This window comes from Acinonyx jubatus, chromosome B4 (genome assembly GCF_027475565.1).
Source record: "Acinonyx jubatus isolate Ajub_Pintada_27869175 chromosome B4, VMU_Ajub_asm_v1.0, whole genome shotgun sequence".
Taxonomy (NCBI): domain Eukaryota; kingdom Metazoa; phylum Chordata; class Mammalia; order Carnivora; family Felidae; genus Acinonyx; species Acinonyx jubatus.
In genome coordinates, this window is record NC_069387.1 from 74,567,560 (window position 1) to 74,633,006 (window position 65,447).

The 65,447-nt window shown below is 44.0% G+C and overlaps 1 protein-coding gene and 1 long non-coding RNA gene across 3 annotated transcripts; one reads left to right on the plus strand and one right to left on the minus strand.

Moving 5' to 3' along the window:
- Positions 1-20,450: 20,450 nt before the first annotated feature.
- LOC113593045 (uncharacterized) lies at positions 20,451-22,373 on the minus strand. Its single transcript, XR_003413089.2, has 2 exons — positions 21,677-22,373; positions 20,451-21,556 (listed from the first exon to the last, which is right to left on the minus strand). It is a non-coding gene; the product is annotated as an uncharacterized LOC113593045 (long non-coding RNA).
- Positions 22,374-22,514: 141 nt separating this feature from the next.
- Positions 22,515-57,317, plus strand: LOC106969285 (tubulin alpha-1C chain). 2 transcript variants are annotated; one of them, XM_053226191.1, is made up of 4 exons: positions 22,515-22,651; positions 52,579-52,801; positions 52,948-53,096; positions 56,232-57,317. In XM_053226191.1, exons 2-4 carry the CDS (start codon positions 52,681-52,683, stop codon positions 57,204-57,206), a joined length of 1,245 nt encoding a protein of 414 aa, XP_053082166.1. In that variant the 5' UTR covers positions 22,515-22,651; positions 52,579-52,680; the 3' UTR covers positions 57,207-57,317. The 2 variants fall into 2 exon arrangements, with proteins under 2 accessions (XP_053082166.1, XP_014921274.1); XM_015065788.3 differs by lacking the exon at positions 22,515-22,651 and adding an exon at positions 49,794-49,951.
- The last annotated feature ends 8,130 nt before the right edge of the window (positions 57,318-65,447 follow it).

A 65,447-nucleotide genomic window follows, 5' to 3' on the forward strand; every position in this document is an offset into this window, starting at 1 on the left:
ACCTGAGCCGAAGTCGGACGCTCAACCGACTGAGCCACGCAGGCGCCCCTAAACATTCTTTAAAACGATTCTGTCTTCCTGTGCCCCTCTCCCCCATGTGTGTGTACGCTCTCTCTCTAAAATAAAAAATAATAATGATGAAAATAAAATAAAGTGATTTGCCAAAAAAAAAAGGGAGCGAGCCAGAGATAGAGAAAGGGCTAGATGAAGCAAGTGTTGCAAAATCTTGATAATAGATGAATCTAGTTGATGGGTATATAGGAGTTAATTACACTATTCTCTCTTCTTTTTCTTTTAAGCTTATTTATTTTGAGAGAGAGAAGGAATGCCAGTGGGAAAGGGGCAGAGAGAGAGAGAGAGAGAGAGAGAGGGAGAGAGAATCCCAAGCAATCTCCACACTGCCAGAGCAGAGCCCAATGTGGGGCTTGATCTCATGAACCATGAGATCATGACCTGAATGGAAATCAAGAGCCAGACGCTCAATCCACTGAGCCACCCAGGCGCCTCTCTTCTCTCTACTTGTGAATGTGTTTGAGAATATTCATTAAAATTTTTGAAAAGCAAGTTGCAGAAAACATACAACATATTTCATTTTGATAGAATCCAGTGTGATGGGCTCTGTGATGCATTGCCCAGATCTGCCTTTACTGGTGGTTATTGCTCCTCCTGCTGGGAGTGCTGTTGGTGTATGCCCTCAGCTGTTAGCCCCTACAGAGAGCTCTCTGCCCAAGGTCACGCCCCTTTCTCAGGCGGCTAGACCCAATGACATTGATGTGGCAGTAAAAGCCCTGGTCATCTCAGCCCAAGATGAAACAACTCTAAAGGACCATCCTGAGCAACCTGTGGGGTTGACTGTGGCAGTTGTTAAGCCTGTATCACAACTTGACTTGTCTGTTTGTCAAAATTCTGCTTCCTAGCCCTCCTTTCCCTAGATGCTGATCTCCAATATATTAATAAATATTGTGGTTGCTTTTCAGAGTCTGCTTCCCTGGGAACCTATTTGTGAGAGTCTAATGGGATAATTATGTCCCTCCACTAAAATGAAAAAAAAAATTTTTTTAATGTTTATCTATTTTTGAGAGAGAGACAGAGCACAAGTTAGGGAGGGGCAGAGAGAGGGGGAGACACAGAATCCGAAGCAGGCTTCAGTCTCGGAACTGTCAGCACAGAGCGGGGCTCAAACCCACAAACTGTGGGATCATGACCTGAGCCAAAGTCGGTCCCTTAATGAGCTGAGCCACCCAGACACCCCATCCCCCTCTAAAATTTATATATTGATGTCCTAACCTCTAGTACCTCCGAATGCGATCTTATTTGGAGACAGGGTCTCTAATGAGGTAATCAGGTGAAAGTAAGGTTGTTAGGGTGGGCCCTAATCCAGGATGATTGGTATCTTTATAAAAAGAGGAAATGTGTACACAGACAGGCATAGAGGGAAGACGATGTGAAGACTCAGAGAGAAGATGGCCATCTGCAGGCGAGGAGAGAGGCCTGGAGCAGCCCCTTTCCTCACGGCCCTTGAAGGAACCAACCCTGAGGGCACCTCGATCTTGGACTTCCGGCCCCCAGATCTGTGAGACAATAAATGACTATTGTTTAAAGCACCCAGTTTATGCTACTTTGTTATGACAGTTCTAGCAAACTAGTATGGACGCCAAGCAGAACTAAACACTTTTATCTAGAGATGCATATATATGTAGCAAATCTATCAAGAAAAGCAAGAGCGAGAAGCACATTCCTCCATGGGGGAGTCAGGGGTGCCATACAGGGGAAACAGGGAGCTTCATCAGTGGGTGGTGGTTTGCTCCCTGGGATGCTAGTAGTTTCATGAATACTGGTTTTGTTTTCTCAAGTAGGCTCCATGCCCAACATGGAGCTTGAACTCATGACCCTGAGATCAAGAGTCCATGCCTCACAGACTGAGCCAGGCAGGCATCCCTCATGAATACTGGTTTTATTATTATGCTTTAAAATGCATCTTATATTACTTAAATTCTTTTTTATATATTTTTAATGTTTATTTATTTATTTAAAAAAATTTTTTTTCAACGTTTATTTATTTTTTTGGGGACAGAGAGAGAGAGAGCATGAACGGGGGAGGGGCAGAGAGAGAGGGAGACACAGAATCGGAAACAGGCTCCAGGCCCTGAGCCATCAGCCCAGAGCCTGACGCGGGGCTCGAACTCACGGACCGCTAGATCGTGACCTGGCTGATGTTGGACGCTTAACCGACTGCGCCACCCAGGCGCCCCTATTTATTTATTTTGAAAGAGAGAGAGAGAGAATGTATGTGCATTGGGGAGGGGCAGAGAGAAAGAGAGAGAGAGAGCGCGAGTCCCAAGCAGGGACTCAAACCCACAAACCGTGAGATCATGAGCTGAGCCAAAATCAAGAGTTGGACCCAGCCGACTGAGCCACCCAGGCGCCTCTACATTACTTAAATTCTTATCTTTATATAAAATATTTCATAACTTAAAAACAGTCACATAAATAATCTGTCTGAATCGTGGGAACATGTGCAAAATTCTCTTGCAGAGTTTGGCATTATAAGAAAGCATGAATAAACACAGAAATCTGTTTCTCCTCCTAGGGACCAAAGTGCAGATAGGAGACTTTCTTTGGTAATACTCACTTCTGGTCCTTCTGGACCTCTTTCATGGCCAGTGGAATGTGACAGAAGGAAAAAAAAAATCCATACTTCCATTTTTCATGCCCAGGAAACATGTTGTTCTTTGAACTCAATGATGACTCAGCTGAAATGACTAATTTACATAGTTTTGAGAATGGATTCAGCAGATTTCTTTAATTCCAACATTGACTGCTGTAGGAAATAATGTGTTTGACCTCATTCTACATCTTGCCGGAAAATAGGATTAACGTTTACCTCAGAACAGTAGTGTGAGGCTTAATGTTTCAGAGGAGGTTTGGATGAGAGGTGTTTAAGGAATCTAACCTGTTTGAGCTGCAACTGAGATTGGTTGTTTTCTTGTTTAGCTAAACAGGAATGCTAGTTTGTTCTTCCTTTAGTATTGGCCTGCTGCCTGCGACTCCACAGTCCTGGCCCTCTCACCTTTTGGGGATAGTTATTAGGGTTTCTGAAGCAGCCAGGTAAGTCATTGCCCCTGCTGCTTGTGTGGTGTTACCCTACCGTAGGGTATGCCTTCCCTGCTGCTCAGATAAGGAGCCCTTCTTCTACAACGAAGAAAGCTTTCCATACACAGGATTGCTGCTTCAGAAAAGGCAATTCGCATAAGGTGGGAAAGCAGTTCAGTCTCAAACCTGGCAACTAAAGGGACTGGAACCCAAATTACACATGTAAATGTTTGGCAGTAGAGAACTACGAAAATGAACAATTGCTTAAGTGAGTATTTAAAAACTATTTTCCTAAAGCAGCAATCATGTCTCTCTCCTCTCTCTTTTTACCCTAAGGTAAAGGACGGTTGAAGCTCTTCTCAAAAAACAGATAGGATTGAGGAGGTTTATTTATGACTTACTGGAAGCACAAAGAGGAGCTTCTATTGTTGATAGTCAGGCTGGGTGGATGCCAGGAGACACGTCCCAAAGGAGCTGTTTTGCCAAGAGCTGACACACAAAGAGAGCTGACCTAGTCCTTTTTTATGCTGACTGCTTGCTCAGAAATTATACCAGAGAACGGTATTGAAAGACCTAGTGTGATTTGGAACAATTACAGAGACTTTAGGGTGATCCTAATTCTAAGGAACCATTTGAAGGGAAATAGGGAAGCCACATATTCGTTAGCTTTGTGTGGAACTGCTGTTCAGCTCGTATAGGGAAATTGTCTTGAGCTAGCTCCGCCTGGCCAGGCACTCAGTATCATCCTCCTTCCTTTTCCTTTGAAACTACAAATTTAAATTCAAGTTTTCAGCAAATGCCTCTGAGACACCTCCAGAGGGGAAAAAAATCTAAGGAACACATCATTGCCACCAATATTTTTAAGCTTGAGAATATTTTTCAGATTCTAAAGTGCAAGTCAGAGGGAGAAAGGGACAGGGTGTGCATGCTCGGATGGTTTGGGAGGAAGGAAGAGGGAAGGAGCAGGGGAGAGGAAAAGATGGATCTTTCAGGGAAAGGGTAATGGAAAATGCAGAAGAATTCGTAGATTTTCTTCGACTCAACAGAACCGTAAAATCTCAGCACTGGAAAGAGTTTTAGAGATGATCTCCCTGTCCCTTACTGGTCACCTTACTGATGAGGAAACTTAGATCAGAAAAGTGAGATGATCTGTCCAAAGGGGCAGAGCCAGGTGGTGGCAGACCCAGGCTGGAAACTAGGTGTACTCACTGTTCTCATGATACCCCTGGCCTCCCACCACATCTGCATCTGATTCCCACCTTGCCTGATAGCTGTGGCCCCTCGTTCATCACTTTGAGAGCTTTGGACAAAGGAAATAGTCAGCTGATGATTGTGATTCAGTGCAATTGCCTTCTAGCCTCTGTGCCTTATATCTTCACGTCGTAAAATAAATAAATCCATTCCGTTTTTCAGCCAACCCATTTTTCAAATAATCTTTCATTTGGAAAACATACCACTTACATGTAAAAGAGGAAGAATAACCCCAGAGGTTTGCTTTACGATGCAATTCACATTCTACGATCTTTTATGATATGGATCCTCGCACATGTCCCAGGACCATCCAGGTAGTACCAGCTGCTACAGTCTCCCATTCTTCCCCCCATGGCAACACTTTGCTTTCTCCATAGTAACCTGAGTCCCCAGGATTTCACCAGGGTGCAGCCCCTGGGACTTTGGCTCTTGCAAGTAGGCTGGTTGAAGCCATTTAGTTTGTAAAGTATTGGGAGGGAGGGGCATGCATGGTAATTGGTATAATATAAAGTATAATAATAGTGTGTGTCTGGAGCTCAGCCTCAGGCCTTTAATTGCCTTCTTCTCGCCTTTATCATTGTCTTGCCCGCCACTAGACACACTGTCGCCGCAACTACCAACAGAAACGTATATGTTTGTTTCCTTGAGGTGTATACAACCCAAAAGAGAAGATGACACACGTGGGGACTCTAGTATGGATTCTTCGCAGATGACTGGTACCTGGCATCCAGAATACCCCAGCCATCTCATGGTCATTCCCTGTTTCCTTATGAGATGAGGGAGATCCTCTTGATTTCCTGACCTGGACTCCAGGACCCAGGCGAGGGAATACATGCAGGGCCATGGTGAGATGCTCCCCAAAACTTGGGAGGCAAAGTTGTCTTGAAAAATGTTGGAAAATAATTATTGTCTGTACAAACACACACTTTTTGTCTTAAGATAAGAGTTTCTCATTCTCTTAGGCATCCAAAAGAGATTTGTCTGCAACCTACTAAATCAGCAAAAATTAATTTGGGGGCATCTATTCAGTGTTCAATGATATGCTAAGCAATGTGGGGGATAATAGTATTAGCTAACATTTATCGAATTCTTACAATGTGCCAGGTATCTGCTGAGCACTGTATATGAGTTGTTGCATTTAGCAGTACAGCCCCTCCTATGAGATAGGTGTTTTTATCATCTCCATTTTAAATATCGGTAATGAAGGTATAGAGAAGTTAGGCCATTTGTTCGATGTCACACAGCTGGCAAGCAGGAGGGCCAGTGGTTTTCTTACTGATGAGGAACCTTACCTAGTTCTGCTTCCAGAACTTATGATTTTAAATGAGTATAAATCATGGTTCCTTCCCCCACTAGATTTATAATCTAGTTGGGGGAAACATGACTAACACACATTAAAACAACAGTAAATTATGTGAGGTGAGCATATATAATTAAATGCTAAATTGGATGCTATTAACTATGAATGCGTCAGGAGATCAGAGGGCACAGGGAGGCATGGACCAGGCAGGCAGGATTTCATGAAGCTGAGCATCGAATGGTCCCTAAGATGTGCACAGGCAAAGGACTGCCTCAGGCAAAAAGGTGGCAAAAGTGCTTGAAGCAGAAGTGAGCAAGACCCATGCTGGAGGATGAAGCAGCTGGCCTGACCACAGCTGGGTGGAGCTGATGGGAAGGGCGGGGCCAGCTTGGACAGCCTTTAAAGCAAGTGGAGTTTAGGTTTGGTGCATTAGCAAGGAGAGAGTCATTAAAGGCCCTGGATCAATAAAGCAATATTAGAAAAGGGATGTTTAAGGAAGATGTACTTGGCAGGACACAGAGAATCCATCTTTTTAAAATTGCAAGTGACATAAAGCTTGGAAAAACATATACGAAATGACTCTAAATTGTTACCGTTCTTATTCTTCAGTTCACTGTTTATTCTGTCTGATATTTTTAAAAGATGTTTATTTATTTTGACTTTTTTCTAATGTTTATTCACCCTTGAGAGAGAGAGAGAGAGAGAGAGAGAGAGAGAGAGAGCACTCATGAGCATGCACGTGCGAGAGAGGGTGGGGCAGAGAGAGAGGGGACAGAGGATCCCAGGCAGGTTCTGCGCTGTGAGCAGAGAGCTCGATGCAGGGCTTGGACTCACGAATTGTAAGATCATGACCTGAGTTGAAGTTGGCCACTTAACTGACTGAGCCACCTAGGTGCCCCTATTTATTTGTTTTGAGAGAGAGAGAGAGAGAGAGAGAGAGAGAGAACATGTACACGCACAAGCTGGGTGGGGGGTGGCAGAGAGAGAGGGAGAGAGAAACTCCAAAACAAGCTCCATGCTTAGCATGAAGCTGAGTGGGGCTTCATCCCATGGTCATGGGATCATGACCTGAGCCGAAATCAAGAGTCAGATGCTTAACCAACTGAGCCACTCAGGGGCCCCTATTCTGTTTGATCTTTATGATTTATTTTTACATTTATTTTACATTAGCAAGTTCTACCAATTCTGTGCCTACTTAATACTTTTCTACACTTCCTTGCCATTACTTTAGTTTGGCCACCATCCTAAGGATGAGGGGAGGCAGTAGAAGCCTTTCTGGAAGAGATGGCATGTTTCCAGAGTCCTGAATATTTCACAAGTGTTAGCCAGAAATGAAAGGAAGAAGTGGGAAGAAGAGCAGGAGAAGGATAGCATAATGGGCAAAAGAAAGCAACAACAAAACAACCGCCCCTGAATATGGTGCTAGCCCTGGGGTGCCACAGTAAAGAAAACTAGATATGTGGCATTGACTTAGTAAAGGACCGCTGGCTCGGGGCAGGGGGAGGTGTGGGGGAAGGGGGTACAGGAGGGCCCAGAGTCCAGGTTGGAAGGCTGATGAGCTTCATTACATGATATCAAAAACATTTGGTCAAAATTTTATACCCTGGAAGGCAGAGCACCTCCAGCGTGGTGGGAGGAAGGCCCTTGAGGAGGTGACATATGAGCTATTCCTTAAACACGTAAATTGGCCTTCTCAGTGGAGGGAATGATCTTGGCCAAGGCAGAGTCTGACGGTTTGAAGGATAAGGATCCTAAACACCAGACAAGCTTTCGGAAGATTCATCTGTTGCTGGGGGTACAGCACACCGGGAAGTGGACCTAAGTAGGGCTAACCTAAATTTAAAGACTGCTTATTATTGTAGAGAAATGTTGAGGAAGTAAGTGAAAATTTTAAATTATCTTTCAGAATCTGGTGAGAAGTCAGCACTAGATTTTTAACAGCTTTATTGAGATATGATTCACGTACCATACATCTCACCTTATGAAAGTGTACAATTCAATGGCTTTTAGCATATTCACAGAGTTGTGCAACCATCACCACAATTAACTTTAGAACAGTTTCATCACCCCAGAAAGAAACCTTGCACTTATTTGCACCCCTCCCCACAGTTCCTGGTAATCTACTCATCCATCTCCATCACTGTACGGTTGCCTATTCTGGGCGTTTCATATATGCAGAATCATATAACATATGGTCTTTTGTGACTGGCTTCTTTCATCAGTGCTAGATTTTGCAACCCTATGGTTTGTTATTAAATGACCAATGGTTAAATCACACATTTTCAAGTACATTAGGAAGAAATAATAGTAAAAACCTGGAACACAATCAGTGGGGCAGGATGCTAGTGTAGGAGTAAAGACCCTGGGCCAGAAATCAGGAGATTTACTTCCAGTCTACTTTTTTTTTCTTTTTTTGAGAGAGAGGGCAGGGAGATCATGACCTGAGCCAAAATCAAGTGTTATTTTGATAACTCAGGGCCACTCAGGGGCCCCTCAATTCTGTTTTTAACCAAGTGTGTGATCTTGGGCAAGGCAGCAACCTGTCTGGGCCACAGGTTACCATCTGTAAAATAAGAGGAATGGGATTTGAACAGTGATTCTCAGCTTTTAATGCACAGAAATTGCTTGGGGAGCTTTTTTGAAAAATATACGACCCTGGGACCTCACCCTGAGATATTTCAAAAGCTCCTGAGTTTGTTGTTTACCAAAGGTTAGGAATTTCAGAGCTTACACCTTCTTTAGGTTTCCTAATAAATTTGACATTCTATATGGTACATGTATTTACCAATGCATTTTTGCCTGGAGCCATACCTGTGGCTTTTGGTCAAGTCCTTTTGTCTGTAATCAGTAATTACATCAAATAGGACAACTTCTTGGTGATGCTATGGATGCGGCTGTTGCTGGTCAGTGATCCCGGGCGCCTGACTGGAACTCACTGTGAGTCATAATAATAAGAGCAATTTGCCTTCCCTAATGCTTCCCACTTCACAGAGGACAGAAATAACTGAAAATAAGGAACGAACTACGTGAATAAATAGCATATATATGGTCTATCACTAACCACTGAAGTCTATGAGTGTGTGTGTGTGTGTGTGTGTGTGTGTGTGTGTGTGAGAGAGAGAGAGAGAGAGAGAGAGAGAGAGAGAGAGAGAGAGACATGCTTGACATTTTTTAAAGCCCACTTCCCCACGGACAGCTGGTCAAATTCCTAACTTGTGAGGCTGCTTGGATAGAAGTGGTTGAGTTTAATGACATAAGAATGATTTCACTCATGTGTGGAATTTAAGAAACAAAACAGATGAACATAGGGAAGGGAAGGAAAAATAAAATAAGATAAAAACAGAGAGGGAGGCAAACCATAAGAGAGTCTTAATGATAGAGAATAAACTGAGGGTTGCTGGAGGGGTGGTGGGTGGGGGATGGGATAGATGGCAGATGGGCATTAAGGAGGGCACTTGGGATGAGCACCGGGTGTTATTATGTAAGTGATGAATCACTAAATTCTACTCCTGAAACAATACTACACTATATGTTAACTAAATTGAATTTAAATAAATTCTCTATATTCTGTACGCAGAAATGGAATATAGGGAACTTACATTCCGTATATTCTGTTTACATAAAAAAATATAGACCTTTGATCCTTCTTCTCCAGTTTGTTACTCTCATGGTTTTTTGCTTCTCTTCAGCTGCCAAACCCCTTCTTAAAACAAGGGAGGGGGCAGCTAAAATTACAGGCCTGCCGGGGGTGCCTGGCTGGCTCACTCCATAGAGCATGCAGGTCTTGATCTTGGGGTTGTAAATTCAAGCCCCACGTTGGGTGTAGGGATTACTTAAAAATAAAACCTTTTTAAAAAATTACAAGCCTGGCCTCCACCTAAGACGCAGTAGAGAAAGAAATCCCCCAAATGTATATGAATCAACACTCATTGTTGCCTATTACACAATGTCCAAATTAGCAGGGATAGTTGCCTGCTTCCTTTAGTTTAGTTACAAAATTAACCTTCAGTGCATGTTTTTGTGGTCATCTTATACCTCTCCTCAAAACCTTTCACTAGCTTCTCTTCACTTGGTGTAAGATAATTTTATTCCATAAACCTGAAAACCACTTCTCCGCTTGAGTTCACTTTGTCTAGTGATTTTCATGTGCCATTTCCCATCACCCCAATCATCAACACGTACGCTTTTATGCCCCTAAACGTATTATATTTGGTCAATTCTAGATATATACTTTTTCACTTTCTAAAATCTCTGAAGTCAGGAAGTATCTTACAACCAATGGTATCTGAAATTCAATGAAGTACAGTAAGTTCTTTCTGAGTGAGTAGTTTACCTCCTACCACTTACTGAATGATGTACTTCCATCCAAGTATTTGGCTCCAATTCCTAAATTTAAAAAAAAAATTTTTTTTTAGGGGCAGCTGGGTGGCTCAGTTGGTTGGGCGACTGACTGGCTCAGGTCATGATCTCATGGTTCATGGGTTTGAGCCCCACTTCAGGCTCTGTGCTGACAACTCAGAGCCTGGCACCTGCTTCTAATCCTGTGTGTCTGTCTCTCTCTGCCCCTCCCCCACTCATACTCGCTCGCTCTCAGAAATAAACATTTTAATGTTTATTATTTTATTATTATTATTAATGTTTATTTTTGAGAGAGAGAGAGCATGACCTAGGGAAGGGCAGAGAAAGAGGGGGACAGAGGATCTGAAGCAGTTCCCAAGCTGACAGAAGGGAGTGAGACGTGGGGCTTGAATTCACAAACCACGAGATCATGACCTGAGCCGAAGTCGATCACTTAACCGACTGAGCCACCCCACCCAATTCATAAATTTTATGAGAAGTCTTTCTTTATTTTTGTGAAACTATTTGATATTAATATAATTCCAATATTTCTAGCATTCTGATAGATATGTTCCTAAGTAGCATAGGAATCTACTTTATCAATTTAATGACTGTATAATGTTCCATTATTTGAGTATATCATGATTTTATTACCCAGTCCCTATTGATGTTATCAGTAATGCCCAGAGAAACCAATTTTGTGTACTTATCTACTTTCCTATGGTACATTTTCTAAAAGTAGAGAATGAATACTGGTATTACTGGTATAATACAACAAGCTTTTCTGTCCCTATGTTTTCATTTTTTTTTTAAATAAGTGTACTCTTTTTTTTTTTAATGTGTGTTTTTGAGAGGGACAGAACGTAAGTGGGGGAGGGGCAGAGAGAGAGAGGGAGACACAGAATCGGAAGCAGGCTCCAGGCTCCAGGCTCCCAGCTGTCGCACAGAGCCCGAGATGGTGCTCGAACTCACAAGCTGTGAGATCGTGATGTGAGCCGAAGTCAGTGCTCAACTGACTGAGCCACCCAAGTGCCCCCTTATGTTTTCATTTGTTGACTGGACTGTAAGCCTTTGTCTGTAGTCTAATGATGATTTTTTAAATCTTTTATTCATTTTTTATTGTGGTAAAATATGTAATGTAAAGTTTACTATTTTAACCATCTTTATGTGTACAGTTCAGTGCCGTTAAGGATATTCACATTGTACAGCTGTCACAACCATCCATCTCCAGAAGGCTGATCTTTTTTAGGGTTGTAAATACATATTGCCATGTTGCCCTATAGAGATAAAAAAAAAATTGCTGTTCTTCACAACAACTTATTTATCTATTAAACATACATTTATTGGGGCACCTGGGTGGCTAAGTCGGTTAAGCGTCCGACTTTAGCTCAGGTCATGATCTCGCGGTTCGTGAGTTCAAGCCCCGCGTCAGGCTCTGTGCTGACAGCTCAGAGCCTGGAGCCTATTTCAGATTCTGTGTCTCCCTCTCTCTCTCTGACCCTCCCCCGTTCATGCTCTGTCTCTCTCTGTCTCAAAAATAAATAAACGTTAAAAAAAATTAAAAAAAAAACCAAAAAAAACCCATACATTTATTAAATAGTCTCATGTGTCAAGCAATCTACTAGCTACCCGTAAACATTGTATCAGTTAAGATGATTTTGTTGCAAACGACAGAAAACCTAACAGGAACTGACAGGCAATAGTTTTGTTTCCAAGTATGGCAGAATTAAGTTCTGCTTCTATCACCAGGACCCTGTTTCTCTCAGTCTTTCTCTTGGTTGTGTTCTCTCCAAGTATTGTTGCCTTCATTCTCAAACAGGTTTGTCCCTTGTGATATCACAATGACTATAGCAGCCCTGCACCCTATTGATTCCATGTCCAGGAGAGAGAGAGAGAGAGAGAGAGGGAGGGAAAGAACCCCTCTTTCAGTAACTTTAAAGATTCAGAGCATATCTCACCCAAACCAATCAGGAAGGCCATAGGAATGGGACAGTAAGTGGCTAATTTAGACCTGTGACTTTTCCTCCATCCTGACCCCAGGGGTGGGGGGTGCCCCATCTGAATCATAATGACCAGGGCGCCTGGGTGGCTCAGTGGGTTAAGCGTCCAACTTTGGCTCAGGTCATGATCTCACAGTTCATGAGTTCGAGCCCCGTGTCGGGCTCTGTGCTGACAGCTGGGAGTCTGGAACCTACTTGGTATTCTATGCCTCCCTCTCTCTCTGCCCCTCCCCACTCACGCGCGCTCACACGCGGGCTCTCTCTCTCACAAATATGAATAAACATTAAAAAATTTTTGGATCACAAAGACCAAGAGCAGATAATTCACAAAGAAAATCAAACCTGTTGCCAGAAGAACATGAAGGACACTGGGGTGGCACAGTGTCCACTGCCATTCAGCAGCGAGACTATCATATAAGAAACCGTACCATAGAGCATGGAAAAATGAAGTTAGGGGGTACCTGGGTCGCTCAGTCACTGAGCATCCGACTCTTGCTTTTGGCTCAGGTCATGATCCCAGGGTCGAGGGATCGAGCCCCGTTTGGGCTCTGCACTAAGCATGGATCCTGCTTGGGATTCTATCTCTTCCTTTGCCTCGCCCTGCTCACTTGCGCATGCGTGCTTTTATGCTCTAATGAGGGAAACAGGCCTATAAGCAGGTCTGACAGGCTGCATGTCAACAGAGGTAGAAAGGTGGTGTGCTGCAGACAAGGGCACCCACAGCCAGCCTGAGAACCCAGGAAAGGCTCCCTACAACAGATGACACCTGAGCGAATCTTGTTGTAAGCAGTAAAGGAAGGTGGAAAGAGACTTTAGGGGAAAGAGAACTGCATGAAATGGTTGAAGGGGAATTATAAATAGTTTACTACCTCAAAACTAACATCTGTTGAATGCTATTATATGCTAGATACTTCTTAGCCCCTTTTCTATAATATTTTCTGTAACTCATATGTTCAAAGAATAGTGAATAGCCTGGCATCTGGAAGGAAGGTTCATGAAAAGGAAAACAAAACAAAACAAAACAAAAACAAGCAAACCCGAAAAGATCAGACTGAAAAAAGCAGGTTGGGCTCAGATTATGGAAGGGCCGTGTTATACCTAATACCTAATGCAGTAGGTATTGGAGCTAATACAGGTTTGGGGGCAAGGGTTTGACATGATCAAGGTCATGCTTTATAAACGTGTTCCAAATTTGATACCCACAAGATGGTATGGAGTGGATAATTGTTTCTGGGGAGCCACTGAAGAGGTTGCTAAGGCACACCAGCCAGAGATCAAAAGAATCCTTCTCCCTGATGCTCATACACTGCTGACCTTCTCTGTCTCTCCACGGTGCCCTCTGGGATCTTTGTTTCATTAAACGGCCCCCTATATTCTTTTTTTTTTTTCTGCCCCCTATATTCTTAATCTCTTTATAGAATGCACCCTTCTCCTCCTTGCCTTAACTAAAACGTGTTCTTTTTTTTTTTTTTTCCTCTCGGGAATTTATTTCTACTAAGCCTCCTTGAGCAGAATTTACTAATCATCCCATTGGACCCATAGCTCACCCATTTGCAAACCATTTCTAAGCACCTCCCTGCCAGCACCCTCCTCCTGTGAGGGCAGTGCAGTCCAGCCCTCTCCCATCTTTCAGATTCACTAACTCTCCCTGATTCACTTTTCAACACATTACTTTCTCCTGAAAGCTCCTTGCCAGTTGTCACTTAGATGCTAAATCCAATGGGTTTCAAATTTAACTTGAGGTATTTGATTCTGTTGACCGTTGTTTCTTGATAGATTCTCCAGAAATTATTTTTTCCTGTTTCTCCACATACCCTTCTGGCCATTCTTCTGTCTTTTTTGAAAGTTCTTCTCTCCCCACTTAAATATCAGTGTGCCTTGGGCTTCTTCCTCAGCCATCTTCCCTTCTCATCTGCCGTGCTCTTCCAATGGTTTGAATCACTACCCAAGTGTCAGTGAGCTGACAGCTCACAAGTCCACACCAGCCCCAGGCTCTCTCCTGAGCTTTAAATCTATTGTGTCCAACTGTCTACTGGACAGCACTAATGTAGTGTTTCCCTGAAACTCCAATTCCACATGCCTGAAGGAGTAAATTATTTCCTGTCTACCCAGGCACCCAAGCAAAAGCCTGGAAGTCACTTCAACTCTTCAGTTTCAATAACTTTTTAAAAAAAATTTTTAACGTTTATTTATTTTTGAGAGAACATGAGCAGGGGAGGGGCATAAAGGGAGGGAGACACAGAATCTGAAGGCTTCAGGCTCCAGGTTGTCAACACAGAACCTGACACGGGACTTGAATCCACAAACCATGAGATCATGATCTGAGTCAATGTCAGATGCTTAACCAACTGAGCCACCAGGTGCCCCTCAATAACCACTTTTAACCAGTCATCGAGCATTGTTTGTTCTGTTTTTTTGCTATATCTCATAGCTCTCTCCTGTCTATTTTCATTCTAATTGCTTTAACTTAGGATCTCATTTTCCTTTGTCTAATATATTAGCTTTCATTTTGATAATTTTCAAATATACAGAGATTAACAATAAATGAGCGGGTTTACATTACAACTAGATATGCTCCAAGGAGAAATTTCTAATAGTCTCTCCTGCTTACAGCTCTTGAGGCTATGGGTATAAGCCAGACTTAAGTCAAGGACAAGGTCACTCTTATTTGAGAGCTGGTCCCCAGACCTGATGTCTGTTGAGTCCCATCCTATGCCCCTGTAAGAAGAATGTGGCATTGGGTGAGCAGAAACCATTTGTTACAAGACCACTGGATTCTCAGTAAAGGGAAACATTTCTGAAAACATAGTCCTTGGGTGAGGAGAATTCCTTCCTCAGAGAAAGAAAGTTGCTTTCCTGGCCAGTATGGTTTATTATTAGGCATAGGATGGCAGGCTAGTGACAAAGTTAGTTAGCAAGCTATTGTTCAGTGCCAGATGTTTAAAGTCTAAGAACTAATTTCATGACACTGCACGTCACCTCCCTCATCTCCTTCTTTTGGCCTCTGTGTTGTTTTTGTTTTTGTTTGCTTGTTTGTTTTTAGAGAGTGTCTGAGCAGAGGAGAGGGGCAGAGGGAGAGAAAGAAAGAATCCTAAGCAGGCTCCACGCTCAGAAAGGAGCCTGATGCGGGGCTTGGTCCCATGACCTTGAGATCATGACCTGGGCCGAAATCAAGAGTCAGATGCTCAACTGACTGAGCCATGCAGATACCTCTGGCCTCTGTTTTTTAATCCTCCAAATGAAGATATTGGACTAGATGATCTCTAAAATCATTTCCAGCTCTACCATTTTGTTATCTATTTTTTATATAATACCAGTATAACATGTTTTTGATAGGACACAGTTTCAAGAACTATTGATGACATTTTACAGATATGGAAACTGAGGGCAGTGGGGCAAGAGATTTGTTTCAGACACATGTAGGTAATGTCAGGGCCTGAATCTTTCCAGAGCTATTTCATTAAACAAAAATTTCCTGGCTCCTGGGCGGAACTGCAGTATCTTTCCCTTCAGAAAAGCTGGTCTGTGGGGGCACCTGGGTGGCTCAGTCGGTTGAGTGTCTCACTCTTGGTTTTGGCTCAGGTCATGGTCTCGCAATTCATGGGTTTGAGCCCAGCACCTGGCTCTGCACTGATGATGTGGAGCCTGCTTGTGATTCTCTCTCTCTCTCTCTCTCTCTCTCTCTCTCTCTCTCCCTCTCTCTCTCTGTCCCACCCCACTTCTGTCTCTCAAAATAAATAAATAAACTTTTTAAAAAAATCATAAAAGAAAAAAAAAGAAAATATGGTCCGTTTTTTTTTCCCACCAGGCCTGAAGAAAAAAACAACAAGGGTCAGAGGATTAATATGAAAAATATTAGAACACACTTTTTCCACTCCCACAGACAAGGGCTTGAATCTCAGAGTACTGAAAGGCAAGTCAGTGGTGCGGAGACTGCCAGGGGGCATTTAAGAACGAGGCTGGAAGAGAGGGGGAACAGATCTGAGCTGCTGGGGATACCTTTCGGTGTTAGTGGACTAGGATGGGGGGCGGGGCACTGATCCCAAGGGCATAATAACAAGGTCAGCCTCACCTCTTCTCTCTCTGTTCTTGGCAATAGCCAGTCTAGCTAGAAAGAGCAATCTGTCAAGTCTAATTAGAGTAGAACCAGTGAACAATGGGCGCCCAGCTCTAAAATGACAGCCCAGTTTAATGGGTGGAGGAGCTTGGGAGGGACGTGCGCTTTGTGTGCTCGGAACTGGTTCCTTCAAATGGATCCTTTCCGAACTCAAACTGCAAAACAACTTCAACTGGATCCTTCTTGACTTCGCCAGAAATCTTCAGGTCCCTGCGCTTTTTAACACAGGGACATCCAGCAAAAGTAGAGAACCTGGCTGTGTTTCAAAGGTGAGGCTGTAATTGAAAACAGTTACATCATGGGCTGTCGGGGTGCCGTGCGGTGCTGTGTGCATGCACTGATATTTATTAATTTGTTCATGTTTCTCCTTCGTGTTTAATTATATTGGTGATGCTACTGTTTCTTTTATTACTTTTGAAATCCTTATTATAAGGCTGGTAATTGGATTCTCGAAATTTCAGAACAGCTTGAAATTTTAGCAGGACCACAAATAAGCACATTTAACATGCAAAAAAAAATATTAATTATATTTTTGGCTCATCCTTTAAATGCTGTCTCTGATTTGGATATTTTAGTCCTTGCATCAAAAGTAGGTTTTACGGGTAAAGGGTATGTTTTATAAATGGATCAAAGAAATACATTCCTTAAAATAAATACATGGATGCACATTACTGAAGCTTAAAAACTATGCACGTACATAATCTAAAGCCTCAAATAATGGAGGCCTGTTATCAGCAAATATTGAAGACCAATGGTGTGTTCATTTAACTCTGCCTCAGTGTGGGGCATACTTAAAGGTGTGAGAAAAACGGAATTCTCTAAAGTGGGAGAGAAAGACTGGAGAGGTAGTAAACACAAACATAATTTCTAAGTTCTAAGTGTCAGTCTGCATGATTTTGCTATTCTTTCTGGTGTGATATCTCACTTGACCCTTGAAGCACCTTATGAAGTATCTTACTGTTATCTTCACTCTACAGATAGGAAAGTAAGGCCCTGAGAAATTAGCCCAAGGTTACAGAGAAATGCAGAGTCAGGCCTTGAACTTAGGCTGTCTGGCTCCAGGTCTAATGCACTGTATTTCTGCTAGAGTTTGGAGACATTGCATTTTGAAAATCATCCAATTCATAATAATAATGCCAACATGAGAACTCTCTTCGAATCCATTGGTGTCTTCTGGACATGAAAAAAGCTAGTTTGCCTTGTTTGTACCACTGCTGGCACTTTACTGCATGTTGCTAATTTTTTCTTCTCCAACAGCATCACTTACTTCTTTTCTAATCTTTCCTTTTTTTTCTTTTACATGCATGTTATTTGAATAAATTATCTTGTAAAAAAGATAAAGTCAGCCAGCGCTACCCATCTCACCCCAGACCTAGTCCTCCCTCCAGAGAAATCAGTTATCAGTCTGGGGTATAACCAACTGTTTTCTTTGTGTGTTTGCATAGATGTGTGTGTGTGTGTGTGTGTGTGTGTGTGTGTGTGTGTGTGTATCATATTGTTTTGTGTCATTTAAAAACATACATGGTACCATGCCATATTTTTTATTCTGTAATTTGCCCTTATTTTGTTCAACTTCTTATGCCGGTGGAGATCGCTTTGTGGCAGTCTGTTTAAATGTAACTTTTTTTTTTTTTTTTTAATGTTTGTTTTTGAGAGAGAGAGAGACAGAGCATGAGAGGGAAAGGGCAGAGAGAGAGGGAGACACAGAATCCGAAGCAGGCTCCAGGCTCCGAGCTGTCAGCACAGAGCCCCATGTGGGGCTCGAACTCATAAGCTGTGAGATCATGACCTGAGCTGAAATCGGACACTCAACCGACTGAGCCACCCAGGCACCCCGTAACTCATTCTTTTTGTCACATGGCATTGCATTGTCACTTTTACTGTTTTCTACCTTGCCTCTGCTTTTGAAATGACTTAGTGGCACATCAAGTCAAGATTAACCATATTTGTATTTATGGGGCAGGTAAAGCCGGGCCTAAGCTTTCTAAGCCCACTGAGTGCTAACAAGTAAGAAAGGAAGGGGACAGAGCAAGCACCTAATGAGCACTCTGGGTGGAGGGAAGGGCCTAAGGCAGGAAGGGTCTTACCTATCAGTAGTTTTGTTACCTCTCAGCCTCTGAATTTTAGCATTTTTGTCATTGTTGTTTTAAACCCACCTGTTCTCCAGAGCTACATTCCTTATATATAAGAGAGAATAGTAACATACTTGACAGAGTGCTGTGAGGATTGAATGGGTAACACCCAGGAAGGAACATCAAAACTGAGCCGACTGAGACCTGTAAGTTATGAACTGTTTGCTTACCCTCTTTCCCTCCCGCCTCAGATATTGTGTTGTGAGTAAATAGAGCTAAAAATGTTGTTATTAGATATTCTGGAGCATTAATGTGCCTGAAGGCATGGATTTTGGAGACTGACTTATCTCTGGATTCAAGTCCTGATGAGGCTATTGATTAGTGGTGTTTTGTCTGATGTAAAATAAGGGCAGTAATAATAGTAAACTTAGCCTGTGGCGAAGTATAAATGAGATAATGTACGTGAAGTATTTATATAGTTGCTGGCATGTAGGAAAGCCAGCGGCTGTTACCGTTATCAGCCAGAGAAGCTGCAATATCTCCACTTCCATTTTCTGTCTGTAAAGTATGCTGTCGAGTTTCCTCAGACTTGACAATAAAGGCAGGCCTAATCTCAGGATTAAAGCACAGCCATTCATCATTCCTTTAGTCCATAGTTTTTTGTTTTTTTTTTTTTTTTTTTTTTTAAGCAGCTCTTTCCTGAACACCTACTGCATGTCTTAATACCCTGCTGGGTACTGTGTGAAACATAAAGGAAGTGCATGACAGGGCTCTTGCCCTCAAAATACTTATGGCTATTAAGCTGAAGTACCTTAATATGCCAGGTTAACACAGGAAAGGACCTGTCAGATGAAAGGCCTGATGTCATATGCTGTCTGGGTAACAGATAATAACATAAACCCAGGGTAGTAGTATGAATATACATGCCCAGTGACTACTTTCTCAAATTTTTCTGTTAATTACAAAGGTATATGTACATACTCCTTTAACACCTGCTTATTCATTCCTTACCTAGCTTCAGAATTATTTTACTTTTTTAAAAATGTTTATTGTTGGAGAGAGAGAGAGCACAAGCCATGGAGGGGCAGAGAGACAGGGGGAGAGAGAATCCCAAGCAGGCTCCACGCTGTGAGCACAGAGCCCAGCATGGGGCTTAAACTCACAAACTGTGAGATCATGACCTGAGCCGAAATCGAGTCGGATGCTTAACAGACTGAGCCACCCAGGTGCCCCCAGGATTATTTTAGAAGCTCATCTGGGCCTCATCTGTGGAACTTGAGCATTAAATTAGTTGCTAACGCAGGGCCAGTCTCCAGGCTGGGGGTTGCTCTCACTCCCTCTGGAAAGAGCTGGAAAGAATGAAGTTACCAGGAACTGGCAGAGAGAAGCTGCTCTCTGCTCGGCCTAAGTCTTGAGTGAATAAAAACATGCAGATTTTTCTGTTCTTCTGGACAAAATAGCTGATATTTAGTGAGCAGATAAAATCCCAAAAATGTAGGAACTGTTGTAAAGAGCCTGAGGATGCCACATAAAGGGCCTGAAAGTACTTATATGGGGGAGTAAATTCCCAAGAAGTAAACCTACAATATTTCCAAAACGTCAGCCTAGTCCTTCTCAGCCCAGTAAGCTTTCTGGGACCCATAGAGCCCATTTTCTGTTGTGTGTATGAACCCATTCTGGCTGGCCCAGACTGGAGTTCCAAAAGGACATAAAAGGCCACCTCAGTTGTCAAGCACAGAAGTCATGTGTGGCTTTTGGTTTAAGAATCAGTCCAGCCAGCAGATGCTCTGAGTGCTTGGGGAGTGGCATGCCTATTTCTGATACGAGAACAAGCGTCCTTTGTCTTAATTCCACACTTAAATCTGGGATAGACCATTCTGAATGTCTTTACTTTTAAAGGACCTATGTTAAAATCATTCTTATTAGCAAAAAGTCACTTATCGTATAAAAAGGTGTGATTTCCCAGACAGCCTTTTTACTGTTGAAGGAATTTCTTAGCAGACAAAGGAATCTGCTCATTAAATCATAAGCCCTGTGAGAAAGAGATTCTTAAGCATAAGGTACAGCGCATGTAGTTGTTAGGTTAAGTGGGATTCAAAACACTGTCTCCACTACCCCTTTCTGAAGGCGATCTCTTTTTCTTTGCTGAAGAGGGGCACCTTTCTGAAAATTTCCCCCATGAACCCAGAATAAAAATGTACAGCACATTAGAGTTCTAAAAATAATTCGACCCTGCATTTCACAGAGTTCAGGGCTCCAAAAATATGCTGTCCAAATCATTATTGGCGATTACTTTATTTTGCCCTTGTACAAGAGGGGAAAGCAGCTGGGGTATGAGACTTGAGAGAGAGCCCATTTTCCAAGGAAGAACAAAGAACCGAGGGAGAAGCTGCTTTGCTTTGTCTGAGCCAACTCCCTCTGAGGATTGCCGCAGGAAAGGCTTAGAGCTGTATCCCTGCCCATTAGTTTAGGGCCACTTGGTTCAGCAGTCCTGGCCATGTGGGAAGATGTGTGCCTACCTGCACAGTATTAATGTTATCAGCTGCCCTGTTCATGTAGCCTCTCTCTAGAGGACACTTTTATAACACAGTAGCACTTAGGGAGACATTCCCTCCTTTACTTGTGTTTCTCTGCTGATAAATGTCAGGCTTCCTCTTGGATCCTGTCCCTGATTCACTAAGTTACTATATATTCTTTGCTTTTCTTTGTGCTCCAAACACTGAGCTCTCAGTGCTCATCTGGTTGGATCCAGATTGTGAAGGCTACAGCCCAAGCGATCCCATACAGGACTTGGGGGCCCAACCTTCCTTTTCCAGGAGCCTCGAGAAGCCTTCTGTTCCAGCAAGGTCCCTAATTAATGTGTTTCTGGTGCTACTGGACAAAAGAGAGGGCCCTGTTTTGAACCAGAGCCTATAATTTATGCCGACAGCTATACCCTGATGGGAGATGGGAATTTTCATGTCAGAGGACAGGGACCCGATAAACAGCATGACTAATCCAAATGAAACCATCCACCTCTGGGTCTTTACTCCCTTACTAAAAGAAAAAACAGAGATGTGTGGTTTTTACACTTAATGCACTGAATCTCTGCAAGTGGAAGGGACTTAGCACATCATCTGGGCAATGTGGAGGGCATGGCTCTAAAGGAGAAAGCATCAGCTTCAAGAAGGGCAGCATACAGTTCTATGCGGCACAAAAAGGGGGAAGCTGCACTTGGGCATCATCTTGCAGGTTACAATTCCGGGCAGTCGCGCGGCTCCAGCGCAGAAGCACAACTCCTCATCTTTCTTCTGTGGGCTTCAGCCATAGGGGGAGAAAGGTGGTGCCACAACTCTCTCCCAGTGGATGATGATGACGTGTTCTAAGCAGATGATTGCGGAGGCTCCTGTCAAATGAGTGGAGAGAAAAGGGAAGTGGGGAGAGGAGGAGGGACTCAAGAAACAGCACTGCAACAACCCTGGAATAAAAATGAGGGGCCATTATGGGAAATGATAAGCACAATCACCTTGAAACTCAGTCCCTTGCCCGTTTTTTTCCAATTTGCTTCTGATAACCTCTTACAATACTTTGTAAATAACTTAAAGCAGCACAGGATAAATGAAAGGGAGCTTCCATCAGGTTCTATTTTCACTCTTTAGGACGGTCTGAAATAGCAATTATCCTTTTAAGCTTCAGGAAGCATTAAAAACAGTCAAGCCTTTTGAAACACTGTGTACCAAAACCATAACGGTCCTGTAGGTTTCCCTTCTCGACAGAAAGGCTGCTCGGGCTGTGCCCATTACTTTCAGTTTCGTTGGGTGGGGGGTGGGGGGGGGGTATATCCTGCAGCATCCTAAGCGCAACGGACTTTGGAATGTTGGCTCGGTCCAAGCGGTCCCCTTGGCGACGCCACGGCCTCCGGGGAGATCCGAGCTGTTTCCCTCTTCCCCAGCAGGCGGCGCTGTTTTTCGCGGCGCCCGCGACCGCCACCGCCCAGCTGGGAGGTCACTTCCGCCGCGGCCTGGGGAGGCTTCCCTCCTCATGCCACTCCTTTCTGGTGTTTTTCTGAGGCAGGATTTCTTTATCCAGGGCTGCCTACTAACGTTTCTGAAACACTATGCTCTAATGATAGTTTATGCTACTTTAAAACTTGCTGCTTGGGTCCTCTGAGAGAGTGGAAATCTTAAAAAAACACATGTATTTGGGATTGCGTAATCACTGTTTTTTTTTAAACTTCTAACGCATTTCAACCTAGTTAAATAAAAAGGGTCTCTGAAGAAGGCAATAGATGTTGAAATTTAGAATGCTTAAAAACAAACAAAAATTCCCCTTCCTGTTTATTCCAGATTCTTCCAGTGTAGAGAGCAGCTCACGAAAATTCAGCTGCGGCTCCATCTGCTGGACGCGCCGCGCCGCTGCAAGGCCCTGCCCTGGAAGGAGAGGTGTCGGCTGCAGGTGAAGAAGGCCCGGCCTTTTCCCCAGGAAAAGCTCTGGCACCAAGGTAGCATTCACATGCAGGTCTGCTTATCTAAAAAGAGACTAAACTGATCCTCTGCAATAAAATGGGCAGAGTTTTGAGGAGCCCTCAGGCCTAAATGTACTGGCATATGTTATATGAGTGTCCTCTTAGGAAAACCTGGGGCTTGGGGAAAAAGGAGGCGTGATTCATTTCATTTCACCCGCACGTCTCGCAGGTTGCAGGGCTGAAAACTAAAACTGTATTTTTCATCAAGGCACACAGGGAAGCATCGGGGACAGAAGTCAAAATGTATTTGTTCTCCTGAATGGAACTGATTTTGCTGAATGGAAGGAATTTCAAAGGTGAAGAGGGTGACAGAAATAAAATTAATCTGGGAATGGGGACGTGTTAGAATGTGGCCTTGGCTGTGGTTTGATATAAGGTCACTAAGCCCTGTACCATTTTCCAAAGTTGTGAGTCAGTTCTGATTTACTTGAAGATTTTTCTATTTAGGAGACTTCAGGCCCTTTTCCCACAAAGGTCTAAACCCATTTGCAAATGCATTTATATACATAACTTCCACGCAGACCTGTTTTCACCATTGTTGCAAACTTTGTTATAGGCCATAATCAGAAAATGCTTGGGGGACTGATAGAAAGGAGAGTTTTAGAGCAGAACTACAGTTGGCCCATCCATCTGAAAAAATGTGCTATCACTGATAGGATACATTTCTAATGGAACAATGTTAGCAAACATAGTTCTGACCCTCCAGCGCTTGATGATAACTTTCTAACACAAATGAACTTTTGTGTTCTGGGGTGAGTTTATAATGGTTTTCCTGAAAGATTAAGTGGGTTTACCAACAGTATAGCCTACAGGAACATAACTAGTTATGTGCGTCCTCCGGGTCCATGTCATGTGACTTCCACATACGGTAAATGTTTTAAAATGACATCCTTTGGTGCTTCAATGACTAAGCCCTCATGGTTGAGACTTACCTGATTCTACTGCCCTAGTGAGTAGTTTCATAGAGAAAATGTTCAGCCTCCACATGGCCACTTGAAGAAGATACACAACTAAGAAAACAGATGAGAAATAAAATAAAAATCTACTGCAATGATGTTTGGGTGGACTGTATCAGAGAACAAGACTGTGTATTTTTTATGTTTTGAATCAACAAAGAGGTTTTGGGGTACCAAATTGTGACCAGTATAGGAAAGATTTGATGGCTGATACTACATCTATCACACACCTCTCTCCTACTAATGTAGTTGCGGTTTTTAAAAGATGTTTATTTTTGGTAAGAGAGAGAGAGAGAGTGCGTGTGCATGCAAGTGAGGGAGGGGCAGAGAGAGAGGGGAACATAGGACCCAAAGCAGTCTCCCCTTTGATAGCAGCGAGCCCCATGTCGGGCCCGAACTCACGACTCGAACTCATGAGCCATGAGATCATGACCTGAGTCGAAGTCCCACGCTCAACCCACTGAGCCACCCAGGCTGCCCTCTACTATAAAAGGAGAGTCTTTCATAGACATGAATAGCTTGATAACAAATCAGCACTGTGAGTGATGGCATGAAGTGGAGCATCGAACATCGCTCAGTGAAGGTCCTTCCACAGCCTCTGGCTCAGGACAGTGAGGGACAGGATCAGAGGCGGAGCAGTGAGGAACCAGATACCCGAAGCCTTCACTGTCTTACCTCTGTTGTGGCACAAGGCAGTCCCTGGAAACGGAATGTTGTGTCTTCTGTGTTTCTACTTACTTCATTAATTTGTTTGTTTAGAGGGTGTCTCCATCCTTAGAGCAGAGCCACATATATAAACCACCTGTCACTTTCTTAACAGACTTCCCAAGAGTATTCACTTTGCGCTATTTCTGGTGAACTTAATATAAAAAGGCTGCCTGGTCCCCCAGCAGTAGAGCCTGGGGTTCAAATATTTTTGTTTTTGGAAAAAAGCAAGAGAAAATTTTTCTAGGGATGACCTCTCCCTTGACTTTTGGCCTATTTTAAATTGGGCTTTTGAGAAAGAGAGAGAGAATGTGACCAATCTCTCAAGAGCATGAAACAGATTGAACTTCGTAGGAATTTCTATCTGGACCCTACAGTTAGGTAAGCGTGTCTCCCCAGGTCAAAATCCTGACCTCACGGAGGAATTGTCTTAACAGTGTCGGTTGAACTCAGTTTTGTTCTGTCAGCATAGATCAGTCCTTTTCTTTCCCCTTCCTGCAAAATGTCAGGCTGACTTATGCTTAGCGGTGGGTCTTGGCTTTCTGGTCACTTCCTCTGAGACTTCCTTGAGCCCCAGGTGAAGGGAGGGTGCCCTCATGGCTCCCCATCACAGTTCTGTAATATTATATCGTCACTGCTTATCTGTCTGTCACCCATACTAGACTCTTACATCCTATGAAAACAGGGTCACGGTTATCATTATGCTTCTTTTCCATCTTCAGCACCTAATTAGTGCCTCAGATCACACAGATGTTAAGTAGGAACTCAACCCATGAAGATGGGAGGGAAGGGTATTTCCAAGGGAGGAACTGGCGTGAACACAGCACAGGCATAGACCCCGAAGGGTGCCTAGGAGCATGAAGGTAGTGTGGCTGCAGCCTGAGGGGGCTGACAGGCGAAGAGACGAGAAAGAGCCTGGGCAGTCGTGAATATTGGGAATGTTAGTGTAGGGCAGCGTTCATCAAAAGATGAAATAGTTGCAAATGATGACATTTCTGGTGTATTGTGTATTGGATAAGTGCTTTGCTTATATTTTCATCAAAAACATGGAGCCAGAGATCTAGCCCATTCTGCTTGTGGAGTATCATTTGGCAAAAACAACCTGCATGGCTTAAAGTTCAGCTTCATTTTTTTTAGGTTTGTTTATTTATTTTAAGAGAGAGAGAGCATGTGTGCAAGTAGGGAAGGGGCAGAGCAAGAGAAGGAGAGAGAAAATCCCTGACATGGGGCTCAAACTCATGAATTGTGAGATCATGGCCTGAGCCAAAGTTGGACGCTTAACCAACTGAGCCACCCAGGCACCCTAACTTCATTTTTTTTTTTAATTAAAAACACTATATTCCTACAAGGAATTGTCTGCATCACAGAGGCTTGCCAGTATTTGTCCAGGGAATGAAATAAGGTGCTGCCCTGTCAGTGTTTCTTACTTGGCTCTCAAGAAATTCTCTCTGAAGTATAGTGCATTCCCATGTTATCCCCTTGTTTGGGGGCAAAGCACAGTTCAGATGGCTGAGGGGTGGGCCTGAGCAATTGGGAAGGGGAGGCTAGAAAAAAGAAATCAGCTCAATGCCAGCCATTCCCAGGCAGATCACTTTCAGGAGAGGGTACATTTTGTAGTTCAGAATCTGGAAATTGAGCCACGTAATACTGTGCTGTCTATAGTATATACAGTTGGCCCTCAGACAACATAGAGTTAGGAGCACTGACTCTACCATGCCACTGAAAATCCACATAATTTGTGGGGCACCTGGTGGCCCAGTCGGTTAAGCGTCCGACTCTTGATTTCGGCTCAGGTCATGCTGTCATGATTTGTGAGTTCGAAACCCATATCAAATTGCACCATCAGTGCAGAACCTGCTTGGGATTCTCTCTACCTCTCTCTCTCTCTGTCCCTCCCCCACTCATTCTCTCTCTCTGTCTGTCTCTCTCAAAATAAATACACTTAAAAAAAAAAAAAGAAAAATGGGCCGCTTAGGTGGCTCAGTTGGTTAAGTGTCCACTCTTGACTTCAGCTCAGATCATGAACTCACAGTTCATGAGTTCGAGCCCCACACTGGGCTCCATGCTGACAATGTAGAGCCTGCTTGGGAGTCTCTTTCTCCATCTTTCTCTGCCCCTCCTGTGTGCATTCTCTCTCTCTCTCTCTCTTAAAAAAAAAAAAAAAAGAAACTTAAAAAAAAAAAAAGAAAATCCACATAATTTTTAACTCCCCCCACAAACTTCACTACAAATAGCCTACCTTTGACCAAAAGCCTTACCGATAACATAAAACATTAACACGTATTTTGTATATTATATGTATTATGAACTGTATTAGTACAATAAAGTTAGCTAGAGAAAAGCAAGTGTTAGTAAGAAAACCATAACGAAGAGCAAATACATTCACAGTCCTGGGAAAAAACTTGCATAGAAGAGGACCTGTGCAATTCAAACCCATGTTGTTCAAGGCTCAACTGTATTCTCAAGATACCTAGACTCCAGTTGGAAGGCTGTGGTTTTAGAGGACCTGGATTTTATCCCACAGACCAGTGGTCTCCAGAGTGGAGTATTACAAGGTACAGAGAGAAAATACTACAAATTCTGTTTATACTATTTTTATGTCATCCTCTTAAATTTCCTATATCGGTGGATGTTTATCACTTATGGAAGGTGGTAGTACGATATTAAAATAAATTATATGTGGGTATTAGAGGATGTGCAAGCATCAGTTCACTGATAAGCACATGGAATCAAAAAAAGTCTGAGGACCACTTTTAGGTGCAGTGGAGAATCACTGAAGGATTCTGAGTAAAGGAGTGACAGTGAGCATTATCATCGACTGTAGGTGATAGCAAGGGTGATAGCAAGCATAGAGGAAAATACGCAAAAGGACCATCCCTGCCTGTGGAGCGCTGGCAGCCTTGTTGAAAAAAACAAGTAACAATAGTGAATAATAAATAGTGCATCTCTAATTACAGGGATACCAATAAGGAGGAGATTTTAAGCAATGGAAAAAACAATTGTTTTTTCTGTTTTTAAGTTTTTTTTTTTTAATGTTTATTTTCGAGAGGGAGAGAGAGACAGAGCGCAAGCAAGGGAGTGGGGCAGAAAGAGAGGGAGACACAGAATCCGAAGCAGGCTCCAGGCTCTGAGCTGTCAGCACAGAGCCCGATGCGGGGCTCGAACCCACAGACCACGAGATCATGACATGAGCTGAAGTTGGACGCTTAACCGACTGAGCCACCCAGCCACCCCAATATTCTGTTTTTAAACATGGATTTCCTGCAGAAAGAACTGAACTTTCAGCAAGGCCCTAAATGGTGAAGGCCTCACCACACTATTTTTATTTCAAATTCCGGGCATTCTATTTGGCCATGTTCATTCTTCTCCATCTTTAACCCCCAAGTTGATGTTTTATTTCTGATTTGGAGGTGGGGGCGGGGGGCATGTTCTTCAGTTCTTAGAGGAATAAACACCTGAAAATGTGAGAGTTTCTTATTAAGAAAGATTTACATCTGTAGTCCTGATCTTTCAGAAAATGTCCACAGTATAATGGTTAAAATGTCCAGGATAAAAGGAAGTTAGAGAAGTGATTTCAGTAGCTTCCCTATTTTTAGAAATTCTATAACCAAAATTCCCAGAGAGAGGGATTTTAAAAAGTTCCCAGAGAACATCATAAGAAGGCATAATAATACCTTATAGTTGTGGGATAATAGATCCCATCTCAAAGGATTTTCATGAACTTATCCTGTGTTTCCACCCGCCACGGGTCCGGTGAGTGTAAGGGCTAGAAAAAGGTCAAGCGGCATCCCAGACTCACAGTCTGAACAGAACAGACACTGTTGGAAAGAACCCTGAAGTGTCCGCCCAGACGCTTACTCAGACCTCACTGTCCTCACAAACACCATAGGCATTATTTTAGCCATTTAACAGAAAGAGAAACAAAACTTGGAGAAGGTAAGTACACTTGCCAAGTGCACAGTCACTAAGTGGCAGAGCTGGAATTCAACCCAGGTCTGTCTTTCTCAGAACCTGTTTTAGTGCCTGGAAGGCAACTGAAAATTTTTGATGGGACAGTTTCCGTAGAGTGGTAGAGGGAGAAGACAGATGACACAGTGCTTAGTCACTTACTCTTCCTCAAATATTTATTGAGGAGGGTGGGACTGCCAGCCATGGCAGAGTGAAGAGGTGGGGTGGGCAAATCCTCTCCCTGAAAAGGCCATTACAAAGCTGGAAAACATTGATGAAAACAACCATTTTTAGCACTCTGGAAATCAGTCAGAGGTATATAACAATACGAGAAGTGTTTGTGCTTGAGCCACAGGTGAAATTCAGTAATAACAGTGGGAATCTGTGGCACCTTTGCCTGGGGATGCTCCCACTTTCCAGCCCAGCCACCTGGAGATTTTGCCATAAGGCCCAGCGGCCTTGCTGCCGCAGCCAAAGTAGGCTCACTTGATTTGGAGCAGGAGATAGCCAGTGGTTCTGCTAACCTGAGGTTACAGCTGTGGTCGGGGCAAGTGTATTCTTGGATAAGATTATGCACATTTACAGCTAAGAACAGAGGGCCTAAGATCACCCCACACTCCTGGCTGACCTTGAGGATTCTGGAATAGAGGAGCTATGAAAGGGCCCAGTGGAAAGTAAAAAGTAAAAGCGTGAACTTTGAATGTGCTCCCCTCTCCCCACACAAATTCATTATCAGAAGACAGAAGCCTTATTGGCTTGAGGTATTTGAGCACAATTTCCATCCCATGGTTTGCTGACCATGGGGCTACTTAGACACAAGGGTGACCCCTATGCAGCCAGACGAAAATAAAAACAAGAGCGGGGTGCCTGGGTGGCTCAGTCAGTTAGGCGACCAACTTCAGCTCAGGTCATGATCTCACAGTTTGTGAGTTCAAGCCCTGCGTCGGGCTCTGTGCTGACAGCCCAGAGCTTGGAACATGCTTCTGATTCTGTGTCTCCCTCTCTCTCTGCCCCTCCCCCACTTGTGCTGTCTCTATCTCTCTCAAAAATAAATAACATTAAAAAATAATAAATAATAAAAAAATAAAATAAAAACAAGATAAAAATGAACTGAGCAGAGGTAGCAGCAGCCACACACCTCAGAGGGACATATTTTGTAGGTTTAACCCAGGCAAAGCACTAAGTGCATGACACAAAAGACAGCCTTGAGGGGAGAAAATCAGAATCTAGAGTTGCTACAATATGGTATTTAAAAATCTAGTTTTCAATAAAATATGCACGGAGATAGGAAAGTGTGACTCACCCAGGAAAAGTTAAAAGTCAATAGAAACTATCCCTAAGTGTCCCCAGAAGTTGGATTCAGCAGGCAAAGACATCACAGTAGTTATTATAAATATGTTCAAAGAACTAAAAGAACTCATGTTTAACGAATCAAAAGAGGGGCGCCTGGGTGGCTCAGTCAGTTGAGCGTCCGACTTCAGCTCAGGTCATGATCTTGCGGTCCGTGAGTTCGAGCCCCGCATCGGGCTCTGGGCTGATGGCTCAGAGCCTGGAGCCTGCTTCCGATTCTGTGTCTCCCTCTCTCTCTGCCCCTCCCCCGTTCATGCTCTGTCTCTCTCTGTCTCAAAAATAAATAAATGTTAAAAAAAAATTTTTTTATAAATAAATAAATAATAAAAAAATTAAAAAAAAAAGAACCAAAAGAAATAGGACAATAACAAATCCACAAAGGTGCTTATTAAGGAAAATATTAAACATTTTTAAAATGTAATTTCTAGAAGTGAAAATAAGCATTTACTGAAATGAAAAACTTACCAGAAGGGCTCAAAAGCAAATTCAAGATGGCAGAAGATAAGAATCAGTGAACTAGAAGAGAGATCAACAGAAATTACCTACTGAAGAATAGAAAGAATAAAAATTGAAGAAAAATAAACAGAGCCTCAGAGACTTGTGGGATGCCATCTTACATAGTTGGTATGTGTGTAATGGGAGAGGACAGAAAGGGTCAGAATTCTAATTTTTGGAAGAAATTATGTCCCCCCAACTTGGCAAATTAGATTAAAAACATTAATCTACATATCCAAGTAGCTCAACAAATCCAACTAGGATAACTACAAAAAGACCCACACCTAAATACAAGATGCAAACTGTTAAAAGCCAACAGCGAAAAGAAAATCTTAAAAGCATCAGGAGAAAAACCACCATCATGTAACAATGGAGCATCAATATGATTAATAGCTAATTTCTCATCTGAAACAATGGCAGCTGGAAGGCAGTGGAATTGCATATTCAAAGTGTGAAAGAAAAAAACTATCGCCTAAGAATTCTATATCCCACAAAACTATTCTTTAAAAATGAAGGAGAGTTGGGGCACCTGGGTAGCTGAGTCGGTTTAGTATCCAACTCTTGGTTTCAGCTCAGGTCATGATCTCATGGTTGGTGAGCTTGAGCTCCAAATGGGGCTCTGTGCTGACAGTGCAGCTTACTTGGAATTCTCTCTCTCCTTCCCCTCTCTGCCCTTCTCCCACTCCCACTCGCACTCTCTCTCTCAAAATAAACAAAAAAATAAGTAAATAAAAATGAAGGAGAGGAGTGCCTGTGTGGCTGTCAGTTAAGCATCTGACTCTTGATTTCATGATCTCACAGTTCATGAGACCTAAGTTGGAGGCCCTCATCGGGGTCTGTGGTGACAGCTTGGAGCCTGCTTAGGATTCTCTCTCCTCTCTCTGCCCTTCCCCTGCTTGTGTGCTCTCTTTCTCAGAATAAATAAATAAACTTAAAGATGAAACCATGAATGGGGTGTTCATGTTCATTTAAAAAGAGAGAGAGAGATGGGGCGCCTGGGTGGCTTAGTCGGTTAAGCGTGCAACTTCGGCTCAGGTCATGATCTCACGATTGGTGGGTTCAAGCCCCGCGTCGGGCTCTGTGCTGACAGCTCAGAGCCTGGAGCCTGTTTCAGATTCTGTGTCTCCCTCTCTCTCTGCCCCTCCCCACTCGTGCTCTGTCTCCCCACTCGTGCTCTGTCTCCCTCTGTCTCGAAAATAAATAAACATTAAAAAAAATTAAAATAAAATAAAATAAAGAAAGAGAGAGAGAAATTTATTCCCAGATAAACAAATCTGAGGGAGTTTGTCTGTTGCTAGTAGACCTGCCCTACAAGAAATGCTAATGGGAGTCCTTCAGGCTATTAGGAAAGGACACCAGATGGTAATTCAAATCCACAGGAGGAAATGAAGAGCACTGGAAATGGTAAAATATGTAGGTTACTATAGAGTCTCTATAAATACATATTTTCTTATTTCTTCACAAAAGCTTCTTTAAAAGATATGAAATCATATAAGGTAATAATTTTAATTCTATATTGATAGGTTGTAATGTGTGTAATATATATGATAACAATGAGCAATGTGTATATTATTTAATATAAATAATATTATACTGGGGCACCTGGGTGGCTCAGTCGGTTAAGCGTCTGACTTTGGTTCAGGTCATGATCTCGTGGTCCATGGGTTTGAGCCCCACGTCGGGCTCTGTGCTGACAGCTCAGAGCCTGGAGCCTGCTTCGGATTCTGTGTCTCCCCCTCTCTCTGACCCTCCCCTGTTCATGCTCTCTCTCTCTCTGTCTGAAAAATAAATAAATGTTAAAAAAAATTTTAAATAAATAAATAAATAATATTATTATAATTTTTTAATGTTTATTTTTGAGAGAGAGAGAGACAGAATGTGAGCAGGGGAGGGGCAGAGAGAGAGAGGGAGACACAGAATCTGAAGCAGGCTCCAGGCTTTGAGCTGTCAGCATAGAGCCCAACACGGGGCTAAAACTCACAAACCGCAAGATCATGACCTGAGCCAAAGGCGGCCGCTTTTTCATGATCTCCCAGTTTGTGAGTTTGAACCCCACATTGGGCTCTGTGCTGACAGCTGAGAGCCTGGAGCCTGCTTCAGATTCTGTGCCTCTCTCTCAAAAATAAATAACATTTAAAAAAATTTTTTTAAAGTCTACAGGGGCGCCTGGGTGGCTCAGTTGATTAAGCATCTGGCCTTTGGTTTTTGGCTCAGGTCATGATCTCACAGCTCATGAGTTCAGCCTAGTGTTGGGCTCTGAGCTGACAGTGTGGGAGACATTTGCTCCCTCTCTCTCTCTGCCCCTCCCTTGCTCACGCGCATGCGCTCTCTCTCTCTCTCTCTCTAAATAAATAAAAAACTTTTTAAAAAGAGGGGCACCTGGGTGGCTCAGTCAGTTAAGCCTCTGACTTCGGTTCAGGTCATGATCTCACAGTTTGTGAATTCAAGCCCCACATTGGGCTCTCTGCTGTTAGAACAGAGCCCACTTCAGATTCTCTGTCCCTCTTTCTCTCTCTCTCTCAAAAATAAATAAATATTTTTAAAAAATTAAAAAAGAAAAGTCTACAAAAGAATTACGTGGCACACTAAAAATATTTATTTAACACAAAAGATGGCAGTAAAGGAGGAAGAGAGGAACAAAAAAGAAAAGGGACACATAGAAAACAAATAACAAAATAGTAAATGTAAATCAAATCACATCAATAAATTGTGAAAGGTCTAAACACCCCAATCAAAAGCAGAAGTTGACAGACTGGATAAAAAGGCAAAATCCAACTATAATATGTCTACAAGAGACACCTTAGATTTCATGACGTCAATAGATGAAAAGTAAAAGGATGAAAAAAGATTATGCTATGGATATAGTAACCATAGGAGAGCCAGAGTAACTATATTAATATCAGGCAAAATAGACTTAAGACCAAAAGTTTTAAAAAGGCTACTAGAAACAAAAAGGGACATTTAGTAACGATTAAGAGATCAACTCATCAGGAAGATATAATAATTATACATATGTACACAACAACAGATCTGCAAAATACATGCACGTAAAACAGGAGACGCCAATACCCCACTCTCAAAAATGGATGGAACAGCTATATAGAAAATTGGTGAGGACCTAGGAGACTTGAACAACACCATCAATGAACTTGATCTAATTGACATCTATAGAACTCTGATTGGCAATTGTAGAATAGACATCTTTCTCAAGCACAGATGGAACATTCTCCAGAATATATTATATGTTAGGACATAAAACAAGCATTCAATAAATTTAAAATAATTCAAATTATACACACTATGTTCTCTGACTACAGTAGAATTAAATTAGAAATCAACAACAGAAGAGTCTGGGAAACCCCAAAGTATTTGGAAAGTAAGCAGAGTTCTAATTAGTCCATGGGTTGAAGAAGATACCAGCAGGTAAATTTAAAAATATTTTGAACTGAGTAAAAGTGAAAACACAACATACCCAATTTATGGAATGCAGCTAAAAAGTGCTTTGAAGGAGACCTATGTCAGAAAAGAAGAAAGTTTCAAATCAATAACCTAAGCTTCTATCTTAGGAAAGGAAGAAATAAAAAAGGAGTAAAACGTAAAAAGAGCAAACTAAACCTAAGTCAAGCAGACAAGGGGAAATAAAGATTAGAGCAGAAATCAATAAAATAAAAAACAGAAAAACAACAAAAAAAGATCAATGAGCCAACAGTTGGTTCTTTGAAAATAGTGACAAACTTTTAGTTAGATTTACCAAGGAAAGAGAGAGAGAAGACACAAATTACCAATATCTGGAATAAAAAAGGGAGCATAAATGTCTACCTTATAAGAATTAAAATATTGTAAGCATGTGTTATGAACAACTTTATACCAGTAAGACAATTTAAATGAAATGGAAAAATCCCTACAAAGATAAAAATTATCAATATCAATTAAAAAGAAAGAGAAAACCCAAATAAAACTTATATCAAGTAAAAAAAAATGAGTTAACACTCAAAAATCTTTCCACAAGGAAAAGCCCAGGCCCAGATGGTTTCACTTGTTAATCCTATTAAATATTTAATTAAAAAAATTTTTTTTAATTAGAGAGAGAGAGAGAGAGAGCATGGATGAGTCGGGGAGAGGGGCAGAGAGACGGAGAGAGAGAATCCCAAGTAGGCTCCGCACTCAGTGAGGAGCCCGACATGGGCCTCAATCCCATGACCCTCGAGATCATGACCTGGGCCAAAATCAAGAGTCAGACACTCAACCGACTGAGCCACCCACGCATTCCCCTATTAAATATTTAAAGAAGAAATAATACCAATACTTGACAAACAATTTCAGAAAATAGAAGAGGGAATACTTTCCAATTCTTATAAGGCCAGTATTATCCTGATATCAAAGCTGGACAAAGACACTACTGAAACTACAGTTCAGTATCCTTTATGAATACTGATGTAACAATCCTCAACAAGATACTAGCAAACTGAATCCAGCCACTTATAAAAAGGATTACATACCACTGCCAAATAGGATTTATTCCAGGAATTCACAGTTGGTTTAAAATCCTAAAATCAATTAATGTAATGCACTATATTAATAGGATAAAGGACAAAACCCACATGATCATCTTAGTACATGCAGAAAAAATATTTGACAAAATTCAACCCATTCATGATCAAAACTCTCAACAAACTAGGAATAGAAGAGAACTTCCTCAACCTGATAAAGGACATCTACCAAAAACCCACAGCTAACATCCTATGTCCATTAACTGATGCATGGATAAACAAAATATGGTATATTCACATAATGGAGTATTGTTCAGCAATAAGAATGAAGTACTAACGCATCTACAATATGGATTAACCTCAAATACATGGTAAATGAAAGAAGCCAGCTGCAAAAGGCCATATATTATATGATTCTATTGGTATGAAATTTCCAGAAAAGGAAAATTTATAGAGACAGAAAGCAGATCATTGGTTACATTGGGTAGAGAGCAAGCTTGACTGGGCTGCATGTCCATGATGGTCTGGCAATTGATGAAGGAATTGATGGCAGCCATCATGGAGACAGCTAACATAGATGGGAAGCCATTAGAAGGCTTTAAGCAGAGAAGTGTTATGATCTGACTTTTTAACAGGATCCTTCTGGCTGCTGTGCCAGGAGAAGACAGCAGATAGGCAGGAGGAGTAGAAGAGGCAGGGACAGTGGCACTGGTCCATAGTGGCTATAGTGGAGGGGCGCCTGGGTGTCTTAGTCGGTTAAGCATCTGATTTTTGGTTTTGGCTCAGGTGGTAATCTCATGGTTCCTGGGATCAAGCCCTGAGTCGGACTGTGTACTGACAGCACGGAGCCTGCTTCTGATGCTCTCTCTCTGCCCCTCCCCTGCTCATGCTCTGTCTCTCCCTCTCTCTCAAAAGTAACTAAACATAAAAAAAGGAAAAAAGAAAATAAAGGTAGAACAGTCGGGATTTTCTGATAGACTGATGGGAGTGATAGAAGAACAAGAGCCAGTGACAACTCCCAGTTTGGGGGCCCAGACGGCTGGAAGAATGGAGCTGCCATTAACTGAGTGGGATAAGGAAGGAACACGTTTAAGCAGAAAGTTTAGGAGCTTAGGTTTAGGAATCGATTAGATATCCAAGCAGAGAAGTCCCACAGATAGTTGGATATACAGATCTGGAATTCTGGAAAGCATTCCAAGGTGGAGATATATAGATATATATGTGTGTGTGTGTGTATACACACACACACACACACACACACAGATGTGTGTGTGTGTATATATGTGTGTGTATATATATATATATATATATATATTTTTTTTTTTTTTTTTTTTTTTTTTTTTTTTGGATATCTCTGGATGAGATCCGCAAAGGAGCTGGTGAAGATAGGAATGAGCCCTTGAGCCCTTGACATTAAGCGTTTAGGAGAACTGAGAGGAAACAACAGTGGAGACTGAGAAAGGACAATCAGGAAGAAAACCAGAAAAGTCCTGGAAACCTAGTCAAGGAAAGCACCTCAGCTGAAGTGTTTCACAGTGATCAACTGTGTCAAATGATGCTGATAGGTTAAATAAGATGAGAACTGAGAACTGACCATTGGATTTGGTAATATGGAAGTCATGGATGACCTTGACAAGAGTAGTGTTGGAGAAGGGGTGGGGGGTAAAAGCTGATTCCACTGGGGTCAAGGAACGAGGGAGAGAAACCAGAGTCAGTGGTTGTAGATATTTCTTCTCTTTCAAGATAAGGAGAAAAATGGGATAGTAGCCACAGGCAGAAGTGAAATCAAGAGAGGTTGTTTTGGAAATGGAAGAATATGTCTTTATACTAAAAGAAAACATTGAATAGAAGGGGCAAGTTGAGGCAGGAGATAGAAAAGAATCACTAGACTAATATGCCTGAGTAGGCGAAGGTGGGACATAATATACAAGTGGAAAGGCTGGCCTTGAATAAGAGTGTGGACAGTTTAGTAGCTAGAAGACAGGCAAGACTGTACATGGGTGCAGTCACAACTAGGTAGATTGTTAAGAAAAGTCATCTCAAATTTGGAAATAGGCGAACAGGATTACTGGGTATCTTTTTTAGAGAAGAACTGTGCTCTGGCCAGCAGGCCCTTGGGGATTACCTGATTTTCTTGGAGTAGTTACCTTTGCTTGACTTCTATTTACTTTCTATTTACATTTTTTTAATGTTTATTTATTTTGAGAGAGAGAGAGAGAGTACGTGTGCATGGGAACTTGAGAGTAGGGCAGGGGCAGAGAGAGAAGAGAGAGTGAATCCCAAGCAGGCCCTGTGCTGTCAGTGCAGAACCTGACCCGGGTCTGGATCCCACAAACCGTGAGATCATGACCTGAACCGAAATCAAGAGCCGATGCTCAACAGAGTGAGCCACTCAGGTGCCCCTCTATTTACTGTTGGCTAGGATATTTTGCAGGTCTTTTTCTGTAGAACACTTATAGCAATGCAAACAGTTCTTGTCTGATAGAAATACAAATTATTTCTGTCCTGTAGAAAAGATAACCTCACAAGTTATGATTGGGGGGGGGGTATTTTTCCTTGTAGGGAATTAACCACTTTTGTACCTAACCTAGCAATCTTATTCTAATATTTATAAACACATTTCCTGATGAAATCTATCAACTCCTGTTCCTCAGATGTTCTTTGCACCAGCTTTACCAATTTTTTTTTTTGGGGTTTCTTAGTTAATAAACCATAGACATATGTTTATTCTATATTTGTAAGAGTTGTGATTTTAACTTTTTGAAAATTATATTTTAACGAGGAAGGTGTATTGGTGGGGGCTTGTGGATAGTCTCCTCTGATTGCTGTTATGAACTGAGTTATGAACTGAGAGTAGCAATGGGGAGGAAACTTGGGGTGTTTGAAAGTTGTGAAGAAGATATAAAAAGACTTTTAGGAGAGTGAGAAGGTGAGGAGGCTAAGGAAATACACTCTGACTGCTGAGCAATGTAAGGCCCACTGGAGGTTCTAGTCACGAATTTTAAATGGCTCCGTCAGCATGCCACAGCCATGCCTGCAGGCACGGGGTAGGCAGGGTTAGATGTAATCAGGTTTGAGGTTTTGCTAAGTGAGCATAACAAAGAAAATGGAGCAAGGGAGTTGCAGGTGTAAGCAAGAGTGTAATTATAGTGATGGACCATAAAAGGAGAGACACAAGGAGGACACAAGGGGGGGAAAGACAGGAAAAGGTGGAAGGGTCAATGGCTTGTCAGTCCCTTTAAGGAAGTGTTGTTGGGATTGGCTTTCTCTTGCTGGAAAAGTGGAGGTGGTTGTTGGCCACTGGGATGCTTAAAATTGAAATCATGATGGGGGGAGCTGTGGGTGGGGATGTTTATTGGAGCTAAGAAGTGAATGGGAGGTTGGAAAGAAAAGCACAAGTGTGAATAAAAGGGGAGAGATACAGGGTAGTAACTCAAGCAGGAAATGACACTATGGTAGTTTAGTCGTAATTTGTGTAGACAAAGAGTGAAGGGTCAGGAAAAGGAATAAAGCAAGATCCCAGGGGCTGTGAACAGGAATAAAAACTAGGGCACAAGTGCATGGGATTAATATTAATAAAATTAGAAGGGACCCTAATGAGACAAGAGGGAGGATAAAATCAGGAACAAGAAAGAAACCGAGACATTTTGTTGAGGATAGGATTGAAGCTGTTAGAGCTCAGGTTAGATCCCTTAATCCTATCACTAAATTAGGAATCTAGGTTATCTGCTATGAAGGATATAGAGGAGGTTGGGAGCAGCTGGTATGCCTTGGGAACTGAGTAAAAGAGTTGGGTAGGAGAAATCATACAGCGGTGGGGGGGGGGGGTTGTGCAGAGAAGGATGTGAGAAGTCGAAGTCTTTGAGAAAGTTGAGAGATTATCTTAATTTCCTGTGTCTCTGTAAATGTGGAAAACACAATAAGCTTCTTATATGGGTTAATGTGTATAACGTACACGAATTACAAGGTTGATCACATAGAAATGTCACTAGTGTTTGCCACCATAAGCACTACAGCAATGGTGCCTTTAAGTTCCTCTTGAGTTCCAGACCCCCGTACCTACACTTACTTACTAGCCCTTGCTATTTGTGTGTTCAGAAGGTATCCAGAACTCTCTGCTGGAAAGCTAAAAACAATCTTACTTCAGCCTCACGTCAAAAAAAACCAAACAGAAGTAACCCCTAACCTCCTCCAGTATTTTCCATTATCAGCCCAGGCTCCAGAGATAGAAAATTCAAAGCCTTTTCATGTCCTTCACTCCTCAATCCAATTAAACACCAATTTCTACAGTGTGAACACCTCTCAAAGCTTGCTCCTCTTCCTCCTATTAGGATTGCTCACACACTGTCCAAAACCTTAGGAGGTTTACACGTTCCAAACTGGGAAGCCGGGGAGTGAGGCAGAGTGGTTATGTTCCCACTCCAGGCACAGAGAGAACCAGCTCTCCCAGGTCAAATTCACACACACACTTGAATGGCTAGGCTCCAATGGGCTTCCAGTCTCCGGATCTGGTTTATCCAGGAGCACAACCTGTGGTCCCACATAAGTACATGGGACCTTGTCTTAAACTACATCACTAGCCTAGACTTCTCCTTTACTTATGGTGGTGATTTTGTTTTGGGTCTCCATGTCCTTTTCTGCCACTGGCCTATTAAAGATCTGGGTTTGGAGATTTGGTCCCTTCCCACCATGGGATCCTTACACATATTGGTTCACTTCCTACCTCAGTTCCCACTTGGATGCCTAATAGGCGTTTCACACTTAACATGTCCAGAGCAAACCCTGATCTCCCTTTTTCTTATCTCCCTTATACCTACTCCTCCCAAAGTGTTCCTTATGTTAGTATGCACTCCATTTTTCCAGTTGTTCAGTCCCAAGCTCTTGGAGTCATTCTTAAAAAAAATTTTTTTTTTTTACATTTTACTTATTTTTGAGAGAGAGAGAAAGACAGAGCACAAGTGGGGGAGAGGCAGAGAGAGAGGGAGACACAGAATCCCAAGCAGGCTCCAGGCTCTGAGCTGTCAGCACCGAGCCCGACGCAGGGCTCGAACTCAAACCACGAGATCATGACCTAAGCTGAAGTCGGATGCTTAACCGACTGAGCCACCCGGGTGCCCCATGGAGTCCATCTTGATTCTTCTTTTTTCCCCACATCCAATCCATCAGAAACTCCTCTCCTATTCAGAATGGCCACTTCTCACTATTTCCTCTGCTACCACCCTGGGCTCCTGCCCAGATTATTATTGTAGCCACTTAACTGGTTGCCTGCTTCCATTTTCACCTCCCTACAGTTTATCCTAAGCACAGAGGCCAGAGTGACCCTGTTAAAACAAAGTTCTAGGGGCGCCTGGGTGGCTCAGTTGGTTAAGCGTCCAACTTCAGCTCAGGTCACGATCTCACGGTCTGTGAGTTCGAGCCCCGCGTCAGGCTCTGGGCTGATGGCTCAGAGCCTGGAGCCTGCTTCCGATTCTGTGTCTCCCTCTCTCTGCCCCTCCCCAGTTCATGCTCTGTCTCTCTCTGTCCCAAAAATAAATAAATGTTTAAAAAAATTAAAAACAAAACAAAACAAAAACCAAAGTTCTAATCGTGCCATGACTTGATTAGACCCTCCAACAACTTTCAGTCTCACTCAGAGAAAAAGCCAAATTCTTTACACAGCCCCTAAACCTACACAATCTGGGCCCCACTCTATCTCTGACTTTATCTTCTGTTGCTTCTTTCTCCCTCCCTCCCACTGCTTCAGCTTTTGCCTCGGCCTCGACTGCTCTTCTCCCAGACACTTATGTGGCTCAGTTCTTCCTCCAAATCAGAGACCTCTGCCACATCAGGTAGGATGGCACTCCTTGTTACTCTCTCTTGGCTTTACTTTTCTGCCAACATTGTATCTCTTCCCCAAATGCAGTATGAACTCCTTGAGTAGCTTTGTCTTGTCCTCAGCAACTAGTGCAGTGCTTAGCACACACTAGAGGCAAATTAGGTATTTATGGAATAAAAGAAAGAATAATGTAATTTTGCATTTCTAGATAATCTTCATGTTTCCAGAGCAGTATATAAAATGACTGAACTACATAAGGAACCTTTGGAGGCTGTCTGCTCAGTTGTGCTATAAGTGGTATCCAGATCTATCAAGTAACAATCCAGTAATCTATTTAGAAGGCTGTTTTACTTATTTTTTAAAAATTTTTAATGTTTATTTATTTTTGAGAGAGAGAGTGAGTGGGCAAGAAGGAGACAGAGAGGGAGACACAGAATCGGAAGCAGGCTCTGGGCTCTGAGTTGTCAGCACAGAGCCTGACGCGGGGCTCGAACTCACAAATCACAAGATCATGACCTGAACTGAAGTTGGATGCTTACCCGACTGAGCCACCCAGGCGCCCCTAGAAGGCTGTTTTAGAGCAGGTATTGTCCTCACACTGCAGAAGGGGAAACTCAAATACAATACAGCTAGGGACCTTGCCGAAGCATGCTGTTTAATCACACTAGAATCCAGAATTCCCAGTTCCTAGTAGTCCTATGGCTCCGAGGGTTTACACTCATGCCAATGAGGAGTCAATAAAGTCCTTACTTCAATATTTTGTTATTCTAATCTTTACTCTCCCTACCCACACCCTCCCTGGTGTGGAAAGACACTTAGTGTCTTTCCTGGTGTGTTTTATTCTGTCCTTGTCTCTGGAGGTCAGAATGACTCTGTTACTTACTAAGTAAGTAACCACTACTTTCCCTGACACCTGGACTTTGTCTTCTTTGGCTTCCATAACAATGTGCTTGGGGGCAGGCTGTGTCTTGGCTCAGGCTGCTCTAACAAAATACCATAAACTGAACTGCTAACAAACAACAGATCATAGCTCTGGAGTCTGGAAGTCGGAGTTCTAGACGCCAGCATGGCTGAGTTCTGGCGAGGGCCCTGTTCCGAGGTTGCAGACTGCCATTTTATCATTGGACCCTCACATAACAAGAGAGCTCCCGGGGTTCCTTCTATAAGGGCACTAATCCCACTCTTGAGGACTCCACCTCATGACCTAATTACCTTCAAAAGCCCTACTTCCTATTTCCATCACAGTGGAGGTTAGGATTTCAGTGTATGAATTTGGGGGCACACAAACACTCTGTCCATTGCAGGCTGGGCCTTGACCAGAGGCCATGAACCAACCCCCTCCTCCCTCCTGCCACGGAATCAAGCAAACTAGCATCAGGGAAACAGGTTTCATAGCTTGTTAGGTGACCTACATTACAGGTTAATTTTTTTTCCTTGGAACAACTTTGGTTTACTATTCAGCCATTTCAGGCAGTGTAAAGGGGAAGCACATTCTGAATGTAAAATTTCTTTGTTTTGAGCACAAAGAATTCCTTCCTTCTCTTTTTTCTTTTCCCGCAATATGTGAACTGGGCTCTGTCTCTTGGGTTTGGTACAAATAAACGGAGCTGCTGAAGGAACAGGGTAAGCAAGTTGATTTTTGTGGTTACAGGCTGTTCCACATAATCCATTTACAAGGTCAGCAGGGACTACAACTTACCAAAACAAAGAAGTATGTAATCTAAAATGAGGAACCCTTGATCTATCAGAAAGAAGCAAAGACCTTTGGGATTTCTAAATAACTTATATTCCTGACTCTATGGGAACAAAATATGTTGGAGGATAAGGAAAAAGGTACATGGATTAAAGGGTCAAAAAAGCAAAGTGCTATAAAAATAAAGGCTTTGAGTACAGGCACACATATATTACAGCCCGATACCAGCCTCCTTCCTCCATTATGTCTTGTAATTGAAAAGTTTGGGTGCTCTCTCTCTCTCTCTCTAAAATAAGCAAACATTAAAAAATAAACAAATAAAAATAAAGGGGTACCTGGCTGGCTCAGTGGGTTGAGCGTCTGACTTCGGCTCAAGTCATGATCTCATGGTTCATGAGTTGGAGCCCCACATCAGGCTCTGTGCTGACAGCACGGATCCTCTGTCTCACCCTCTCTCTCCTCCTTTCCTACTCTCTCTCTCTCTCTCTCTCTCAAAAATAAATAAACATTAAAAAAAAAAAAAAAGAAAAATTTGGGGATCATTCCAGGTTTGGATGATTTGGGGAAATAAACATATAATTAAAGTTGTAGCTATAAAAGTGGTCCCATATTAATGTTTTTAGAGAGAAAACAGTGGTTCAGAAATGAAAGTCTTAAAACCAACCTCCTGAGGAAAGGGTTGAGTTTCCCAGAGAGGAAGACCAGACTGGAAACAGAATGAGCCAGTGTGTGGCTTTAAATAAGCTACTTAACCCCATGAGCCTCAATTTCCTCTTCTGTAAAATGGCAGTAACAAGAGTTCCAACCCCGTAGGGTTATTGTGCAGAATAAACAAGTTAAAGCAGGGAAAACCCTTAGTCTGGAGATTTTCAAAAGCCCAGAGTGATGGTGACACTGGTACTGGTGGTGGAGATACTGGGGGGGGGGGGGGGGGGAGTGGGGGCAGTAAAGGATCTGGGGACTTTTGTAACCCAAGAAATAGAAGGAATCAGGAAAGAATGCGTTGATTGGGATCAGATGGCTAGGAGCTAACCCTTTTCATAACCCTAAAAAGCTGAATTGGGAGGAGAAACCAGGCTGGGTTTTTGGCTTTGGTTGGCTGTGAGGAGAGGGTTCAGCCTGAAGCCAGAGGATGAATGAAGCTCCGAGACAAAAAAAAAAAAAAAAAAATCCAAACCAAAACAAAACAAAAAACCTTTTTATGCCAGGAGTAAAAGAACTAAGGGAAATGGTCTGATTTGGACTAGTGTGGAGGTAGGGACAGTGCTACAAGTTGTGTGTCTGTGGATGTTTAACAACCAGCTGGGAGAGGGGATAAGAGCCTAATCTGTAGTAGTCAACTGTTTTATTTCTACGATGGACATATAGCCAGCATTGCTGATTTCAAGCTCCCCACGCCAGGTCCGACAGGTTGTCAAAAATTCTGAAAATCTAAGGATTGGCTCTGGCAGACCAGTGAGTAGGGGGATTAGCACAAAAGCATAAGCAGTTCAGATTAGGGAGAAGCCCACTGACTTGAAGAGCTCAAACACGTTCAGCCAAATTAAACTAACTACCTGAATAACATGAGGCTGATTTGCCTGTAAGTCTTATAATAGATACACTGATATTCCCTTGTACTGAAGCACTACTATACTGATCATGTAGGAAAAAAACAATACTTAGTGCACCCAAAAATAGTTGGTTCTGTGTCCTGGGAGGAGGGGGAGGGGACAGAGAGAGAAGCTAGAGAAGTAAAGGGGGAAAAAATTATCCTGAGAGGCACAGTCTCCGAGTAAATCCCCTCTTGTCTTAGCTGCTGGCAAGAAGTTACAGTCAAAAGGAAAGAAAACTCTGAGGGGCCTTCCACTTCGGGCTGCCTGGGTGCTTTTTAGGTACATGAATAAATAAAATTATTAAATAAGCATTGCTATAAATAGGGAAGATTTCCAGACTCCAGGATATGATCCACTTATTAGAATAATAATGTAGATACTTGAAGAATTTGAATCCAGTAGTTCCTTTTACTCTTCTGGAAGAGAATTTAACCAGTCCCTCCTAAAGGGATGGGGGGCAGGGCAGGAAACAGAGGGAATGGTGACCAATTACAGGAAAGATTGGAAAGAACCTGAGGTAAGCAGGCTTGGCTGCAGTCCGTGGAGTGGAAAGACCCGGGAAGCACAACCTATTCAGTTGTTTGGGTTTGTCACTACGAGAGGCCACGGGTCAGAAGTACTGTATTTTTAGGGAATGTAAAGCAGATTAGAACAAGCCAGATGATGTCTGCGTGAAAATAAAATGTGAAATTCCTGAGAAGAAAGCAAGTCTTCTTTGTGATCTCCCTGGCCACAGCCAGCATAAGGAGTCCTGATGAAGGGGAAGAAGTCCAAAACATGGCTCCGATCCCAGGGGAGGAGAACTTTGAAAGAATGTTCAAGAAAGCTATAAAGGTTGCAAATATTTGCAGGATAACAGGAGCAGTAAGTGAAAGCTAAAGAATCTTAGAGTTATTTTTCCCATAAAAGAAAACAATGTATTACCTAGAAGATAATCTCTTGCCTGCCTTTCTGTATTTACAGGGGAATGAAAAGGAAGAAAAAACAAATCACCTCAAAATATAGAGACTTAAGGGGCACCTGGGTGGCTCAGTTGGTTAAGCGTCCGACTTGGGCTCAGGTCATGATCTCCTGGTTTGTGAGTTCAAGCCCTGCATTAGGCTCTGTGCTGACAGCTCAGAGCCTAGAGTGTGCTTTGGATTTTGTGTCTCCCTGTCTTTCTGCCTCTCTCCTGCTCTCTCTGTCTCTCTCAAAAGTAAAACAAACATTTAAAAAAATTGAGATTTAAAATATACTTGTGAAGAAGGTGGTTGAATTAAACTTCAAGGAGTCCTAGCTATCCTTTGGAGGTCTTAGGAATGGGAAAAATTCTCCTTTTTCTTGCTAGACTAGTGGCATCCTTGTCTTAGGACAGTAAATTCACTAAATGATTTTTCTAGGACTTCCTTTCCTTGTGAACTAGAACCAGTAACAGGCTCATGGAGGGCCTAGAAAGAAAAGAGGCAACTGTCATTTTAGGCATTTATTCTGAGTCCCATCTCTTGGGTTTAGGGTAAATTATTTCCATCTCAAGACCTTATTTCCCACAGTTGTATAATGAATACCTTTGTTAAAAATTTATCTTTGAAAACTTCTCGAAGGCACTATTGGAGTAGAAAATACTTTATCATAAGTTGCTATAGAGCACAAAATATCCCCATACCATTATTATTGTAACATGTAATTTGCAACTGAACACAAAATCAATTCTTTAGCACTACTGGTATCCTAGCATAGAAACTGGGAGTTTGAGAAAAGATAGGGTTCGATTTTGTCTGAATTCTTTCCTCTTTCCTAATGTTTTGGGGACATGTTATACAACAGCGATTTGAAGTCCAAGCTCTCCTGAGCCAGAGTAGGTATGCCACTTTTTTTTAAATGTTTATTTATTTATCTTTGAGAGACAGAGGGACAGTGTGAGGGAGGGAGGGGCAGAGAGAGAGGGAGAGAGGAAATCCCGAGCTGGCTCCATCTCAGCGCAGAGCACAACACAGGGCTTGACATCACCAACCATGAGATCATGACCTGAGCGGAAATCAAGAGTCGGACACTTAACCAACTGAGTCACCCAGGCATCCCTGCCATTTCTTTCTCTAATGTATTGTAAGACTCCAGCAAAAGTCCCATCTGTAAATATTTATCTAACGTACCAGTGATTCTTACAAGACCCTGACCGAAGGAAGCATGTTTTCAACTTTACTCCCTTTGGGACGCACGTACAGCAGAAGCCTCAAGTCAGAGTATCACAGAATGTAAAGGCTGGAAGAGGCCTTAGAATGAAACTGTCCAATCCCCTCATTTTGCACATGAGAACCTGGGGCCCAAGGAAGAGAAGTGCCCCCTCCAATGTTATATCACCAGAGGTGGCAGAGCACAGGCTCTCTGTTACTAACTCACCATGTTTGTGGTGAATTTGAGACCATTTCAACTGGAAAGTAAGACAGGCTTCTGCCTCTTCTCTCTCTCGGTAATTTTTAGACTCAGAAAGACCTGTTTACATAAAAGTTGAATTTTTCACTGTCCACCCAGGAGACTTTTTTTCCCCCCTCCAAAACAATCCAGCAGGGGGCAATAAAGTTTAATATAGATCCCAATGTTTAAAATGATTTTAAAATGCAAGAGAATGCATCTTCATCTCTAATTTTGTCCTCTACCACAATCACCTCCAACAGTAACAGCTACCGATTTTAGAGCTTTGCTATGTGTATATGCTCTGTATTACTTATTTCATTTAATCCTCACCACAATGTATCTACCTCTGAGTTATACATTATCCCATTTTATAAGGGAAGAGATGTAGATAGATTACAAAATTGGCTTAAGGACCTACAGCTAGAAAAAGAAAACAAAAATCAGAGCCCACATCAGAGCAATCAGGCCTGCAAAGACCTTAAGCCTATTGAGGTCCCTCAAGGGGCTATCTACTTGAATATGAGATGATAGAGAGTGAAAAGAAAAATAAAGGTGTTTTGCTAATGAATCCTTTGAAAAACATAACCTAAAAATAAAATGCCTATTATTTTTAAATCGCCACACTGAACTGTTCTCATTAGGGCTACTAATTACCTCCATTTGGCTAAATCCAATGGTCATTTTTGAGTTCTGTGCTTACCTATCAGTGGCACTCGACCCTGCTAATCATCCTTTTTTCCTTGTTTCCAGGACCTCACATTCCTGGGTTCCCTCCTATCTCACCGGCTGTTCCTTTTTAGTGTCCTTTACTGGTTTTACCTCTTTTCCCAGAGCTATGAAATTGGTTTTCTTCTCTCGTGTTTCTACACTCACTCCACTCACATCTCACCCAAGGTCATGACTTGAGGATGGCATTTAGATGTCCACCTCCACCCGGATCTCTTTGCTTTGAGATCCAGACTCTCATATCCAGCTGTGTCCTGGCCATCTCCACCTCCACATGGACAACACCGTCTTGATTTAACATGACCAAAAATAACCCTTGGTATCAACCTCCTTTAAGCCTGCCCCATTCTCAGCCTTTTGCCTCTGTTGATGGCAAATTGTCTTTCACTCATTCAGGCTAAAAACTGGAATAATCCTTGGCTTCTCTTTCCCTCACGTGTGAGCCTTTAGGAAATCACTTTGGTCCTGTCTAACCACATGTTTGGTCCTGTCTAACCTCTGCTACCACTCTGGTCAGAGTCTTTCTCATCTCTCAGAAGGATTATGGCAATGAGTTCTCATCTTAAGATGTCTTCCTGCTTCTACCTGTGCCCTCCTATAATCTTTTCTCAACACAACAACCAAAGTCATCTTTTTCTAAAAAGGCCATGGGAGGGGAGGGCGGGGGCACCTGGGCAGCTCAGTTGGTTGAGCATTGGACTCTTGATATCAGCTGGAGTCTTGATCTCAGGGTCCTGAGCTTGAGACCCGCATCGGGCTCCACGTAGTGCAGAGCCCACTGAAAAAAATATTAAATAAATAAATAATAATTTAAAAAGCAATCGGGTCATGTCACGTCTACGTTTCAAACCCTACATTAGCTCCCCATGTCAGAGTAAAAACCACAGGATTTGCAGTAACTTACAAGAAGCTGTAAGATCTGGCTCCTGTTTCCTCTCCAACATCGTCCTCTGTTATTCATCTATTCCAGCCAAGCTGGCCTCACTGCTCTTCCTTCCAGGAACACTAACGGCTCACTCTTGCTTGGGTGTCTGGGCTCCAACTACTTGCTTTTAGCCACTTGGCTAACCCCTCATGACCTACAAGTCTTTGTTCAAATCTCATGTATCATTAAGGCTAACCGTGATCATCATGGTTCTATTACAACCCCTCTCACACTCCACCCTCTCATTCCACTTTCTTCAGTATTTTTCTATAGCAACTCTTCACCCTCTAATGAATTTTATGATTTACTTATTTACTGTGTTCATTGTTTGTCTTTCTTTCCGATCCCTCCTAGAACATAGGCTCTACCAGCAGAGATCTGTCAATTTTGTTCACCTACCTATTCCCAAGAACCTAGAAACTATGCTGAATATATTTGTGGAATGCATTAAAAAGGTGAAATGCTTTACTAATTAAGAGTAGGGGCGCCTGGGTGGCGCAGTCGGTTAAGCGTCCAACTTCAGTCAGGTCACGATCTCGCGGTCCGTGAGTTCGAGCCCCGCGTCAGGCTCTGGGCTGATGGCTCAGAGCCTGGAGCCTGTTTCGGATTCTGTGTCTCCCTCTCTGCCCCTCCTCCGTTCATGCTCTGTCTCTCTCTGTCCCCAAAATAAATAAACGTTGAAAAAAAAAATTAAAAAAGAGTAAAATATTTGGCAACAGACCAAGATGCTAATTATTCCAACTTTCAGAATATCCTGCCACACAATAAGTAATAGGTGCGCAATAAACATTTAATGATGGAACTATGGTATTGTAATTTGAAAAGGAGTCTCTGCATATATTTCCAACAGCATTCATTTTGTGTGAGTTGGAGTGTATCTTGAGTTCTGCCTTTTCTGTATCTAAAACCCAGTTTTTCCTGTCATTTTGCCTTTTTCTACTTCAGGGAAAATCCCTATAACCTCTATTATGTATAGCAGTCACTTTTGTTCTCTGAATATTCCCATAAACTCTATCATCCAGAGATGGTGGAGAACTAAGATAACATGATGAAGTTGCAGAGAAAGAATAACAACTGAAAGAAAAAGGCTGCTTCTGAGAAGTAAACCATTGCAGGGAGGGTCAGCACGGTATATTTAGCATGAGGCAGTACAAGGTAATGAGGGCTTATGGGCAGCCCCATTACTCTAGCTGTGTGGCCTTAAACTTGTTGAATTCCTCTGAGCCCTAGTTTCCCCATCTGTAAAATGCGGATAACTCACAGCGTCGCAAGGATGAAATGTGATTGATATAGTGTGAAAAACCAACTACTCTGAATAGTAAGCGATCAAAAATGGAAGCTATTACTATAACGAACCGAAAAATCTGCTTTTGCACCAACTGGAAGATTGTTGTTAGAGACGAAGAGTTCATTTAAAAGAATGTGGGAAAACGAGTAAAAAAAAAAAAAAAACCAAGCAAAAAGATGAGAATATGGGCTTCAAGCCGGCTGGTGGTAATTAAGGGCTGGGAGGGGGCGCAAGGACCTCTCTCTCCAGAATCCCACAGCTGCACGGGAGCCGGCGCCAGGGCTGTGCAGGGCGTAAGCGGCGGCCCCGCAGGCCAGGCCCCGCCTCGCTGGGAGGTGCGCGGCGGGGACTGGCTGTGGGTTTCGCAGGGCCGCCGCTCGAGGGTCCGGAGACCGGCGGGAGGGGCCGCGCTCCCTATACTCCGCCCGTGTTTCCCTGAGGTTTTGCACGCGACGCCCCCCGCACCCGCTGAGGACTGCGCAGATGCTTCGCCTCCCTTCTTCCAGTCTCAGTCCCCAGCCTCTTCCCCGCCCCATCCGCCCTTCCCTGGCCCCAGGACGTCTCCTCCCTTCGTAGATCTGGCTCTCTCCGAAGAGTTTGGTTTGAACTTTTGAACCCACCAATCAGCGCCCGCGCCCCACCTCTCTCCGCCGGAGGGTGCGACGGGGTGTCCCTCCCGGCGCCGCGGGGTTTGGAGGCGGGGCCGCGGCGGCCGGGGCGGGGCCAGGTGCCCGCCCCCTGGCCACGTGGCCGGGGAAGGGGGTATATAGAGTCCCTCGCGGCGGCGCAACCTCTTACTACTTCTCCCCCGGACTCCTTGGTAGTCTGTTAGTGGGAGAGCCTTCTCGCCGTCCCCTCGCCGCCTTCAGCCTCAAGGAACCCTACAAGTCTTAGTCATGGTGAGTGGGGGTCCTTGGGACGTGGCGTGGGTGTGAGAGCAGTCCGAAGGGGCGGGGGAGCCCGGGTGCAGGTGGGACGCAGCCGAGCAAACTTGCTTCTGATGGCTAGGCTGGGAAAGCCGAGTTCACCCGCAAACTCCTCTTCGGGCTCGAAAACGCGGCCAGGAAACTGCCCTCGGTGGGAGTGGAAAGCCCTCCTGATCCTAGAGGGCATCGCCCCAGGGCCCGCCACAGCCTAAGGCAGACCGGGAAGCCTTCACACCGGCCCCCCCAAGGACTTGTGGAAACGAAAAATCCCTCCCCTCCATTTCCGCCAGTGACCTACCTCACCTTCCCACTACCTACCTCCCTGGAGCACTAGGTACGCTCCAGCTCCCAAGGTGCATACGCTCCCTGCGCCCGCTCTCCAGCGCCCGGTGACTGCCTGCTGAGTCACCTGTGGCTAGTCTCTGGGGAGAGCTTCCAATTGCATCCGTCCACCTGAGAGATGTGAACAGGCTGCTCCTTTTAAGGGAGCTCTTAACTGTCACGTCTAATTTTGCGTTTCTGTGTTAACTTAGTGGGACGTTTATAGTTGAAGCTTGGTACTTAAGCCAGATTTTTAAAAAACTAGTCCATGAAGAGATATTTTCGTATAAAACCTCTGAGCAAACTAGTACTAACAACGTGTTCTTGGAGAAGGTCTGTTGGAGGTCAACCTAAAATAAGCCGTACTTTTAAACTAGTATTTGTGTATCAAATGTTTCAAAATAGTATCTTTAAAGAAAAGGGGATACAGTGAACAGACCAACCACCTCTTCAGAGACTACCACAGCTGTTAAAAAAACTAAGTCTGACTGTAACAACTTGCTTGAGTGCTTTTCACCAAGCAGACAAAAAAAAAAACCAAAAACAAAACCTGATAAAAGTGCGATTCAGAAAGTAGTAGGACTGTTTAAAGGGCAGGAGAGCAATGATTTAGGCAAACACTGGCTAAGTTAATAGTTTGGATTTTTTGTTGTTGTTTTGTTTTTTAATTAGAGACAGGGGCCGGTTATCCAGTGAAAGTTAGACTAAGTGACTCTATCACCTGTGTCTCCCTTCATCCCCCCAGTGGCCCGGGGAGAGTGGAGAAAGTCTAAAGGAGAAAGCTGTTGAGATTGCTGCCCAATGGAAGTTTTTTGGGCTCAGAAATCCATCAAAGAAACCCTTCATTAGAGTGAAAGGTTCTTCTCAAAAACTTTATCTCCTTGGGCCTGGGGCTGTCATGGGCAGATCTCTCCAGCTTTCTCAGGCTGTAAAATTTCCAAAGTCCAGTTAAAGGTAAACAGGATGCAATTATAAATACTCATGGACTCATTAGAATAAACAACTCCCCTTTCTCCCATAGCCCTAGACCTGGGCGAGTAGACTCAGGTCATAATGAGCCAAGTGATGTGATTAGAAGACCATGGTTGTTTTATGAGTGTATGTGGGAAGGAGGGGACCATAAGTCAAAGGTTGTGAGTGATTGGGGTTTTTATTATCTCCGGTTATGAAAGTTATGAAAGTAGGATCTTAGCGGTGTTGAGTTTTCTTTAACTAGTTTCCTGTTAGCAGCTTCGAAGAACTCGAAACCCTCCTATTCGGGGAAAATGTAATGGGTATCAATTTTGAAAGTCCTCTGTCAATCTCCAAAGTAGCTAACCTGACTTATGATGAAATATAATGAACACCCATTTTTTCTGTTTTCCTCTTAAATCTGGGGGTATGGATTCTATGTCCATGGCCTTATTTTACTAAGCAGGAATGAATTTGGTAACTTATAGATGATCTTGTTCATCAAGTAAAAGAAAACATTTTCCAAATATCGTTAAATTCTTGGCACCATAGACTTTTCCACAGTGCCAGAGATACATGTATGTATGTTTTGGTAGGAAACAGCGAATTTCTTAAGCTATTAGTAAAGTTTTGTTGACACTTTCAGCTTTTATTACCATGTGTCTCCACCACCACCCCCTACTGAAGATTTGTTGATAGTGAAGGAAAAATGTTCTTCCTTGCGATTAAGTTCTTCCACAGAGTTAAAAAGCTGCCTCTGACCACAGTTTTTAAAATACAGCTAACTGCTTCTTATCTGGCATTTTTTCCATGAGTCATATGGCTATAGTTTGCTGGTTTAAGCTGGTTTTAAAGGGAGAGGGAGAAGCTCTTGTCTTTTAAAGAATAGGATTAAAGAGGGACCAGAATGAGCTCGACAGTTATACAATCACATGGAATGAATCAGAGCTGGAAGGGGGAATTTTGCATGCCTTTAAGGAATTGGCAGGCATATTTCCCAGGAGCTGGGGGAAATGTATTGCTGTGGAACAGTTTAGGTCTTTCTAAAATGGTAGAAACCTGACCTTGAATATCTAATGTGACTACAAAGCAAGAGTCTGATCTCTGGTCTTGCCTAGTAGTTCATTAACATATCTTTGGTTTTGCAAAGCATTTTCTCTGAATTAGTCAGCAAGGACTGTTGCTTGTGAAATAAACCCTGGGCAGGAGTGGCTTCCAGAAAGGTGACTTTCTATCCTGAAGGTTAATTAGTCATTTAGGTGTGAGTCATTCCTAAACATCCCATCTGATATGTCATATTCTGACATTTTCCTTTCTTCTTCCCACAGCGTGAGTGCATCTCCATCCACGTTGGCCAGGCTGGTGTTCAGATCGGCAATGCCTGCTGGGAGCTCTATTGCCTGGAACACGGCATCCAGCCCGATGGCCAGATGCCAAGTGACAAGACCATTGGGGGAGGAGATGACTCCTTCAACACCTTCTTCAGTGAGACGGGCGCTGGCAAGCATGTGCCCAGGGCAGTGTTTGTAGACCTGGAACCCACAGTCATTGGTGAGTTGGCCTCAGTAGTAACCCAAGGGAGATCTCAGGGCTCTTGAGATAGGAGGTCTGTCGTGAGGGCTCCACTGACACCCTGGGGTGGAGCAGGCGTGTGCAGGTTGTGAGTGACGGGTGGCTGCTTTGTTTTTCTCTTCCAGATGAAGTTCGCACTGGCACCTACCGCCAGCTCTTCCATCCTGAGCAGCTCATCACGGGCAAGGAAGATGCTGCCAATAACTATGCCCGAGGGCACTACACCATCGGCAAGGAGATCATCGACCTTGTCTTGGACCGAATTCGGAAACTGGTAAACATAGTGTTTTATTTAATATACATATATAAGTGTTAAGTGTATTTATTTTGAGAGAGAGTGGGAGAGTGTGAGTGGGGGAGGGACAGAGAGAGAGGGAGAGAATCCCAAGCAGGCTCAGCTCTGACAGCTTGATCCCATGACCTGAGCCAAAATCAAGAGTCAGACACTCAACTGACTGAGACACCCAGGTGCCCCAATGTAGTGTTTTATTTAAAGTGAGATGAGAATGTTCTCTTACAGTTTTAAGGGAGACCAAACTATAAGAATCATTCTTTGTATCCTAAAATGAACCTTTGAGTGCTCAGTAAGTAACCAGACTTTATTTTTTTTTAAATTTTATTTAATTTTGAGAGATAGTTGGGGGGGGGGGGGTGTGGAGCAGAAAGAGAGGGAGACACAGAATCCAAAGCAGGCTCCAGGCTCTGAGCTGTCAGCACAGAGCCTGATGTGGTGCTTAAACCCATGAATGGATATCATGACCTGAGCTGAAGTCGTATGCTTAACTGACTGAGCCACCCAGGCACCCCAGGTAACCAGAGTTTTTAAATCAGATGGTCCTGTGTTATGGACAACTATTTAGGTCAGGGTTAAATGCTCTATTGCCTATTTCTATGTGTTATAAAGCAGACTTGGGCAAATGCTTAAGGCAGGGCAGTTTACCTAAAGTGAAGGTGAGAACCAGGGAGCTGTAGCAGTTTGACATTTAAGACCATTAAACATCCTTATTCATATTAATCAAGCAGCTTCCCTGCTTCAAGCTAAGAATGCCCCCTTTTAGGTTATCTTAGTCACATTGAGTGAGAAGGTGGCAGACTCCGAAATGTAACTAATTGATCAAACTCCTAAAAAAAATATATGTATATATATATTTTATATGTATTTTAAAAATATGTCTATCAGGGTTGGTGCCTTATGTTGATACAGAAAGTACAGAGCACGAGAAGCCAGTATAACACTGACTAGAAATGGTGGACACTGGAATCTTCCAACAACATTGAAAGTGCAATCAAGGGAGCTCCCTTATTATGGAAGCTAGTGTCGTCCTTGAAACTTGGAAAGTATTGAAATGTACTCACAGAAAGTAGTATGCTTGCTTTTCCACTAGAGCTCAGACCCGTGTGAACCAGCACTGTGACAGAAAAATCTTAGGCAACGGTATTCACATCAGTAAAAGTCGATAAGTAAATGTTCTGTTAGGATCATTTTATTTATTTTTTAAATATTTATTTTTGAGAGCAAGCATGTATGTGGGTGGGGGGAGGGGGAGGGAGAGAGGGAGGGAGAGAGAGAGAGAATCCCAAGCAGGCTCCGCACTGTCAGCATAGAGCCTGACTCAGGGCTTGAACATAAGAACCGTGGTCACAAGAACCGTGAGATCATGATCTAAGCCAAAATCAAGAGTCAGACGCTTAAAACCAACTGAGCCACCCAGATGCCCCTGGATCATTTTATGTTCAGAGTCTGGTATCCAGATGACTCTACTCCTGAGGCATGTGGGCAGCTTGTAAGTAATTAACCAAAAATCAAGAATAAAGGCTTTGGTAGAGTAGTTTGTCCAGAAAATCACATTCTAAGCCTGGCCACAACTGGTCTAGTCTAAAAAGAATGACTTCGCATCATTCACAGCTTCATACTTTTCCAGATGCTTATCACACCCTTCCTAGCAAAATTGGGGTAATGGTTCTATGTTTATAAATCAAGCTTCAGCTACAAGCACTGACTTGGAAATCAGGACCTGCCTTTAGGGGCAAATAAACCTAGTAAAACCCATCAAGGGTTCTGGAGTAAAGTTGATTAACTGCCAAAGTAATTGTATTTGTCCTTGGTATTATTACTGTGTCCATAGGAGGCTGAGTGGATTTAATTGGTAGACCAGAGTCTGCCCTGTACATTGATCCCAGAGTATGGACCCACAGGAGAAGTACAGTGAGGGAGAGAATTCCACAAATCTCAGCACTTCTTTTTTTTTTTTTTTAATATTTATTTATTTTTGAGACAGAGCATGAGCAGGGGAGGGGCAGAGAGAGAGAGGGAGACACAGAATCTGAAGCAGGCTCCAGGCTCTGAGCTGTCAGCACAGAGCCCGGGGCTCGAACTCGTCAACTGCGAGATCATGACCTGAGTCGAAGTTAGACACTCAACCGACTGAGCCACCCAGGCACCCCTCAGCACTTCTGAGAAGTGAGGATTGTCAGCAGAAGACTTTGAAAAGTCAAAAATCAATGCTTTCACAGAATGGTAGTTTGCTAACTGGAATAGCTCAGTTAAGTGGTGAAAAGCCCCACTGACATTAGGTCTCATGGTCCTATCATAGTAAATCACCTTTTTCAGAATCAATAGGCTCTCTGATAACTAGTGCTTACTGTGCCAAACACTGTTCCACGTACTCATTTAATTCTCAATGACCTGATGGAGATTACTATTCTCAATAAACGCAAAGACGGAGATTGAGAAATAAGTTTGGTCAAAGCCACACAGCAAGGAACTGGTAGAGCCGGATCCAGACTCAGCCTGACTCCCAACACTAGTGCATTGGAACTCGGCTATTCTGTGTTACTCCAGCTCAGAAAGCAGCTGCCAGATCTTTATAAGACTTCTATTGTATGGGGCTGGTGGTCCCAGGCCTGCCCTTGGTAGCTCTCCAGCTGCTGAAAAGTCATACTCGTTCTGCAGTCACAGCAAGGGCACCAGCGGTTGCTTTCCCAGTCGCTAAAACTTGGGCCTTGCATCCATTCCAGACCTCATGATTCCTCTGCCTGTGGAAATGAAAATAGTTCATTTTTAAATAGCCGTTCAGCAGATTTCTGCCCCCCCCCCCCCCCCCCGGAATTGTGAAAAGTTTCTCTGAATCTTAGCGCTTAGAAGCTCCTTATGACTGCTTTCTTTGCAAATATTGTTCAGGAGATTAAAAAAAATCTCGATCAGGGGTGCCTGGCTGTCTCAGTTGGAAGAGCATATAACTCTTGATCTCTGGGTCATGAGTTTGATCTCCACATTGGGTGTAGAAATTACTTAAATAAATAAAAACTTTAAAAAATTAAAAAAGAAATTCGATCAATGTAATTATGGATTCAAAGAAGTCATTGCAGCTTTCACCAAGGCTAAATTAAAACTTTTTTTTTTTTGCAGGCCGACCAGTGCACGGGTCTTCAGGGCTTCTTGGTTTTCCACAGCTTTGGAGGGGGAACTGGTTCCGGGTTCACCTCCCTGCTGATGGAACGTCTCTCTGTCGATTATGGCAAGAAGTCCAAGCTGGAGTTCTCCATTTACCCAGCCCCCCAGGTTTCCACTGCTGTCGTTGAGCCCTACAACTCCATCCTCACTACCCACACCACCCTGGAGCACTCTGATTGTGCCTTCATGGTAGACAACGAGGCCATCTATGACATCTGTCGTAGAAACCTCGATATCGAACGCCCAACCTACACTAACCTTAACCGCCTTATTAGCCAGATTGTGTCTTCCATCACTGCTTCCCTCAGATTTGATGGAGCCCTGAATGTGGATCTGACAGAATTCCAGACCAACCTGGTGCCCTATCCCCGCATCCACTTCCCTCTGGCCACATATGCCCCTGTCATCTCTGCTGAGAAAGCCTACCATGAACAGCTTACTGTAGCAGAGATCACCAATGCGTGCTTTGAGCCAGCCAACCAGATGGTGAAATGTGACCCTCGCCATGGTAAATACATGGCTTGCTGCCTGTTGTACCGTGGTGATGTGGTTCCCAAAGATGTCAATGCTGCCATTGCCACCATCAAGACCAAGCGCAGCATCCAGTTCGTGGACTGGTGCCCCACTGGCTTCAAAGTTGGCATTAATTACCAGCCTCCCACTGTGGTACCCGGTGGTGACCTGGCCAAGGTGCAGAGAGCTGTGTGCATGCTGAGCAACACCACAGCCATTGCTGAGGCCTGGGCTCGCCTGGACCACAAGTTTGACCTGATGTATGCCAAGCGTGCCTTTGTTCACTGGTATGTGGGTGAGGGCATGGAGGAAGGAGAGTTTTCTGAGGCCCGTGAGGACATGGCTGCCCTTGAGAAGGATTATGAGGAGGTTGGAGCAGATAGTGCTGAGGGAGAGGATGAGGGTGAAGAGTATTAACCTGTCCTCTATAATTTTATACTCTGTTGTCTTGGGACTGTCTTATTTCTGTTCTGGAAGCTGTCCACTGTGGCCCTAACTTGTCAATAAAAGTGATGTTTCTATTTTAAATGTCCAGCTGGCTTCTGTATCGCAGTAAGTACTAGCCTCACTTATTTAAGGCCAGTTGGGGATGGGGGAGGCTGGCAGATGGTCTACCCAGTCATTTGATCAACATTTCAAGTGGCTTCTGTGTGCCACACACTGTGCTTAGTGGCTTGTCTGTTTCACTTAAGACCTGGATTGATGAGTGGTGATAAAATCCTATTGTAAATGAGGCAGCAGGCTTAGATTGGGCCATTGTTTCTCAAATTTCAATGTGGATGTGAATCACATGTAAATATTAAAATGTAGATCCAGGGTTGCCTGGGTGGCTCAGTTGATTAAGTGTCCGACTTTGGCTCAGTTCATGATCTCACAGTTCTTTGGTTTGAGCCCTGCATTGGACTCCATGCTGAGAGCTCAGAGCCTGGAGCCTGCTTCAGATTGTCTCCCTCTCTCTGCCCCTCCCCTGCCCACGCTCTGTGTGTGTCTCTCTTTCAAGAAGAGACATTAAAAAAAATTTTTTTTAGGTAATGTAGATCCAAATCTGTAGCTTCAAAGTGAAGCTTTAGATATTGCATTTAAAAAAAATATTTATTTTGAGAAAGCATGAGTGGGGAGGGGCAGAGAAGGGTTCAGAGGATCCGAAGGGGGCTCTGCGCTGACAGCAGAGAGCCAACCCAGGGCTGGAACCCACAAACTGAGATCATGACCTGAGCTGAAGTCAAGACACTTAACCAACCAAGCCACCCAGGCGCCCCAAGATGATTGCATTTTTTTTTTTAACTTTTTGAAAGTTTATTTTGAGAGAGAGAGTGTGTGTATGGGGAGGGGGGAATCCCAAGGAGGCTCCATACCTGCACTGTCAGCGTGGAGCCAGGTGTGGGGCTCAAACCCACAAACTGTGAGATTGTGACCTGAGCTGAAACCAAAAGTTGAATGCTTAACCAACTGAGCCACTCAGGTGCCCCAAGATCCTGCATTTTTTAACAAGCTTCTAGCTTCTGCTCTTGGTCTGCTGTGACTATGTGTGAAGTAGCAAGGGGTTAGGTAACATAATAGTAAGTGGGGGAGCCAAGTGAGTCAAGAAACCAGCCAGACTTCCAGAACTGTTGCTGTCAGTATTTAATAACCTATTAGAGTCACGTGGGAAGGGCTTGGAATCATGCTGATTTATTCTATACTTAACCAAAACCTGCAGTGACAAATAAGACTGTATTTTAAGAAGTTACTGTTTAGAGAAAGTGGAGCTGGCTGAGACAAAATTACAGTAGTCGCAAGTTGTTACAGTATTGGTACTTGACCCAATTTATGTCGTGGGGAATATCTGCAGAGTGTGGGAAAGATTGCGGAGGAAAGATTCCCTAATTTGGACCCTTTTCCAAGTACATGTGAGGAGCAGTGTGGTTCTTGAGGGGGGCAGGAGAGACCTATGAGGTGAGGGTGGGGGAGGAAGAGGCAGGAACAGTGCGTGGCTGGAGAGCGTGGTGATGGGTATTCAGGTACCAGTCGCGGGGCTTAGAAGGTTGAACTGAGCAATGGAAAAGGGCTGAGCCTCATGAGGAAGGCTTGGGTGCTGGCCTGAGTGGGAATGCCAGACAAGTGGGAGGAAATGGAGGCTGGTACACAGCTCTGGGTGTGTTCACCTTTGCTCCGTGATGTCAGCCCATATTCCATTGGGGCTCAGTTGCCTTCTTTATTCTCCCCACTGGGATGTTTACTCCTGACACATCGCTCACTTCTGCCCCCTTACTGTTTTGAGGAGAGCATCTAGTAAATAGGCAGGTTCTGTCTGGGAGCACTGTGCTGCTGCTTCCCCAAGATGTTTCAACGTTGTGGGCCTGGTCTCACAGCTTTTATCATGAGAGCAGTCACTGTCTTTTGCCCTTCAGGGCAAGGGCCAGCCCAGTGCCATCCTTGAGCACAAAGGCAGCTATTGCTACTTATCTGATGGGCCAGATTCCTCCTGCAGCCAGAGCATGGGGGGTCTGGGATAAAAATGAACCTTGGGAAGGCCAGGCAGCCCAGCCACCAGAGGGGCACCGGGATATTTTTCCCAATTTAGGAGATCTGCCAATTGCCACAGTTGGATGGAGCACTGGATGAAACTGGACACTCACATGTGAGAAGGAGTGGATTTACATCATCCAGCTTCAGCCGAGCGTGACACCTCATGGAACCTGAGAGGTCCATTCTCTAAGCCAGCGTTTCCCAAGCAGAGTGCCCTGAGAACGGGGTTTAGGGGTTACCAGGTCTTCAAACCAGCCTGTGAAACCTGAAGGTCCTGGGGCCAATCACCCCTGGCCAGGAACGACCCCTCTAATAACCTCCATAAGCCTTTACAGATAAATTATTTTCTGCATGTGACAAGATGTGAAAAAGGTTGGAAACCTTTAAGCAGCCCCAATGGTGTGGGGATGAAAGAAGGTGAGAGAAGATTTTAGTTGAGAAAAAATACTCCAGTAGGACAGGACCTGGGGAATTGGAAGAGCAAAGTGCCAGTGGTTGGGGAGGGATCTGTCCTTGCAATGATGATTCTTTTTCCCCTCCTCTGTTGGTGAGAGAGTGAATAGAAGTTAGCCTGCAGCAAGAACAAATACACCCCAAGGTCTAGGTCACTGCTTTGTGGCTGACAATCATCTGATCTGCCCTTGAGCACAAATGGAAAAGTCTGGACTCAGATCGGCTGCCGTGGCTGATGCTGCTGAGGCTTGATGGGGATAAATGGAGAAAGCCTAAGAGTGCAGCCTTCGAGATTGGCCAGGGCCCCGGCCTCCGTGGACAGAGGCCTTAGGCTGCCCTCATCTGACCTGACCAGAGGAGCAGACTTCTGCCCCCTGGAGGCTGCTGGCCACCGTGGGTCCAGTGGGCCCAGGCATAGCTACTTTGTTTGAGCCTGGGTGAGGAGGAGAGAACGGCTGTGAGGGACGTGCCCTGGCTGTCTAACTCGTCCGTCCTGTGTTTGGGAAGCAGCTGGCAAATGCCTCTGCCCCAGGGGGAGCCTGTCAAACAGCCCAGGGCTGGTCCAGAGGTGGCCAGGTGGGTTCGAGCTTGGAGAGAGCCTGTCTTCAGGCCTCTGACTTCTGGAAGATGCGTGGCAACCCCAAGTGGGGCTGCAGGAGGAAGGGGAGGCTCTGTCAGGGTAGGAGCTCCCAACACCTTGCAAGGTGCTATTGTTACACCCGTTTCTACAGCCAAGGAAGCGGAAACTCAGAGAGCTTAAGTATCTAGCCTAAGGCCACAGAGCAAGTGGCCAAACTGAAATTTGACCCCAGAACTCTGACTCCAAAGCCCTCACTCACTCCAGTCTGCCCAGTGGCCTCCCAGAGAAACCTGCCTGGCGGTGACTCCAGATCTGGAGGACAAGGGCCACATCCTGGGTGGTGTGGGCCTGACGCCCGTTCACAGAGCACTGGCTGGAGCCACAGCTGCAGAAGGGAGATCTTGTTATGCTGTTGATTGTCAGAGCGCTTTCTAGAAGCCCCGTTCCTGGGCCCAGGGGCAGCGTGAAGGTCCAGAAGGGCAAAGCCAGCTGGCTCCCACTATCCAGGCTGTAGCTTCCCCAGTGAAGGGGCTTTTTTCATCCAGGCCGCTCTCTGAGCTCAGTGAACCCATTCTTTTTTTTTTTTTTTTTTTAATTTTTTTTAAGGTTTTTATTTATTTTTGAGACAGAGAGAGACAGAGCATGAGCAGGGGAGGGGCAGAGCGAGAGGGAGACACAGAATCCGAAGCAGGCTCCAGGCTCTGAGCTGTCAGCACACAGCTCAACGTGGGGCTCGAACTCACAGACTGTGAGATCATGACCTGAACTGAAGTCGGACGCTCAACCGACTGAGCCACCCAGGCGCCCCAGAGAAAGCTTTTAAGCACTCATCTCACCACCAGAATTCTTTCTCATTCTCTTTTTAAAATGAGAACGGAATATAAAGCTTTCCTAATTACACAAGAGTTTTGTCTACATTCGCAAATTAGTTTAATTCGCTAAGGGTGGGTAGGTGGGTGCAAATTCAGTCTCATCGCTGTCACCCTTCACCTCCCTCCCCGCGCTCTGTTCCTATCAACTATCTCATTTCGCTCACAGGAGATGTCTAGCCTGACAGTAAACTAATACTAAAATGTCGTTGGCAAAGGTAATTGCATCCGGTTGTACTATTATAACAATCATTTTCTTTTTTAAGCTGAATTCCTTGTTTTCGGAGAGCCTAATTGGTACAAGTCTCTGAGCTGTGTACTATAGGGAATATATTTAGCTTTTTTGTCTCCCCTCGCCCCCACCCCCTGACTGTAGACACAGATCACCTGGGCACAACCCTAATTCAAGGCCGTATATGCTACGTGTCTGAAGGCATTGTCACATGTAGCAGCCACGATGGCACATCTACCCCAGAGCCCTCCCAGCTGGTCGTTTTAGCTGCTAACACCACCTGGTTCGGTTCAGGGGTTGGGCACCCATGTGCAGCAGGGGAAGCTGGGCCTCTCCACCACCAGGGTGAATCTGAGTCTAAGCTGATCGAGGTAATTCCAGTTCTCTTGCCAGGGACTGGTGAGGAAGCAGCATGTGACACAGTTACGGAAATGAGGGGTGAGGTAATGTCTGCTGGTTGGGGGTTGGGGGGGGGGGACGATGTTCTTAGAAAGATTCCCTTGCTCTTGAAAAGGAATGCAGGGAAAGGATTTTCTGTCTTGCAATGTTTGGATGTAATTGTGTGAGCTCATGATGCCTGATGGTGTCGCAGTCGTCTTATGACCATGAGGGGACAAACGTGAGGACAAAAAGCTAACACTCTGAGTGTGACAGAGCCGAAAGATGAAAAGAACCTGGGTTCTTGATGGGACATTGAGCCCCTGAACTAACCAGCTTTGAAACTTCTCTGCCTCTTGTTTTCTCATGTGAGATTAAAAACCCCCTGATTGTTGGGGACATTTTGAGTTAGGTGTTCTATTGCTTCCTGCCACAAGTGTTCTAATATTAGAGCCTTATGTAGGGGCGCCTGGCTGGCTCGGTTGGTAGAGCATTAGAGCATGTAACTCTTTTTATTATTATTTTACTTTTTTGAGGGGGGGGCGCAAGTGAGCAAGGGGCAGAGAGAGGGGGGGAGAGAGAATCCCACGAGGGGTGGAAAGAGAGAGAGAGAGAGAGAAGTGGAACTCACCCAAAGCAGGGCTCGAGCTCACCTGAAGAGGGGCTCGTGCTCCCCGAGGTGGGACTCGAACTCGCGAACCGTGAGATCATGACCTGAGCCAAAGTCGGACGCTTAACCGACTGAGCCACCCGGGTGCCCTCTAACTTCTTGATAGTGAGGTATTAGACTGTGATTTTTTTCTAAGTTGGACCCTCTTCATTCTAATAATTGTTGATTGTCCATGATGGTTTAGCTGTAATGGGGGCCTGGGGCCGACAGCCAAGAAAGAATTCTTGAGACATCTTCAGTGCAAAAGGGTGATTCTATTCAAGCATGAGGGCAGGATCTGTGGGCAGGAAGAGCTGTCTGAGCATGTAACTATTGAAATAATAAAAATATTAAGATCCTTTTTTAATTATGTATATCTCTGCCAGGGCAAACATAACCCTGGGAGAGCAAAGAGATTCTATGCCCCCTTCCTTTCCTCAGCATTTGGCCTTCCTCTGCCTGCAGCTCCTGGTCAACCAAACTGATCTGCTTCTTCCTTTCCGTCTTTTCCGGGAGTCTTGGCTGAACTTAAACCATAAATCGAAGGCACACAGAGAACATCAGCAGGTTCGGAAAATATACCTTCTCTCCTTTTACGTGCAACCGTGAATGGAGCCACAGCCTGATTTGCTGGTGGTGTTGAGGAGCAAGGAGGCTCACTCCGGAAGAATCACCTCCCCCAGGAAGCCCAGCCAGAGGATTCTGATCCCAGGGCGGTTCCAAAACTTCCCCAGCCTAAGGAGCTTGGAGCATGATGCCTGGGACAAGAACCAAACCATAGTCTGAGGGCTCCAAGGTATAAATAGGGATCACTCCACTGGTTGTTCCCCTGCATGGAGGCCCTTGCGTCCTCGAGAGGAAAAAGCCTGTGAGATTGTTTCACCTTTTCTGACCTCCTTGGTTTCCCCTACTCTTTCTCCCTTCTGTACCTTACCCTTCCTCTTCTCTCTCCACTTCCATTTCTCCCTTCCCTCTCTCTCCCACTTTCCCCATCTCCATTTGCTCGGTCACCTCCCTTCCCTCAAGCCAGGTGTCTGCAGACAGAATTCACCTAGGGAGGGACAAAACTTCTTTTTCTTCCTCTCTTCCTCCTCCTCCTCCTTCTTCTTCCTCTTCTTTCTTCTTCCTCTTCCTCCCCCTCCTCCTTTTTTTTTTTTTTTACGTGCAAATAATATTTTATTTCTTCCTCTGGTTGCTAGTAACATTGTTGCACATTTTTTTGTGAAAATTCATCTTGCCCCACTATGAGAACTTGTAACAGACACAGGCAATGGCCCTCGCTGGCTGGGAGCCCCACAGGCTCCTGAGCCAGGAGCTCGGACCGGCTGGGCCCAGCTGTCAGATGAGAGCCTGTGTGGCCTGCAGGCAGAGGGCAGGCAGGGCAGTTTGTCGGGTATCAGACTCTTTGAACTTGACTGTTCAGCTGTCACTAGGCCTCTCCATGCAGAAGGTAGGGGGAGATGGATGGCAGAGTGTCACGATCCGATCGCAAAAAAGAGCCTCCTGGTGACTGGCCTGATGGGCAGGAGCCCCTTCCTGTCTCATTTCAGGCGCGTGCATGTGCTCCAACTTGTGCCTGGTTAGAGAGGGGGTAACCAGGGCTCCTCTAGCGGGGGCTGGGAGCCGGGGTCCTACCTCCTCGTTCCCATGGAATTGTGAGGACCACTCCGCATCTTCTTGAGGAAAGTGGGGGAGGAGTGCCTACGCGTCCCAGAGTTTTCCACTGGCTCTAAGCTTCTGCAGGCCAGACAGAAGGGCTCACAGAGTCTGCCAGGTGGGCCAGCATAAAGTCTACACCTCCTTTCGGGTAATCGAAGTCACCAGAGAGTTGGGGAAGTCACTGCCCTCCTTGGACCACCTGACTGCGGTCTCCTCTGAAAATGCATCCTTCGACCACAGATGAGATCGCGTGTATGTTCCAGCCCCGGCTCCATCCTGACACACGGGCCCCAGCTTTCCCCACGCTTCCCCTCTCTGTACAGGCACTGCTGGTCCTTCTCCTCCAGAGAATCTTGGCACATCACCCGATCAAGGAGCAGTGTCAAGCTTCTGGGGAGCAGGGCTCTGAAAGCCACAAGGATGTTTAATACATGCTTCCTTTATTCCCCGAGTCCCCTACTCAAGAGCATGTATGCTTGGAAAAAATGTCAGATATCATTTAATCCAACCCTTTTCTTTAACCAATGTGGAAGACAAGTCCCAGTGACTGGCCTAGGCCTGGGACCAGGTGTCTTGGTTTGTGGTTAGGTCATCTTTCCATGCGACACGAGCCATCTGTTTTTTGTTTGTTTTTTTTTTAATGTTTGTTTATTTTTGAGAGAGAGCACATGCGCGCGAGTGGAAGAGGGGCAGAGAGAGAGGAAGACACAGAATCCGAAGCAGGCTCCAGGCTCTGAGCTGTCAGCACAGTGCCCGATCCGGATCTTGAACTGATGAACTGCGAAAATGTGACCTGAGCTGAAGTCGGAGGCTTAACCGACGGAGCCACCCAGGTGCCTCCAACAAGAGCCATCTTAAGTGTAAACCCCTCTGCCTAGCTTTCCTGCCCTCCATAGACCAGCCCTATCTACTCAGGATGCCCATAGCTGTACCACAAACCTCTTCGGCCCTAGTCAGGCTGTCCTTACTGGGTCTCTGTTGTTCTCCATCATGTTCCCCGGAGTTTACCCATCCAAATCCCAGCCATCCCTCAAGGCCTTAGGATCAACTCAGCACAGAATGTTCTTAATGATCATGCTGTTGGACCAGAGCAGGAGACTTGTTCAAGACTACAGAGCTCATTATCAGCTGGCCCAGGAAGAACCCCTGCCTTGACCTCCTTCATCCTTCCATGTGGGGTGGCCCTGTCTCCTCCTCAGGGACCTACTGACCGGTGAATGGCCTATCAATTGTAAACTGACTCTGAAAGGCATTGAACCCATGAGGGAACTGCTAGGAAATGAGGTAAGTTCAGAATATCCCATGCACCCATGTTTGATTGACAAGGCCA

What these genes read in the sequence shown, in the direction of transcription:
- LOC106969285 (XM_015065788.3), top strand. An exon ending in CCTGGAACCCACAGTCATTG is followed by an intron (nt 52,802 to 52,947) that starts GTGAGTTGGCCT and finishes TTTCTCTTCCAG; the next exon opens with ATGAAGTTCGCACTGGCACC. An exon ending in TGGACCGAATTCGGAAACTG is followed by an intron (nt 53,097 to 56,231) that starts GTAAACATAGTG and finishes TTTTTTTTGCAG; the next exon opens with GCCGACCAGTGCACGGGTCT.